The following is a 72,089-nucleotide window of genomic DNA, read 5'->3' on the forward strand; positions in this document are numbered from 1 at the left end:
CAAAAAATATGTCATTAGAATTCAGTGAAGCTCATATGAATATCACTCACGCCGACCAAGAAGCATTGTCTTTTGTGAGACATAGCCCAATAGCTTCACATCAAAATAAGGTACGGGAAAGATGTAAAACATGATCATAACTAGGAAGCAAATGCCAATATACATGTCATTGTTGTGTCCTGGAGAACTTTCAAGAAATGATCGGGCTATGGGTTATCGGTTAGTACTGTGAAATTTTGGTTTGTAGTGGACATGTTGCTATCACAGTGAAGGGTTTATAATACTGTAAGTTTATGTCCTATCATATGATTTGTGGGTGGAGTATTTTAACTGGAATCTTTGACTGAATGAATAGTACATCTGACAAACGTAAATTGTAATCCATCAAATTAATGATAAAGGAATTCACCTAACTACGAAATTCGACAAATATGTCAATGATGCCAGTTTATGACCCACGTACACTCGACAGCACAAAAAGTGGGCCATCCCTGAATTCCAAAATGTAGGCTGCACCTGACTGTATGCAACCAACATAGCATAGCTGTGTCACAGATCCTCTAAACATCAGCAGTTCAGTCGTCTGGCTAGATAGAACGGGCACCACAATAAACTGCTAGAGAGCATTCCTGCTAACAGCAGTAAGTCCAGATGTAAACAAGTACCATCATACAACAAATATTAGAAAACATTTTATTTGAGATGCGACAGTCCTTAAGGCTTGTAAATAAAACTTCATTACAATAGTGAGGCCCTCCCACCGGATGTTAGAGTTCTCCCTCGGGCTCGGGCATGAGTGTGTGTGTTGTTCTTATCGTAAGTTAGTTTAAGTTAGCTTAAGTAGCTAGTAAGTCCAGGGACCGATGACCTCAGCAGTTTGGTTCCTTAGGAATTCACACACATTTGAACATTTCATTACAGTAAGTGACACTGTAGTAGTCTTATTTTACGCATTAAATGACATGATGAGTTGTTATTCGTGGTCCGAATTTGAACCCACTTTTAAAGAAACAAAGCTTGCGTGTCTGATTGAAACTCAACTAGGCATAAAGACGCGTAAAATACCACCAGTATTAGTTTACAAGGTCGAATGTCGAGGCTGGAGAGAACTGACAATACTTTGTGTACTGCATCAGGAACTCCAACGAAGCTTATATTCCACTTGAAAAGTAACCATGATACGTGTGATAGCGAGCAACGCACGAGTGTGAAACGCCATGAAGTAAAGCTGTAGTGATGGCAAGGAGTAAGGCCCAGTACCTATATGCACTGTATACTAAGTGCAAGTAGATGTTAGATATTAGAAACTTTCACCAATAGTGTGACATAGGAACCTGAAATGGTGAAGCAAAAGAATTTTTCCCTAGTAGGGATTCGAACCCGGCACCTTTGGTTATTATCTTATAGTTACGAATAGATATGAAATACACTCCTGGAAATTTAAATAAGAGCACCGTGAATTCATTGTCCCAGGAAGGGGAAACTTTATTGACACATTCCTGGGGTCAGATACAGCACATGATCACACTGACAGAACCATAGGCACATAGACACAGGCAACAGAGCATGCACAATGTCGGCACTAGTACAGTGTATATCCACCTTTCGCAGCAATGCAGGCTGCTATTCTCCCTTGGAGACGATCGTAGAGATGCTGGATGTAGTCCTGTGGAACGGCTTGCCATGCCATTTCCACCTGGCGCCTCAGTTGGACCAGCGTTCGTGCTGGACGTGCAGACCGCGTGAGACGACGCTTCATCCAGTCCCAAACATGCTCAATGGGGGACAGATCCCGAGATCTTGCTGGCCAGGGTAGTTGACTTACACCTTCTAGAGCACGTTGGGTGGCACGGGATACATGCGGACGTGCATTGTCCTGTTGGAACAGCAAGTTCCCCTTGCCGGTCTAGGAATGGTAGAACGATGGGTTCGATGACGGTTTGGCTGTACCGTGCAGTATTCAGTGTCCCCTCGAGGATCACGCATACGACCATCATTGGCACCAAGGCAGAAGCGACTCTCATCGCTGAAGACGACACGTCTCCATTCGTCCCTCCATTCACGCCTGTCGCGACACCACTGGAGGCGGGCTGCACGATGTTTGGGCGTGAGCGGAAGACGGCCTAACGGTGTGCGGGACTGTAGCCCAGCTTCATGGAGACGGTTGCGAATGGTCCTCGCCGATACCCCAGGAGCAACAGTGTCCCTAATTTGCTGGGAAGTGGCGGTGCGGTCCCCTATGGCACTGCGTAGGATCCTACGGTCTTGGCGTGCATCCGTGCGTCGCTGCGGTCCGGTCCCAGGTCGACGGGCACGTGCACCTTCCGCCGACCACTGGCGACAACATGGATGTACTGTGGATACCTCACGCCCCACGTGTTGAGCAATTCGGCGGTACGTCCATCCGGCCTCCCGCATGCCCACTATACGCCCTCGCTCAAAGTCCGTCAACTGCACATACGGTTTACGTCCACGCTGTCGCGGCATGCTACCAGTGTTAAAGACTGCGATGGAGCTCCGTATGCCACGGCAAACTGGCTGACACTGAATGCGGCGGTGCACAAATGCTGCGCAGCTAGCGCCATTCGATGGCCAACACCGCGGTTCCTGGTGTGTCCGCTGTGCCGTGCGTGTGATCATTTCTTGTACTGCCCTCTCGCAGTGTCCGGAGCAAGTATGGTGGGTCTGACACACCGGTGTCAATGTGTTCTTTTTTCCATTTCCAGGAGTGTATTTATTGTTTCTTCACCAGTAGCGAGATGTGCATTTTCCGATAGAAGTAACGCCACGAATAGTTATGTGCTTCCTGGGAGCGTAACCCGTGCGTAGCGTTATTCTTAACCCCTCACAAAGAGGTGTCAACTAGCAGACCTTCTTTCAGTAGTAGTTGGGATCACGCCATTTATAGAGATCTGGAGGACTTTGGCGACGTGAAGAAACAACGAAATGATGGTACAGTATCATCTTGAAGGGTTCAAATCCTGGAGAAACCTGGAATCTAAGCTCTAATCTCAGTCCAGTGCCAATACACATATATTTGATAAGTGGATGACATGCCAAAGTGGAATTTGTTCAGGAACTTTAGATACACTACTGGCCATTAAAATTGCTACACCACGAAGATGACGTGTTAGAGAGGCGAAATTTAAACGAAAGGAAGAAGATGCTGTGATATGCAAATGATTAGCTTTTCAGAGCATTCACACAAGGTTGGAGCCAGTGGCGACACCTACAACATGCTGATATGAGGAAAGTTTCCTACCGATTTCTCATACACAAACAGCAGTTGACCGGCGTTGCCTTATGAAACGTTGTTGTGACGCCTCGCGTAAGGAGGAGAAATGTGTACCTTTGATAAGGTCGAATTGTGGCCTATCGCGATTGCTGTTTATCGTATCGCGACATTGCATCTCTCGTTGGTCGAGATCCAATGACAGCAGAATATGTAATCGATGGGTTCAGGAGGGTAATAAGGAACACTGTGCTGGATCCCAACGGCCTCGGATCATTACCAGTCGAGATGACAGGCACATGGCTGTAACGGATCGTGCAGACACGTCTCGATCCCTGAGTCAACAGATAGGGACGTTTGCAAGACAACAACCATCTGCACGAACAGTTCGACGATGTTTGCAGCAGCATGGAGTATCAGCTTATAGACAATGGCTGCGGTTACCCTTCATCCTGCATCACAGAGAGGAACCTGCGATGGTGTACTGAACAACGAACCTGTGTGCACGAATGGCAAAACGTCATTTTTTCGGAAGAATCCAGGTTATGTTGACAGCATCATGATGGTCGCATCCGTGTTTGGCGACATCGCGGTGAACGCACATTGGAAGCGTGTATCCTTCATCGCCGTACTGGCGTGTCATCCGGCGTGATGGTATGGGGTGCCATTGGTTACACGTGTCGGTCACCTCTTGTTCGCATTGACATCACTTTGAACAGTGTACATTACATTTCAGATGTGTTACGACCCGTGGCTCTACCCTTCATTCGATCCCTGTGAAACCCTACATTTCAGCAGGATAATGCACGACCGCATGTTGCAGGTCCTCTATGGGCCTTTCTAGATACAGAAAATGTCCGACTGCTGCCCTGGGCAGTAAATCCTCCAGATCTCTCATCAATTGAAAATGTCTGGTCAATCGTGGCCGAGCAACTGGCTCGTCACAATACGCCAGTCACTACTCTTGATGAACTGTGGTATCCTGTTGAAGCTGCATGGGGAACTGTACCTGTACACGCCATCCAAGCTGTGTTTGACTCAATGCCCAGTCGTATGAAGGCCGTTATTATGGCCAGGGGTGGTGGTTCTCGGTACTGATTTCACAGGATCTATGCACCCCAATAGCGTCAAAATATAACCACAAGTCAGTTCTAGTATAATATGTATAATATATCTGTCCAATGAATACCCGTTTGTCATCTCCATTTCTTCTTCGTGTAGCAATTTTAATGTCCAGTAGTGTAGTAGAGCACAAATACATCAAGTGAATCTTTCAAGATCACAGCGTCACCAGACGTTTTCCACCATGTTCTCGAGTCCCTGCCATTTTGGTTGCAGATAGATTATGTTTGTCAATACAAAATTCTTTCTTAAATGGCTGACAATTTAGGAGCGCATCTTGTCTATTAACAATGCAATGGCCTAATTACATTTATTACGACATTATGATGAGTATTCTAGTATTTAAGTATTATAGCTTTTGTGGCTAGGGAGACGACTCGAAAGTTGCAGAGTCCACCTCAAAACATACAAGAGAAAATAAACGTAGTACACTGTGTAACAAATCCATTACACTGACATAGTCATGTAACAGGACGTGAGACCAAACACTTTGCTCCAACGTTATGAAATACCTCAAAATATATCACCTACTGACATCAAACCAGCATCGTGTGGGAAAGAATCACTCTTGTGAGACACAGCTGGCACTTTACTAGCATGACGTACTGTGTACAGTGGCTCTCAAATTGATTCCGTACTTGTAGAGCTCCAAATAGGCTTTTGATATCATTACTCATTAGCGGCCTTCAAAGACATTGCTTTCCTATAGACTACCGCTTCCGATGTGCGACTGGATTCGTTATTTCCTGTCCGAAAGGTCATACATCGCAGTAAATGAACCGGCGTCACCTAGTAAAACAGAAGTATGAGTGTGATTCCGCAAGTAAATTGACGTAGACGTTCTGCTATTGCCAATATATACAAACTATTTAGCAAACACTCAGAATATCTCTTTTAGATTTGTGGCAGGTAATGCTGTCGTGTAGTTAACTAATCAGAAGAAAAAAACGAATTGCAAAATGACGTTGAAAATATATCGTCATTGTGCAAAACGCTACAACTGGACGTAAAAATAAAATCTGTGAGGTTCTTTACATAAATAGCACAACAATTCCTTTAAAGTCCGCTTATGCGATACATCAGTCATATTTAAAAGTTGTTGATTCGACCATCTAGGAGCTACGATCACCAGCTTAAACTGGAACCGTCATATGGAAAATATTGTGAGGAACGAAACCCAAAGACAACCTTTCATTGAGAGAATACATAGAAGATGCTACAAATCATTTGAAGTGAGCACGTGCAAATCTGATTTTCCTTCTATGCGTGAGTATTCCTGCTCGGTCTGGGATCCCTACAGGGTAGGACTGACAGAAGACATCGAAAACGGTCAAAGAAGGGCACCTCTTTTTCTATTGTCACGAAATAAGGGTAATTGTTTCACGGGAATAGTAAGCGAGTTAGGATGGAAATCATTGAAACGTAGACGTCTTACAATGCGGCGAGGTGTTTTCACAAAATTCGAATCGCCAACCGCCTCCGCTGAATGCCACTGTATTCCGTTTACCCCTACATACACAAGTGACATGAGCACTGTGATAAGAAACATCAATGCTTGCACGGTAAGGTTTAGTTGTTCATTATTTCCACTCGCTTAATTTGGGAGAGGAATGGTAGAGAGATAATGTGACAGTGGTTGCGTTATCTCCAGCCGAACATGTGCACATCCCGCTACTGGTGAAGAAACAATAAATGTTTCATGTCTGTTCGTAGCGAAAGGTTTAGGGTTCTAATCCCTACCAAACAAAAATCATTTGTATCATATTTTCAGTTTCCAAGACCACACTGTTCATTGGATAGGCAAAAATAATGTGAACAACAGTAGTAAAGGGATGGTTGTATTTGACGGTCAACAACACAGGTAAGACACCTGTCGCCCTGAACTGTACATGTTCAGTACGGACTAGGCATCAGTGCAGGTTGTTTACGAGTAGAGCACACTTCGTATTTGCAGTCAGAGGCTGAGGTCTATGTGCAATGAAAGATCTAAAAGAGTTCCAAGGGGTGCAGATTGTCGGGGCCTGATAAGCTGGAGCATCAGTAACCAAGACAGCCAACTTACTGAACCTTTCAAGAGAAAGTTTCAACAGTCGTGACAGCCTACACAATACATCATCGTGTAAACTTAATACTGGAAGCAAATTGAAAGTAAATAACAGAGATCTCAGTACGTGAACACGTATTGTGCCAAAACAACACCAAACTACGGCGGCTAAAACGTTGTAGAGCTCAATAGCCATCTTCGCGAAGCCGTATTTATCGTCACTGTCCGCCGGGGACACCTTAAAGCGAATATTCACGGATGAGCTGCTATACCCAAACCATTAGAGCCGACAACCAACGCAAAGAAGCGTAAAACGTGGTGTCAAGAGCATAAATCCTGGACGGCTAATCAGTGGAAAGACGTCATATGGTGGGACGAGTCAACGTTTTCGTTATTTCGAACATCGGGACGGGTTTACGTCTGGAGAAAGCCAAAAGAAGACTACAATCACGATTGCTTGATTCGAACAGTTACGCATGGAGGTGGAAGTGTGATCGTGTGGGCAGCCATATCGTGGTATTCTGCTGGTCCCGGCATTACTATCAAAGGCCGTGTTACAGCCACACTTGTGGGTGGTATTGGAGCGCAGACTCCGGAGCAGATTTCCACCTCCCTCGTCATTACAAGAGTTAGAAGAGGTTCTGATAGAAGGGTGGGGGGTCCAACTCCTTATTAATAAACTGTTCCCAAGTAAGTACAGGTGTTTACATTATTTTGCCTACCACCTGTTGGTGAACATTTTTAGTATCTGACATCTAACTCTACTGTTAACAATTTATATAGATTCTGACTTCTATTCTCCATCCATCAACAAAACTTTACTTTGTGCCATTTCACACTTGTGCATTGCACTTTATTACATACCTTTTATGGTTTCTTCTCACGGGCAATGTGAGCTTCATGTGAATTCACGTGCTGTGTAAAAGTATCGTCATTTATTTCCAGGTTCTGACTTTCGCCGTTGTAAACTGATATTGGTCAAAACTTGAATATGTTCTCTTTATGTCCAGTTAAGTCTCGATCAGACACGCAAGCTTCGTGTGCTTAACAGTGGGTTCAAATTCAGATCACAAACCAAAACTCATCATGTCATTTAAATGGTGTGACACGACTTCTTCAGTGTCACTTATTGAAATGAAGTTTATTTTACAAGCGTTAGGGATTGTCTCATATCTAATAACGTGTTTTCCAATATTTGTTGTATTGTAGTATCAGCCAACATCTGGAATGACTGCTATATTGAGCAGTGTTCTCTATTTGTCTCTTGTGGTAACTATTGTGTACAATCAAACGACTGTTCCCCACAGGCTTTCGACATTTAGAGGACCTGTGACACAGCTATGTTATGTCGGTTGCATTCAGTAATAGCCCGCTTCTTTTACCCTCAATAGTACGCAATCAAATTCACAATAAAGAAATGTGACACACAAAACAACGGTTTGACTAACGTCTAGGCAATTTGGATCGGGTATCTCTAATGTGATTAAAGTGGACATGTATGTGGACAAAACATTTACATTTATCAGAAGTAATATGTTGTCTGACTCTTCCCGGGAAGTACTCCATCGAAATTTCGATTGTAACTCTCTCCGTGAAGCAAAACGTGTTTGCCGGCCGGAGTGGCGCTACAGTCTGGAACCGCGCGACCGCTACGGTCGCAGATTAGAATCCTGCCTCGGGCGTGGATGTGTGTGGTGTCCTTAGGTTAGTTAGGTTTAAGTAGTTTTAAGTTCTAGGGGACTGATGACCTTAGAAGTTAAGTCCCATAGTGCTCAGAGCCATTTGAACCACAACGTGTTTCTTGCAGCGTCTGTCACTGGGATTTGTTAAGCATCTCTGCAATGCCCTCGCGCCGACTAAACGATTCCGTGACGAAACGCACCGCTCGACTTCTGATCTTACCTATTTCTTCTATCAGTCCTCTCCCAGATTGAAGAAGAATACTACAGAACTGGTCGAACAAGTGCCTTATAAGCCATTTCCTTGGTCGATGAGTTACATTTCCTTAAGATTCTTCCTATGAATGTCAGTCTGGCATCAGCTTTCCCTTCAATTTCTTTTGTGTGGTCTTGCACTTAAGGTCACTCTGGATAGTTACTCGTTGATACTTTTCGGCATACACTGTTTCCAGCAACTTCTCATCAACAGTGTGACGATACAGTAGTGGATCTCTTTTCCTATGTATGCGCAACATGTTACATTTATTTATGTTCAGAGATAAAGCACTGATGCTCAAATCGTTATAGGCACTGAAAGCTGGCTAAAGGCGCTATGAGCTCAGCCGAAATTTTTGGGAAGAAGCTAAGGGTGTTCCGAAAAGATAGGCTAAACACGGATGGCGGTGGCGTCTTTATTGCTGTTAGAAGTAGTTTAACTTGTCGTGAAATTGAAGTAGATACTTCCTATGAGTTAGTGTGAGCAGAGGTCATTGTTGGCAACCGGAATAAAATGATAATTGGATCCTTTTACCGACCTGCCAGTTCAGATGATACAGTTGCTAAAAGGTTCAAAGAAAACTTGAGTTTGATTTCATACACGTACCCGACTCATATGGCAACAGTTGGTGGTGACTATAATTTACCCTCGATATGTTGGCAAGAATACATGTGTAATTCCGGAGGTATGCATAAAATATCTCCCGAAATTGTGCTACACACATTCCCTGAAAATTATTTAGGGCAGTTAGTTCATGGGCCCACACGAATAGTAAACGGTTGTGAAAACACACTTGACCTCTTAGCAACAAATAATCCTGTGTAAATAACCAGCATCAAAACCAAAGCGACACTGAATATTGTAATCCCCAAATCCTCTAAAAATAAGCGAGAAATATTTCTATTCAACAAAGCAGATAAAATTAGTAATGTATGTGTAGACAAGATGTAGCTTAAATTCAAAGAAATTGTATAGGCAGAAATTGAGAGGTTTATACCAAATAAACTAACAAACGACGGAATTGATCCTCCTTGATAAACAAAACGGGTTACAACACTGTTGCAGAAACAACAAAACAAATCATACCAAATGTAAACAGACGCAAAATCCCCAAGATTGGCGGACCTTTACAGAAGCTCGAAACTTAGCGTGGAGTTCATTGCGAGACGCCTATAACAGTTTCCTCAACGAAACTTTATCGCGAAACCTGGCAGAAAATCCAAAGCTATTCTGGTCGTATGTGAAGTATGTTACCGGCAAGAAAAAATCAATGCCTCCTCTGAGCGATAACAATGGAGATACTATCGAAGACAGTGCTGCCAAAGCAGATTTACTAAGCACAGCCTTCCGAAATGCCTTCACAAAAGAAGACGAAGTAAATATTCCAGAATTCGAATCGAGAACAGCTGCCAACATGAGTAACGTAGAAGTAAATATCCTCAGAGTAGTGAAGGAACTCAAATCACTTGATAGAAGCAAGTCTTCTGGTGCAGACTATATACCAATTACGTTCCTTTCCGAGTGTGCTGATGCATTAACTCCATACTTAACAATCATATACAACCGTTCGCTCGACGAAAGATCCATACCCAAAGACTGGAAAGGTGCACAGGTCACATCAATATTCAAGAAGGGCCGTAGGAGTAATCCACTAAATTACAGGCCCATATCGTTAACGTCGATATGCAGTAGGATTTAAGAACATATATTGTGTTCGAATATTATGAATTACCTCGAAGGAAACGATCTATTGACACATAGTCAACATGGGTTTAGAAAACATCGTTCCTGTGAAACGCAACTAGCTCTTTATTCACATGAAGTGCTGAGTGCTATTGACGAGGGATTTCAGATCGATTCCGTATTCCTGGATTTCCAGAAGGATTTCGACAGTGCACCACACAAGCGGCTCGTAGTAAAATTGCATGCTTATGGTATGTCGTCTCAGTTATTTGGCTGGATTTGCTATTTCCTGTCAGAGAGGTCACAGTTCGTAGTAACTGACGGAAAGTCATCGAGTAAAAGAGAAGTGATTTCAGGCGTTCCCTAAAGTAGTGTTATAGGCCATTTTATGTTCTTTATCTATATAAACGATTTGGGAGCCAATCTGAGCAGCCGTCTTCGGTTGTTTGCAGAAGACGCTGACGTTTATCGACTAATAAAGTCATCAGAAGATCAAAACAAAACGATTTAGAAAAAAATATCTGAATGGTGCTAAAAGTGGCAGTTGACCCTAAATAACTAGAAGTGTGACGTCATCCACATGAGTGCGAAAAGGAACTCGTTAAACTTCGGTTACATGATAAATCATTCTAATCTAAAAGCCGTAAATTCAACTAAATACCTAGGTATTACAATTACGAACAACTTAAACTGAAAGAACACATAGTAAATGCTGTGGGGAAAGCTAACCAAAGACTGCGTTTTATTGGCAGGACACTTAGAAAATGTAACAGATCTACTAAGGAGACTGCCTACACTACGCTTGTCGGTCCTCTTTTAGAATACTGCTGCGTGGTGTGGGATCCTTAGGAGGTAGGACTGACGGAGTACATCGAAAAACTTCAAAGAAAGGCAGATGTTTTATATTTTCGCGAAATATGGCAGAGAGTGTCACAGAAGTGAAGCAGGATTTGAGCTGGAAATCATTAAAAGAAAGACGTTTTTCATTGCGACGGAATCTGCTCACTGAATTGCGATCACCAACTCTCTCCTCCAAATGCGAAAATACTTTGCTGACACCGACCTACATAGGGTGGAACGATCACTACGATAAAATAAGGGAAATCAGAGCTCATACGGAAAGATATAGGTGTTCATTCTTTCTGCGTGCTATACGAGATTAGAATAAAGAGAATTGTGAAGGTGGTTCGATGAACCCTCTGCAAGGCACTTAACGTGATTTGCAGGGTATCCATATAGATGTAGATAACTGTCATAGCCAGCACTATTCATTAATCCTCTGCAGGCCATTCTGCAAATCGATACTGTCTTCCGGCGTTTGCTACTTTCTCAAAGCAACCACATCATCTGCGAATGGTGTTACAGAACATCCGACGCTTTTTAACAGAACATTTACATGGATTTTAAACAGTAACTGCCCTATCACGGTTCCTTGTGGTACTCCATAAAATACATTTGATCAGTATATTTTGTTCCATTGAGAGCCACCTGTGGAGTTCTATGTGCTAGGAAGTCTTGTATCTTTTCAAAAATCTGGTGCGATAAACTGTAGGCTTGTGTATCTATAACTAAACAGCAGTGCAGGACGGTGTCAAATGCCTTCCTGAAGTCAAGGGACACGGTATCAACTTAAGCACTGTCGTTATTTGTATCTATCGTACTATTCTCCTCAAAATGAGTATGACCTGCGGTTTTCTTCAGTCGCCAGATATCCTTCGTTGCTCCATCGATGTACGATAAACTCCTGCTACGAGGAGACAAGTTCTTTAAGACTATCTTTGTAGAATCTTATAACTATCTCACCTGGTCCCGATTTCTTTCCACTATAAAACGATTGTAGTTGATTTTCTATTCTATGATCGGGTATGTCAGTATCTTACATTTCGACGTTTGTATAATTATTGAAAAGGGGGACCGTGTTACGATCTTCTGTGGCGAAATAATTTCGAAAGACCGAGTTTCTTGGTTCGTACTTCGGCCAGTACTTAAGGACCTCTGGAAGCACTGCGCCAATACTTACTCCCACTTCTAAATTATTTACGTGAGACAGTGGTAGCCGTTTTTACATTTCCATAACTACTTTGTTTTGGCGGCACCTGGGCGAGGTGTCGGTATCTCATGATCTTCAAAGGAACCCTAAACTTTCTGTTCTTGTTCCCCTTTCTAAGATGTTATCATAACAGCCAGTGTTTTAAGGTGCACGAGTTTCTCTCCACTGTGGTAGCTCTTCCGGGACTCTGCCGTTTGGAGGCATGCGTGACGAAATAATTGCGAAAAACAGTCGCTCTTGGCACGCATATCCTGGAGGTATGTGTATAATCTGCATTGTTTCATTTCGGACAATCAGCGCCAGGGCAGATTCCTTTTCAAAATACGGCCCGGCCGAACAATATATCTGCCTGGTGTTTCCTTCCGCACGGAGGCGAACAGGGATTCAAGGAGTCAGTGTAGGGCCTGACTCCCTGATGTTTATGGTTCTTCGGTGCTTCCCTCGTTGTCCGCTGATTCAAGCTTGCTTTCTCGGCGGCTTTTTATTTAGCTATTCATGCAATTCAACACAGGACATCGTAATGTATTACATTATTGGCAATCAGTAACTGATTTAAATTCCATTATCTTGTGGAAATTAATCTATTCCGTTTCGATTTGACTCTTTCTTCTCGGTTTAACTTGTTAAAAATGGTCACATAGCAGTACCTTTATTATGAACAGCCTCGTGTACAGCATATTTATTGCCTATACAAACCGAAACATACTTCATGGACATTTAATTGAAACAATCTGACGTGACCACAGTAAATGATGAAAGTTATTTACCATGCATGATAGTAACTGACCGGACAGTTCTACCCAGTGTCGATGTGATTTTGGCGCCCTGACCTGCCTGAGTCGACATCTCGGCACTGTCTGCTGGGAACTAGAGTATCTGCACGCATACTATTTTCTCACCAAACATACCGTAAAATCACAATCATCTCAGGCTGCAAAAAACATGCTATCGATGCCGCTGACTTATCGTTAGGCAAATGTCCGCTCTCTGGCAGACTGCAGCACGTGTAGTTGTTCGACATATTGTGGTACATGCGTCATTGGATACAAGGAGAGATTTTGATTCCATGCCTTGGCGGTAATGAGAAAACGAGCTGCTGGATTTTGAGGTTCTAACAGTATCCCAGACAACTCTATGACGCACGCTAGAATTTCAACACCTGGGTCTGTGTAGCGAGGAAAGAGTGGTCACGCTCGCACTCGTCAAGTTCTTGCAGAAACCACTGTTGAGAAGTTGTGGTCTCACAAAGGAGCGACGTTCAGGGAATTCACCAAAGTTACATCCACTCTCAGCATACGACCACGTTTATGGTCTTTGATTGCCGCTTTTGCAAGCGTCACAACATACCTAATTACTTATATGCATGTAACATTGACCAACAGTATAATGCAATGTATCTTGCATGAGGACCCAAGCGAATGTAAAGATGAAAACGTTCCAAATTCTGCTAGTTTTGATCTGAACAATGGTCTGTATGGAGTGATGATGAAATGCTAGGATGTTAGCTGCCTTCGGAGTCGAGTCGCTAACGCACGCCTGGGTGGTAGCGACTCGCTAGGAGCTAGGCGGTTGGAATCCAAGAGCTGGTAGAAATTTTCACCGCCAGTATTTGATATGTAAGAGGAGGAATGGTGGCGATGCACAGTTCCTGATCACCAGTTTTTCTTCAATGCCTTGGATTAAACTTCAAATTTTTCCACTGACTCTCATGAAAAAAGGTCAAGTCGGACTGGGTCGTTATGCTTAGCGTTCTGTTCGGCTCTATTCGAGAGGAATAGACTATTTGCCGGCTCAGTGGTTCACACTCTCCTTTCCTTCATCTAGAAAATATTAACGTGATACGACACTAGACACACATACATTCCGTACTGTCAACTAGGCTCATTACTTAGAAGTAAGACACAGCTGTTAAACGCCGATTGGAATGTATTTTCGATTGGGCAGATAAATAAACCTTCAAGATCTCCAATCTAGCAATGCTATACGGCTCTCCCTTTATTTCAAGACAGAGTGCTTCAGTTATTTTCGCTTTATTTTTGGGAGAGGTTCAAAATTTTCATACAGAAACAACAGGCACATATTACGCATTCAGCTGCGGCACACGAATACTTCACAGGATTTTGCATAAGTGTTTCAGCTTAAGACATGCTATACACGTAACGTACTTCCCTACAAGAAAGGATTACCCACCAAGCAAACTCGGTTGAGGCTAATACGGCGCCTAATAGGGGGCAAGATCTGATTAACGAGGCTCACATCTTAAACATACCGAGTAAAATAATAGCTTGATATAATTCCAGTATATCATAGGGAGCTTAAAAAATTAAAATTATATTTGGCTATTTTATAAAACTAAAGGTGGTGCGTAGATTTTGTTTACATCCGTGTTAATTTTCTTCTATGATCTCAATTAAAGTGTTCAGTGGTCCATGTGCATGTGCTAGAGCACGTGGTTTCTATTTATTATATGATTCCTCCGAACTGTAACTGTTGGAAGTTCATGTTGCGTGTGACTTGTATCATTGTGTCATTGTGTCATTGAATTTTTTGGACCTATGATGCCCGATTCTAAAAAAGGGTCTGTGTGTGTGTGTGTGTGTGTGTGTGTGTGTGTGTGTGTGTGTGTGTGTATGTGTGTGTGTGTGTGTGTGTGTGTGTGTGTGTGTGGAGGGGGGAAGAAGGAGGGGGAGACGTTACTTGTTCCACGTAAAGTAGAAGCACAATTACTCGACTGACATTCACTTCACGGCGAGTAGCTTTACAGAAGCGTGACGGCGTTTCGCCAGCCACAGCGCTCTTGACCGCTGTGGAGTAACAACCTTCACGGTACTAGATGCTGCAACGATGCCGTGTAAGCAGATGGTGCAACTATGCACTTGCTGTGGGTCAGCGTAGGCGGAGCGAGTGTGTCTTCATGACAAACTCTACAGTTTCTCTGTCATTATACTTACGATACTGGGAAAAAAATCACACCCTGTTCATCTAAATTAAGTGGTTTTATTTATTAAATACCAAAGTCTCATGCATATTTCACAATGCTTCAGTCTGAAGATTACTACTCTCTTTCCGAAATAGGTTACGACACTGAGTAACGCTAATGTGATTGTGTCACTAAAAATGAATAGTAAGAGAACCTAAAATGTAAGTTGGGGAAGTGTTTGGGTCATTATTTCCTTACTCTTTCCCTTATTCAGACAATGAGCGTATCACTTACGAAAGTGACTGAAACGCTTACTGTTACTAGCCACTGTATACAGGGTGCTACAAATAGGTACGGCCAAACTTTCAGGAAACATTCCTCCCTCACAAATAAAGAAAAGATGTTATGTGGACATGTGTCCGAAAACGCTTAATTTCCATGTTAGAGCTGATTTTAGTTTAATCAGTATGTACTGTACTTCCTCGATTCACCGCCAGTTGGCCCAATTGAAGGAAGGCAATGTTGACTTCGGTGCTTGTGTTGATATGCGACTCATTCCTCTACAGTACTAGCATCAAGCATATCAAGACGTAGCATCAACAGGTTAGTGCTCATCACGAACTTGGTTTTGCAGTCAGTGCAATGTTTACAAATGCGGAGTAGGCAGATTCATGTTTGATGTGTAAATTAGCACGGGGAAATAGCCGTGGTGCGGTATGTTTGTATCGAGAAAGATTTCCAGATCGAAGGTGTCCCGACAGGAAAACGTTCGAAGCAATTGATCGGCGTCTTAGGAAGCACGGAATATTCCAGACTATGACTCGCAACTAGGGAAGACCTAGAACGACGAGGACACCTGCAATTGACGAGAACGAGGCAATTCTTTGTGCAGTTGACGATAACCCTAATGTCAGCGTCAGAGAAGTTGCTGCTGTACAAGGTAACATTGAACACGTCACTGTGTGGAGAGTGCTACAGGAGAACCAGTTGTTTCCGTACCATGTACAGCGTGTGCAGGCACTATCAGCAGATGATTGACCTCCACGGGTACACTTCTGCGAATGGTTCATCCAACAATGTGTCAATCCGCATGCAATTCTTCAATCACGTCATCAACACATATTTTCAGGGAACGTTTGGGCAGGCATTGTTGGTGATGTCTTGATGGGTCCCCACGTTCTTCCACCTACGCTCAATGGAGCACGTTATCATGATTTCATACGGGATACTCTACCTGTGCTGCTAGAACATGTGCCTTTACAAGTACGACACAACATGTGGTTCATGCACGATAGAGCTCCTGCACATTTTAGTCGAAGTGTTCGTATGCTTCTCAACAACAGATTCGGTGACCGATGGATTGGTAGAGGCGGACCAATTCCATCGCCTCCACGCTCTCCTGACCTCAACCCTCTTGACTTTCATATATGGGGGCATTTGAAAGCGCTAGTCTACGCAACCCCGGTACCAAATGTAGAGACTCTTCGTGCTCGTATTGTAGACTGCTGTGATAGAATACGCCATTCTCCAGGGCTGCATCAGCGCATCAGGGATTCCATGTGACGGAGGGTGGATTCATGTATCCCCGCTAACGGAGGACATTTTGAACATTTCCTGTAACAAAGTGTTTGACGTCACGTCGGTAGGTTCTGTTGCTGTGTGTTTCCATTCCATGATTAGTGTGATTTGAAGAGAAGTAATAAAATGAGCTCTAACACGGAAAGTAAGCGTTTCCGGACATATGTCCTCATAACATATTTTCTTTCTCTATGCGTGAGGAATGTTTCCTGAATGTTTGGCCGTACCTTTTTGTAACGCCTTGAATACATAGATTGCACTTCTGAATTAATGAGGCATGTATGTTATATGTTTATAATTTCGGGCAGAATGTGGCACTGTGTTTTACAGGTAATCAAACACTATCGTAGTAAGCAACTCATTGCTTTTGGATGTCTTTCTTTCAAAAGATTAACAAAAACTGAAGTATGACCCTACAACAGAAATTCTCTCTTCGCCTGTGCTAGACTGTCTTTATTTCCTCCCTGCTACGGCCGTCATGCACGGTTTTCTTTCGGAGCCAGTAGAATTACGTCCCTTCTTCTACCCCGTGATCTGCAATTTTGACGTTAAGGTCATCACTAATCTCATTTCTACTACCCTCAATACTTTCGTCTTATACATTCTTTCCGCAACCCATAGAGAGCACTCCTATAATACTGTACATTGAGTTCAACAGGGCCTGAACACAGCCGTATCCGCAATGAATTACATCTCTGACGCCCTTTAATCCTGATTTTTAATCCCACTCCCGAGCCTTTGCTTTATTTCCGTCACTGTTTCTTCGATGTAGAACACTCCGGCAATTTTTTTTAATATAGTTGAAAGGTGGTACCCGTGGTCTAGGGGTAGCGTCTTTGATTCATAATCAAAACGTCGTCGGTCCGTGGTACGATCCCCACCCTAGCCTATATTTTCATAAATAATCAGCATTGGCGGCCGAAGACTTCCGGCATAAGAAATCAGCCTCATTCTGCCAACGGCTTTGTCAAAGAGGGCGGAGGGGCGGATAGAGATTCAGGGCACTCTCTTGTCCTAGGGGTGGGAAATTGCCCCTAAAGGCGGAAGACTCAGCAATGATCAACGACATGAGGATGCAGAAGACAATGGAAACCACTTCATTAAAGACACGTGACGTGTATCCACAGGATATGTGGCCTGTAGTTGAAGAAGTATCATGATGATCTCTCCATTGGCAAAATATTCCGGAATAGTCCCCCATTCGGAACCCCGGGAGGGGACTGCCAAGGGGGAGGTTACCATGAGAAAAAGATTGAATAATCAACGAAAGGATAATGTTCTACGAGTCGGGGCGTGGAATGTCAGAAGCTTGAACGTGGTAGGGAAACTAGAAAATCTGAAAAGGAAAATGCGAAGGCTCAATCTAGATATAGTAGAGAGTCAGTGAAGTGAAGTGGAAGGAAGACAACGATCTCTGGTCAGATGAGTATCGGGTAATATCAACAGTAGCAGAAAATGGTACAACAGGAGTAGGATTCGTTATGAATAAGCAGGTAGGACAGATTTTGTGTTATCGTGAGCAGATCAATGACCGGGTTGTTCTAATCAGAATCGACAGCAGACCAACACCGACAACGATAGTTCAGGTATACATGCCGACGTCGCAAGCTGAAGATGAACAGATAGAGAAAGTGTATGAGGATATTGAAAAAATAATGCAGTATGTAAAGAGAGACGAAAATCTAATAGTCATGGGCGACTGGAATGCAGTTGTAGGGGAAGGAGTAGAAGGAAAGGTTACAGGAGAATATGGGCTTGGGACAAGGAATGAAAGAGGAGAAAGACTAATTGAGTTCTGTAACAAGTTTCAGCTAGTAATAACGAATACCCTGTTCAAGAATCACAAGAGGAGGAGGTATACTTGGAAAAAGCCGGGAGATACGGGAAGATTTCAATTATATTACATCATGGTCAGACAGAGATTCCGAAATCAGATACTGGATTGTAAGGCGTACCCAGGAGCAGACATAGACCCAGATCACAATATAGTTGTGATGAAGAGTAGGCTGAAGTTCAAGACATTAGTCACGAAGAATCAATACGCTAAGAAGTGGGATACGGAAGTTCAAAGGAATGACGAGTTACGCTTGATGTTCTCTTACGCTATAGATACAGCAATACGAAATAGCGCAGAAGGCAACACAGTTGAAGACGAATGGAAGTCTCTGAAAAGGGGCATCACAGAAGTTGGGAAGGAAAACATAGGTGCAAAGAAGGTAGCTGCGAAGAATCCATGGGTAACAGAAGAAATACTTCAGTTGATTGATGAAAGGAGGAAGTACAAACATGTTCCGGGAAAATCAGGAATACCGAAATACAAGTTGCTGAGGAATGAAATAAATAGGAAGTGCAGGGAAGCTAAGGCGAAATGGCTGCAGGAAAAATGTGACGACATCGAAAAAGATATAATTGTTGGAAGGACAGACTCAGCATACAGGAAAGTCAAAACAACCTTTGGTGACACTAAAAGCAACGGTGGTAACATTAAGAGTGCAACGAGAAGTCCACTGTTAAATGCAGAGGAGAGAGCAGATAGGTGGAAAGAATATATTGAAAACCTCTATGAGGGTGAAGATTTGTCTGATGTGATAGAAGAAGATACAGGAGTCGATTTAGAAGAGATAGGGGATCCAGTATTAGAATCGGAATTTAAAAGAGCTTTGGAGGACTTACGGTCAAATAAGGCAGAAGGGATAGATAACATTCCATCAGAATTTCTAAAATCATTAGGGGAAGTGGCAACAAAACGACTATTCACGTTGGTGTGTAGAATATATGAGTCTGGCGACATACCATGTGACTTTCGGAAAAGCATCATCCACACAAGTCCGAGAACGGCAAGAGCTGACAAGTGCGATAATTATCGCACAATCAGCTTGACAGCTCATGCATCAAAGCTGCTTACAAGAATAATATACAGAAGAATGGAAAAGAAAATTGAGAATGCGCTAGGTGACGATCAGTTTGGCTTTAGGAAAAGTAAAGGCAATTCTGACGTTACGGCTAATAATGGAAGCAAGGCTAAAGAAAAATCAAGACACGTTCATAGGATTTGTCGACCTGGAACAAGCGTTCGACAGTATAAAATGGTGCAAGCTGTTCAAGATTCTGAAAAAAGTAGGGGTAAGCTATAGGGAGAGACGGGTCATATACAATATGTACAACAACCAAGAGGGAATAATAAGAGTGGACGATCAAGAACGAAGTGCTCGTATTAAGAAGGGAGTAAGACAAGGCTGTAGCCTTTCGCCCCTACTCTTCAATCTGTACATCGAGGAAGCAATGATGGAAATAAAAGAAACGTTCAGGAGTGGAATTAAAATACAAGGTGAAAGGATATCAATGATACGATTCGCTGATGACATTGCTATCCTGAGTGAAATTGAAGAAAAAGTAAATGATCTGCTGAACGGAATGTACAGTCTAATGAGTACACAGTGTGGTTTAAGAGTAAGTCCGAGAAAGACGAAGGTAATGAGAAGTAGTAGAAATGACAACAGCGAGAAACTTAACATCAGGATTGATGGTCACGAAGTCAGTGAAAAAAAATATATAGTAGAGGTATTTTTTCGCAAACAGCTCTTTTTTTCCTAAGCAAAAATCGCTCCTCCTTGAAGAATTAATGTATCATGGAGAAAATGGAACAGAAATGGAAGTACCATAGGTTGAGAACGTCGCTTCAGTTGTAAAGTTCTTTTGTTATCACACGACAGGTTTCGGGTTCTCATAAGCCCATCTTCAAGTGTCGTGATTTGTTTCTGTGGCCCCCCGAGCGCCGAGGTGGATGTGTACAAGGAGCGGTATGCTACCTACGAGCGCAGCTCGATTTTGGGAAACTCCCTGTTCTGCGCTCTTATGTAACACACTTTGTATAAGACTGCAATTGATCTTTTCATCTCATCATTGAACGCTCAACATTTTGTATATTAATTTGTTTTTCGTTTAACTGACGTGTTTCCCACGTGTTCATGCCATTCCTTCCAGTATTTGTCTATTTTCTGAAGTATACATTTGAAACCCAGTTCATTTCCAATTTCACGATTATTTTTTTCCAACCTATGACTTTGTAATCATCTACAGGATATTTCGAAGAGAGTGCGATTTATAAGATCTACTGCCTGTCGGAAGTTTTGAATTGGATGTGTTATATGAAATCTCACGTCCCAGGTATTTAAAGCTATTTATTAGTTCTAGTGGTTTATCATTAACTATTATTTGACCTCTTAAATGATTTTTTAGCATTGAATGCTATTGCCTTCGTTTTATCTTTAGATATTTTCAAAGTAAAATCATTTCTACCTTGGTCAAACAGCAAATTACTTTCTGTAATTTATATTCAATGCCCATTAAGTTTATTTGATCATCTGCAAACAGAAGCACGTTTATAACTTTATTTATAAGCTTATTCCGGTGCATTGCTTTATTGTGTCACATCTTCACTACATGATCTGTGTACATAGTAAATAAAAACTACTCTTATTTAACTCGTAGGGGCATGGTTCCTCCAAATTAACTTAGTTTCTGTATTTAGATTTTTTTTGTACCTACATACGTCAAATTACAGTTCTTTGATGCTGAGGTATACCTGTCCTTTCTAAAATTTCCCATGAATCTACTTTATTAACTTTGTCAAAGGCTTTTTCATAGGCTATAAAGGTTATCTATGTTGGATGATTGTACTGTCTGCGTTTTTCAGTAGTTTGGCAGACAGGAAAAACGTTGTCTACGCGCTACCTTCCCAGCCGAAAACCATTCTGTCCGGTAAGTGACGTTTCTGAGAATACCTTTATATATTATTAGCCTCGCGTTTATCTTTTATCCAGGGATGTCACACATCTTAGCGTCCCATTATTTTTAAATAGTGGGATAAGCTACAGATTGTCACTCTTCCGACATGTTACTATCGTTCCTACATGTATTTACAAAATTTAGTGGGTTGAATAGTGATGATTCTGAAGTATGTTCATATTCTTCTATAGTGACATTGTTTTCTCCAAGGAATATTTGTCTGTGGGTGTCTTTAACGCAGCCTTTAGTTCTTCCACTGATATAAGATCAACATGTTCGTCACTAAATGCAGTTCTCACATTTCCTTTGTACCTGTTCATCAGTTTTTAAAATCATCCAGTTACGAATTTTCTGGAATGGAGTTAATTTGGACGACACCTCTTTGATCTTTATTGCGTTGTTTCACCTAGTTTCGTATCCATGTTTATCGTGTTCCATTTTATTCAGAAATCTTCCCAGCTTTGTTTTATTTCCCTTGAATCTCGTCTGACAACTACTACATTATCGTTAAATAGCCTATAACACACAAATCTACATCTACATGCATAATCCGCAAGCCACCGAACTGTGTATGGCGGGTGAGAGAAAAACGACTGTCTATGTACCTATATTAGGGGCCCTAATTTCTCGCGCCTTATCTTCGCTTTCCTTACGTGAAATGTACGTTGGCGGCAGTAGACGTGTTCTGCAGTCTGCCTCAAATGCCGGTTCTCTAAATTTTAGCAGTAGTGTCTTGAGGATAGAGCGCCGTCTTTCCTCCAGGAATTCCTGGAGGGAAGATGGCATCGTTTCCTGATCGAACCTACCAGCATCAGATCTAGCAGCACGCTTCTGAATTGCTTCGATATCTGCAGCCCGCATCTCATGGTCGTGCGGTAGCGTTCTCGCTTCCCGCGCCCAGTTTCCCGGGTTCGATTCCCGGCGGGGTCAGGTTTTTTGTCTGCCTCGTGATGTCTGGGTGTTGTGTGTTGTCCTTAGGTTAGTTAGGTTTAAGTAGTTCTAAGCTCTAGGGGACTGATGACCATAGATGTTAAGCCCCATAGTGCTCAGAGCCATTTGAACCATTTGAACGATATCTTCCTTTAATTCGATCTTACGAGAATAGCAAACACCCGAGCAGTATTCAGGAATGGGTCGTATTAGAGTTCTATACGCCGTCCCCTTTACGAATGAACTATCCTTCACAAAATTCATCCACCTTCCCTACCACCAACCTAGCGTGCTTATTCCATTTCATATCTCTCTGTAACGTTACGCCTAGATATTAAAACGATGAGACTGTGTCAAGCAGCAATCTGTTAATGCTGTATTCGAACGTGTCAGGATTGTTTTACCTACTCATGCGCACTGACTTAGATTTTTCTATAGTTAGAACAATCTGCCTATTTGTTTTAATTTATTGATTTTTAGAACGTGCTCATGCACACACCTCAACAATGGGATGTTAGTCATGGCGGTATGAACGTAAAAAAACAACAACACCCACCAGAAAACCTCCGCCTCACCGAGAATAGAACCCAGAAACCTTCCGTTTGCAATCTGCCACGATAACTTTTCTTTTTATCACATTTAGTTCTATTGTTCGTTGACTTAGTTCGTGGCGAACGTCGGATGACACTCGTTCAGGTTGTTCGTTGATCCGTTCACTTAGTTTTTTAGACTGAACACGCTGAGCTGCCTTGCCGGCCCATAACAGCGCGGCTACCGAGGTGGACGAAGATGTCATTCACTACGCGAAACAGAAATTCTGTCTAAGTCATGTATTATACTAGAGTACCTCACTGGCGACACCTTGCCATACACCGTAGAATCACCAACAAGCAGCCGTAAATTGCTCCTCACCCTGGCGGTCAGATGATTGATGTATTCGGAAAATAAGATCAGTCCCGTCGCACTTCCCTGGGGCACTGCTGACGATTCCCTTGTCTACGATGAACATTCGCCGTAAAGGAAACCTTACTGAGTTATTTTACTTAAAAAATCTGCGAGCCACACACACATCTCGGAACCTAAACCCTAAGCTCGGACTTTGTCAACAAACGGCAGTAACACACAATGTCTAATGCTTCCCGAAGGCCTACGAATATGGAATTTGCCTGTTGTCCTTCATCCATGGTTCTTAGGACACGGAAATGAGCGTTTGGCGTCATTGACTGGGAGGCCCCTTACGGGGCAGGTCCGGCCGCCTTGGTGCAGGTCTTAATACATTCGTTGCCACATTGGGCGACCTGCGAGCTGGATGGGGATGAAATGATGATGAAGACAGCACAACACCCAGTCCCTGACCGGAGAATATCCCCGACCCAGCCGGGAATTGAAAACCGGGCCCGTAGGACGGCAATCCGTCACGCAGACCATTCAGCTATCGGGGCAGATGGTCGTAGGATACGACTTTAGCAAAGGGCAAGCACAGTTTCGCTAGAGTGTGGCTTTCTAAAGCCTTTCTGATTGGTGGACAGAATCCTTTCTACCTCAAAGAAATGGATTATACTCGAACTCAAAATGTGTTCAAGAATTCTGCAGGAAACCAATGTTAAAGATATTGGTCTGTAATTATGCAGGTCCCTTCTTTTACTTTTCCTATATAATATATAATATACAGGAGTCTCCTGCGGTTTTTTTTAACGCTTGGACTTTGCGCAGGGCTAGAGAATCGCGCTAAATGCAAGCTAAGTAAGGGCCAATGCCGCAGAATACTCTGTGGAAAACAAGATTGGGATTCCATTTTGAGGTGGGAATTTGTTTGTTTTTAACTCCTTTAATTGCTTCTCTACGTCATGGATGCCTATTTCTATGTCCTACATGCGAGATAGTACGATATTCAAACGACGATATTTCTTAAACGTGGAATGTGTTCCAATGTGTATGAATTTCTAAAGGAACAAACGGCTTAGGTCATCGCTCCCTAGATTATACTAACTTATGCTAAGAGCAACAAACACACACACACCCATGCCCGAGGAAGGACTCGAACCCACGCAGCTCGTGACACGACGCATCAAACCACGCGGCCACTCCAGGCGGCGTGGAATGTGTGACGAATGTAGTTCACGACATGTTTCGGGAGTCAAACTTCGATCACCTGACTGTTTGCGTTAATCTCTTCTACACACGCACTTGAAAAACTATGAAGTAGTTATAAAATTAAACATAACGAAAAAGTGGATGTAAAGCCAACGTTTTATTTTAGAATCGGCCACATCTGATTCTCTCTTCCGCTTCTCCATACAGCTTCCCATTCACCGGAGTGCTCCTTTCCTGTAGTGAAAACCCCAGCTTCACGCGACGTTAGCTGCATCTGCGTGCACTGGCTACTTCCGCAAACAAGCATACACTAGGAACTTGCTGGCATATTGAGACACGAGGCCGGACGGGACTAGAACCTTGAATCTCTGCCATTCGCAGGCTAATGCGCTACCGACTGAGCTATTTTGGATGTGGGCCTTAACCCGCTATTATAGCCCGTCCTCTGCTTCGTCGGCGCGAGCCTCTTCTGTAATGCGAGAGTTTAGAATGTTAAATCCGTCATCCGCACGGAAGGCTTCCCATCAGCATGATCGGGAGCCCTTGACGACGTGACCTCCAGGTGTTGAAATTAGGAATAACAAATACATAACTTAAGAATCTGAAGTCTTAAATATCTGTAGCACCCTTATTGCTGTTTGAATCAGTGGGTTGCCTCACAGATCAAAACATAATTTATAGCGTTAAAGTCGCTAAGTCTCATCTGTAGTTTATAAATCGGGGATTGGGGAACTGGATGTGGGGAAAGGAATGGAGTTGGGAGTAGTTTGATCGTGGGTTATCATGTGGACAGTACAGTGGCGGAGTGAATACATTCCTCATATTTGTTCTGCTTGCTAGATAACTCCTTGTGATAAGTAAGATTATAAATCTTCTTCGGATACTTCTCTTTCCGTATTCCTTGTGCTTTGGCAGGAAGTCTCACAAGGGAACCGCACCTACTCGTCGTGACCGATTTCGCCCAAATTCAGGGACTCAAATGAAAAGGACAGAAATCGGAGCTGCAGATGGCCAAACGTTTATAAAAAAGTTTCCGTCGTGATCCGGGAGCAGCGCGAGTCATTTATGTTAGCTCAGTTTTCAGGCAACGGCTGGCGCCAATCCTGCTGTCATACGATTGAGTCACAATGTGAGAAAACCTTTTTAGCCCAGTTTTTGGTTTTGTTTTTACTTTCCGTTTTTTCATTAGTTACACTACAAGTCAGTCGAAATAATGTTCTATATATTGTATTTGAAGAGCAGAAGAACAAATTTTTTCTGTTAACTGATTCATGGAAAGAACAAACAAATTCATAATTATGCGCCAAGGTGTTTCCAAGATGAAATTTTGTCATGGGGCAGTATTAAAGTAATTCCTCCAAATGTACTTAGGTGGTGTATCCCGGTGATGCTTACTTATATCGTCAGCTAAGGAATTTCGCCAAGAAGCTTCAAAACTGTTCTTATCTCCTCGAGAGTAAAAAAGAAATCACATTACGAGAAGACAGCATCAAAATACGTTACACTGAACATCATGAGTTATCCTCGCCAATATTAAGCAAAATTATGCATTACGCGTGGTTCGCTATCAAACTGCGGTAAGAGAGAACATTTTATGAATGTAAAACGATTTTTATGTTGCTTTGAAACTGTCAAGTAATCGTAAAATTGGAGCGTTTGTAAAGTGCGGAAGATGCTGTGAAAATTAATGCTTCTACATCTGCACCACGGTTATTTGGAAATTAAGGACCGATCGATCGCAAAATAGAAACCACAGTGAAAATCAAAAAGGTTTTATTTCCAACAGTTGACTACACCTTCCAGTTACTTCTCTACATGCTCGCCGCCCTGATTTACATCTGTAAACAGGAGCATGTTTGTAGCATAACACTGTACCAACTTCCCAATACCTTAGCCATAAAAGGGAGCCGCCTTTGCATTCCGACAATTCTCTACGCTAGTCTGCAGCTCGTTGTCTGTGTCACAATATTGTCCCCACAGCCAGCTGTTCACGTGAACAGAGACGAAACTCAGAGGGAGCCAAGTTCACTCTGTAAGTGGGCGATCAAAACCTTCCCATCGGAAAGGCTGCAGGAGCGTCCTAATCGCCCCTGCAGTAATATAAAATTTTCCTTTGTCTTTTGTTTTCGCGTGTTGTTGTAACTATTAATAAATTCAATATGCTCAATATTACTTCAGTATAGTATCAGTGCAAGTAATGTAAAAATTAAGATTACAATATAGGGAACCACCTTGGGACTCAATCCCACGATCTTTAAAGTGCCGTTCATCCTCTTTACGCTACGCCAAGCGGCGTCTGGAAACTGTGCTAAAATAAATGGCTCATACTTCGCATCATCCATGAGAAAACCTTATTTTTTAGGATTCCGTGACTCAAACTGCAAAAACGAGACCCTTCTAGAAACGTATCTCAGCGTGTCTCTCTGCGTGTCCGACTGTTAAGAATGCTTTTCCTCAGGAACGAACAGACGTATCAAGTTAAAATTTAAACCACATTTTAAGGGCTATGGTCTGTTGGAGAATGAAATATTTAAAGCTTCCAAATCAATTCAATCAAAACATACGGCTATTTATGTCACATATTCTGAGACTCGCAAGCTCACTCATCCAAACCTATAGTCTACTTCCTCTTGGCCCAGAATCTGGAAATTTGGCGAGAGTCGAAGTTTCACAACACAACTAAAGAAGAAAATCCTAAAGTGTTAAATTTTAATCATATAACACGAAAAAAAGTTTTGTCCATTTTTATCTGGTGCTCTTTCTCAGAAATAGCTAGACGTATGAGCTTGAAATTTATACCAACTTGAAATTTATATCTATGATCGCGTGACTGTGTCAAAAATTAAAGCTACTAAGTCAGTGCATTCAAAAGACATGGAAATTTATGTCATATACTTTAATAATCGAAAACTCACCCACCAAAATGTGTAGGGTAATTACCTCTACCTCAGACTCACGAAATTTGGCAAGAAAGGAAAAGATAGTAAAACTGAAAGTTTGTAATTGTATCGCACGATAATTTTCTTTGTCATTTGTTATTAGAGAATCGGTCTGTCTGTCTCTTAAGACCAACATTTTCTCAGGAAATTGTACACGCATTACATTGAAATTTGTCACATGTTAAGATCTATGGTTACTTGGCGGTGTACAAAACGTAAGCTTCTACGTTGATCCAAATAAAACATATTCCATTCGTGTGACATATTTCGATACGAGGAAACTCGTTCATGAAACCGAGCGAGGTGGTGCAGTGGCTAGCACACTGGACTCGCATTCGGGAGGACGACGGTTCAATCCCGTGTCCGGCCATCCTGATTTAGGTTTTTCCGTGATTTCCCTAAATCGCTCCGGGAAAATGCCGGGATGGTTCCTTCGAAAGGGCACGGGCGACTTCCTTTCCTAATCCGATGAGACCGATGACCTCGCCGTTTGGTCTCCTCCCCCAAAGCAACCCCAACCCAATCATTCATGAAAACCTACAGCCCTTTTCCCGTTGACCCAGAATCATGAAGTTAGACTAGAGGCAACGCTTAGAGCCGAAAATGTCCGAAAAGCGTTTATTTGTAATCATAGAACACGAAAAATTTTTGTCATTTGCTATTCGGTTTCAAACGTGAAATTTAAACATTCTCGAAAATTCTGGAGTACCGGGGACTCATATCTTGCCACTATTAATGTCGGTAACAAGCAAAAATTGTGGAGATTCTCGATTCCTGAGATGAATGAACTGTCTATGCAGGGTAATTAGGTTTTTACGGAACCATCAGAGCGCGGAACCCCCTCTCGCACCTGGTCAAACAATTCTAAATGCCTGGCCATCTAGAGCTCGCTTCTGACCCAGAGTTTTATATACTACAAATTAGGACGCTGTCGATGACGACGCGATCTCTTTGTCAGTCCATCCGTTGTTTGCTCGGGCACTGTGAGTCTCGCAGGCGAGGCATTCACGTCGCGCAGTAGTCCGTGAGAGGGGCGAGGCGTGCGAAGGCGGCCTGGAAGCGGCTTCTCAGCGGCCAATGCCATTGCCGGCGGGACCTGCTGCCCGCTATCTCTGTCTGGGCTGGGCTGGGCAGGTCGGCCTTGCGGACCGAGCCTTGACCGCCAGGTAAGACCGGTCCGGTCCAGCGGCTCCGTCCACGGGGAAAGCCGTCACCGCCGTAGCCGCGGTCACGGGGGAAACTGCCGCGGAGAAAGTGAAACACTGGTATAATAAGAAGGCCCGCCCCCCAATACAGCCATTCTGCCGGTGAGAGGCCGCTGCCGCAGCTGGACTGAAGAACTAGAGAAGGCTCCCTCTTCGTCTCACCATGCGGACCGTCGTGACGGTGAGTCGACTACCTTCACCGCCTCTTTCTGCACATCACGTCCTTCCTCCATCGAGATCGTACGCTTGCCTTTCGCGCATACCGTTATCGGACTTGTATCAACGACGTCGAGTGCTAGGGTTAAGTATCAGTAGGTGAATGAAAGCTGCAGTGAGCGGCAGTGAGCAACGCCGACAGTTACACTGCGTGAGGAGGAGGCGTTTCTTGTAAGACAGCACTGACAAGCCCCGCTGAATCACACGTGTAAAGGATTCTGCCTTCGACCAAACTCAGTTTTCCTTTTTCTTCGACCACACACCGAGCTAGGTGGCGCAGTGGTTAGCACACTGAACTCGCATTCGGGAGGACGACGGTTCAACCCCGCGTCCGGCCATCCTGATTTAGGTTTGCCGTGATATCCCTAAATCGCTCCAGGCAAATGCCGGGATGGTTCCTTTGAAAGGGCACGGCTGTTTGGTCTCTTCCCCCAAACAACCCAACCAATCTTCGACCACACATAATTCGGTGAAGTTTCACCGTTATCAGCTGGTTAATTTTTTTTTTTAATATCACATACTGATGATCGTGTAGCTATCTGTCTTCTACAGTACAGCAGCGTGTCATCTGCAATTTTAGTGGGTTTCTGATTTTCATCACTCTATGAAACTGTTCTCGCAGACATACACTGTACCACTGTTCACAGAGCACACAACCCTCATGAACAGCTGTACAGTGTGTTTGTGAATTCAGATTACAGGCAGCTACAGGAACATAAGTATGCATACAAAAAAAGTAAACCCACTGATGACGCCGAAACTTCACAGAAACAGGAGTGAGTAGAAAGAGGAAGGAAACCTTCTTACCTGAAGGCAGAATCCTTTTGCAAACCACATTAACTTGAAAGTGGTGGTGATGATCTGGCATGTAGAGCACTAGACTTTGAGGTTCCACGTTCAATCCCTGGTAGGAGCGCAAACTTCCCCTCTCTCCAGGATGACACAATCTCTGCCTAGGCTGCTATCCAACTGAGGACCGTGGATCTTTTTAGGAGGTTAGAGTCGGGCACGGTGATGAGCTCATCGCCCTCCCGCTCGTAGTACCTCATAGAACGAAAGGCTATATTCTACCTGCAGTCATGCCAGAACGCTGTTCACGGGTTGCGAGCTACAGATTACTCATTTTATTTATTTGAAAGAAACCATTGAAACACTGTGCATTTCAACCGCCACTGAGTTGTAAAACACGACCTTATGGTTCAATAAATTAAAATTCATTTCTTCCGGCAGCTAGTAGTCAAATCAAATTTCAGCCTATTTTTGCGTGCAAATGTCTTAGTTTATCTACCGGTTCTAATGTAATGTCACAACGTTAGATACCAATTAAATCCTAGACATTTACAAAAGGCTTTAGTTTGATACGAAGTCTTACGGGCGACAATTTTTTAAAATTATTCTGTATTCGCACTTGCTCGATAGATGAGAGGTTTCTTTCGCATCGAGTCGATATGGTACCAGAATATATTGTATGCAAGTGATACTCAACAGCTCAAAATACAGATTATAGACCGCTAACACATGTCGATATATTTCTGTATTTCCTACCGACTTCAATCATTTGACTTTCTTGAGTTATCTCAAAATTACTGCCATGTGCGGTGATCTAAGATAATTTTATGATACCTGAAGATAAAATGATTGAAACGGCTAGTACATAAGGAATTGGGGTACCAGCATCTATTGGTGATTGTGAAATATGGTTTTTTTTTTATTTTCTTTTGTTGTATTTTTTTACTAATGGTACTGAAATCCTGTAGTTGAAAGCTCAGAGAAGAGCAATCTGATTCTCATTACTTATACTTACTACTGCTAAGATGACGCCAATGAAATGCAGTTTAAAAAGGCTTATAACTGCTAAGATGACGCCAATGAAATGCAGTTTAAAAAGGAATAAAAACGTTACACAAACCTACATACAGCTGGTCAAGTTCTTCTTACTGGTCAACTCACGAGTCTATTGTCTGAACTGCTTTCCTTCTGTGTTCTGCGATTACAGAAATCAGGCGTGCATACTATAAATATGGAATTTTGTGTTGGAAGTAAAGGAAAAGTATTTTGCAATAGCTTTTATTATTCTTTGTGTTACAGCTTGGTCTTTTTCGGAACATAAATTTCATTTTCAAAATTTTGTTTAAACTTATTACAACCGATGCTATCGGTCTGATTAGGAACTACCTGTTCCAAAAGCGATTATGATGTTCATAAATCTTCAAAATTTTGCTTCAGAATATCCACTCACATTTGCATATGAATGTGCCACTGATAAAGTATCAACAGGGCGGCTTAGCGCAACGGAGAATCGACGAACCTTGCATGCGGTATTGGGGATTACCTTGGCATAATATTTTCAGCGACAGTTTTCCGTTAGCAGTAACGTATTACGACCAGTCCGGTCGTCAGTCATGACACCGACGATATTCTGGAGTCGTGTGTGTGTTATCCAGCCGATACCCGAATCAGCTGTTCGTTAGGCCACTCTTAGCCGAAGTTGTAATGAAACGTCATAGAATGCAGCGGTTAGTGCACGTCGCCTGACGGTTTCTATGCACACGATGTTACAGTCGTTCCAATGTACTGAATAGCTCCCACATCAAACTGTGTCACAGTCCGCCTGATATAGTCCTGCAGACATGAAACGTGTGATTTGTCCACCTATTCGTAGAGAGTGGCGAGCCACTGCAGACCATGGGCTCCTAGTATCAAACCATTGACCGAATAACCTTCAACTACATTTCAAAGTTGCACCCTATCATTCGTTATTATCCTTCGCTATTTCCGTTATCGCTTATCTGTCAAAAATGACGACAACATGCGTCACATTCAAAAAGATATAGAATACACAATTTTAACAATAATTTCGCGAAATGCGTTCTGCTAGGTAGAAAGAAGTGACTGATACAGTATGTTGACTCCTTTTCAAATACATGCAGCAGCGGACACTACACAATATCAGGAGTATTCATCGAATGAACATACGTTACTGTTACACTGCCTTTTACAATGTCACACCATTTTCGGTGTCTTATTTTGTCAAGACCCTCAGTATATGTAATATATGTCTCAGTGTCACAGTCCTGCCTTTTAGGATTATTAAGAACAGCATCGACCACAAGCTCTCTTTTCGGAAGTCAACTTGTTCCTCTCAGCTGTTAGGTGAAATATTATGCAAGGTAATTTGAACTTAAATAATGAAATAAATTAACAATGAAGTTGACGACAAAATTGTATCTATTTAGTACATCTCACACACGCTCTGAGCTACTCACCCCCCCCCCCCCCTCCCTCTCTCCCGCATGCCCCCGCTTCCTTGCAGCTCAATTTGTAGACAGCACGTGGACAGAGAGACTGGTGTTCCCCTCTTTTATAATTTCTAATGTGCCTGTTTTTACCCTTGTGATCATCATGTGAAACGTATATCGGAGAAATTGATACGGGTATAACACTTGTATGGAACCGTAGCCGTTGAAATTTTCAGAGTGAAGCCTTCTGCGATTCACTGCGGTTTTCTTTTCATGCCTACCACTGGATTTTGTTGTGCACTTCTATAATGACATTTCGCAGAATAATCACAACCGTGACGAACTGCGCAGCTCTTCTTTGACGCCAAGCGAAGCGATGCCGTTCTGAGACTCTGGACTCGCATTCAGGAGGACTGTGGCTCAAACTTAGCTTTTCAAGGCTTTCATTAATGTCGAGATCTTTTGTTTGAAAACAAAAGGGCCAGTTACTTTCCCTACTACGAGCTTGTACACTGTCGTTAATGACATCATCCTTCAGCGACCGTTACGATAAAACTTTCTTTTCTTTTCAAAATCTGAAACATCTTTTCCATCGGTACAGGTTGGTAGAGGTCGAAAACTGACAAGGAATGGAACAATGTTTTCATCCTTCTCCATAGATGAATTATCCCACTGCTCTAGAATTCTTCCGACACATCCCAATGTAGGTATGAGTACGCTAATAACATTTTATATGACAATTCATTATCAGATGAGTAGATTCAGAGATTACAGTGACAGGCAGCTGATCGTGAAGCCAAATAATAAGCATTACATTGATTAATGTCTAATGACAATTGAGAATGCTACCACCAAATTCTGAAGGCCTCATGTCTTGTTGTATTTTGTAACAAATTTCTAACGTTGTCACACAGTACACACCTCCAAGTGGGACCATCGACAGCAAAATGAATTTCTTCCATTATTGATATAATATTTTACGAGCTGGAAGCTAATGCCTCAGAATTTCTTATGATAAAACTCATAAGGCTGTTGAAGTAAAATAGCATTATTCAGGATTTCTTCATATTTGTAGCCTTCTGTACTAAAGAACTCTAAATTGTAAAATGTAACGTGGCGGTGTGAAACGTAACTATATAGGTTCGTGAGTAATAGGGTACTGTAAAGGAGTTTCGAATTCGAGAAGTTAGTCCACCCTCAACGCATCCACTCCTTCTGCAAGACGATTGCAGACCACACATCAGCACTGTGACAACTGCAGAAATCCAACTCCTTCGGTTCACTGTCACCGATCATCCTGCATACAGTCCTGAGTTCTCCCCATCCGATTCGCACCAGTTATCAAAACTTCAAGAACACCCTTGACGAGTCCGGTTTAATAGTGATGAAACGGTGCATGCAGAGTTGAGGTTGTGACATCGTCAACAAATTCCAAGAATCTACAGTGTCAGTATTAAGAAACTCGCCTCTGTTTGGGACCATGTCGCAAAATGGCTGTGTAGGCGCGGAGAATAAAGATATAGGATGTTAATAACGTTTGTTTTATTTAAAAGGCTTAAGAGTTTTCAAGTAAAAAATTCAGAGGCATTACTGTTCAGTTTGTTCTCGTGTATCCAAATTGTGACAAGTAGTTTCACTATCGAATACATAATTACCTCATAATAAGACGTATACGATTAGTAATTAATTTTTGTGTTTATTAATTTTTATTGAAATGCGTTCGACCTGATCAATAACAAATAATTATTATAGTTAGTGGTCTATAAAGAAAAAATACTGATCTGTACATTAAAATAAAGAACTGTTTGATAACACTGTATGCGTTCTCAGGGAGCTACAAGTGTAAAGTGATGTTTCTCTTGAACGCTAGTACACCACTATGTTAGAGACAAACAATAACTTTCTACCTGACGGCGGCACGCGTCGTGGAATGGCATCTACTACACAGAGCATCTAAATTGCTGACGGCAATCTCAAACGGAGTCCAAAATCGAAAGAGATTTTTGGGGTGGGTGTTGTTCAGGGGCTCGGGCTTCTCGTTCATTGGCATCCCAGATGTTCTCAGTAAGATTGAGATCACGTTACCGAGTTAAGCACATAAGCATCCCTATTTCTCTTGAGTCTTCCGCAACAACAATATAATATTATCGGGGCGATGTCCGCCCCAGGTAGCTGAGTGGTCAGCGCGACGGAATGTCATACCTAACGAACCGGATTCCATTCCCGGCAGGGTCGGAGCTTTTCTGCGCTTAGGGACTGGGTGTTGTGTTGTCCTCATCATCATCATTTCATCCCCATCGACACGCAAGTCGCTGAAGTGGCGTCAACTCGAAAGACTTGCCTCAGGCGAACGGTCTACCCGCCGGGAGGCCTTAGCCCCAAGGCATTTACATTTCCATGGGGGATATGGAGTAGCATGTTGTCTTGCCGAAGATGCAGATCACATACCACATACTATAGCTGAAAAACAAGAGCTGTTATGAATGAAAAGTAGATTGTTGTTATTCAAAACTTACAAGTGGCTTCATTTTACCTCATTTAAACAACTCCCTGATGAGAGTAGCTCCACTACCAGCCTGAAATGTTTGCAGCTGGCTGACGAAATCATCGTCTCACATTGGTTTCCACCTTTATGTTACCAGTGGCGCGTACTAACACGTAGCGAGACTCACTAGTCAAGGTAAATCTTTTGATTTTTTGAAACACAGTTTTACGAAGCAACATCGGTGGTAAAACCCTACTAAAATTGTTGATATAATTAATAAAACAGTGTAGATCGAGTACAGTAATTTTATTTTAAGATCGGCGACCATTTCGTATCAGTGGTTGATCATTTTCAGCGCATCTCCTCCTCACGCCATCCTAGAGCCGTTCATGATCCCTGCCACCATCTCCGGCAGTCAGTATGGAGTAACCGTCTGAAAATGATAAAACACTAATCGAAACCGGTCACCATTTTTAAAATAAATTTTTTTATGCGATACACACTGTTATTATTAGATAAAAACTTGTTACACCTTTTGGTGCTTAGAAAGTCCTATGGTAGCGTTCCGGCGCACTGGCTTATCTCTGTCCTTGTCTGCATTCCGCGAGCAGGGCTACGTATGTCGGATAGTACTTTGAGTACCATTTCACGAGGTATTGCCTGTGGTTAGCTACTGGTGGCTGCATCACCGATTGCAGTGCTGTGCTGTCTTCTCTCTAACAATTCCTCATTGCCAAGAACATTTGATTCTGAGCGTGACGGGTATATCCGAATAGAAACACACACTCATTGTGTGATATGAACTACTTCAAAGATAGAATGTCCCATACGAAGGGGAGCCACGAAAGAATTGCGATCATGACCACAAAAGCCCATCCTCCACTAGTCGAGTCCGTGATGACATCCTAGTCACGTACAGCGCTGATTCACTCCTTTCGCTGAGGCGACAGTAGCTTTCTCTTTCCTACGCAGCAGCTATCTCTATTTCAGTTTCTCATGGAAGGTTGCTTACTAACTTTTAACGAACCTATTGCATTCCCTAGAGTTAAGAATGATATATCACCCTTGAAAATGAGGTACTGAATTCTGTTTTCTAACAATCCTCTCTCAAGTTGCGTACTTGGAGTAACATTCGATAGGGCTGCTATGTCGGACGGCTATAGCGAAATGCAGGAAGACCTGTGGAAGATCGGTTATTGAAACAGAGGCTGGAATTTAACCCAAAAATTCTACTTATTGTCAATAAATGCAACGTATTGTGAAGAAATAAAAGAAGAAATCCTATAAAGGTTGATCACTCTTCTGTCGACATATCACCGGAAACGATAACGACAGTAAAGTACTAAGGAACTACCGACCAATGTAAAGCTAAAATGTCAGACTGAGATTCAAATGGAAGAAACGTAAAAACATGTAACTCATTCAGAAATGAACCCTTAGCATAATTATTACGCTTTCGTCATTAGTCTGGCACCCTCGCTAGAATGCCTGAATGGAAACAGATAAGATTCGAAAACAAGCAACACGCTTCGTCACGGGTGCGCTTAGTAAGCAGAAGAGCGTTAAGAGGGTGCTCAGCAGAAACTAGTGGCAGTTGTTACAATTGAGGCGTTGTGTAGCAAAGCCAGTTCTATCATGAATATTCGCAGAGTCTGCTTTTTATGTAGAGTCAGATAACATATTACTTCCTTACTTCCTGCCAAAGTCAGACAAATTAGAGATGATAGGAGGCTTAGCGATAGTGATTTTTCTCATGCACCATTTTCGAACGGAAGATGAAAAAGGCGAGATGGTAGTACCAGCAGACGCACGTTTAGCCACACACTGTAATGCGGCATGTGGAGTACAGATGTAGATCTAGAGAAGCAAGTACTAAATTCAGCAGAGTGCGGAACTGAGCGAATAGCTCTCTGGAAGACGGGAGTCTCACACATACTGATGGGATCTGGTACCTATTAGTTTGTAGATGTTTTGGCCACAAAGAGACTTTGCAAGAGTAGTTTTGGCTCCTACAGGCAAGTCCTCGCTCTTCACGTATTTCGTCATTCAAGAGCGCAGATTATGTGCCATGGTTCTATAGTCATCCACTTGCAAGTATCTTGCTTACAGTTAGTGGATTAGACAATAGTTTTGACCGGCATTTTCTAACCAAAATGATAAGTCGTCATCTACCACATGACTTTAAGTGACCATCGGCAGCTCTCGTCAGGGTCTTTTGATTATGACTCATTAGTGTCGAAACGGGATAAGTGTCAAATCCAGCAAATGTTGTCACGACGTTTATGAAGAAAGAGTATCTCTAGTCGATCGTTTCCTGCTTTAAAAATTGTAGCGATTGAGATCGGTCTGTAGTCCTGACTTGCGACGCGTCATAAAGACTGGAACAAACCGAGACATTTTCTAGTCCCCTGGAATCTTACATTGTTCCTGGGACACAAGGTAAAGTGATGTGTGTAAAAGGTAATAGCGCAGGAGGGATACATAATGGTGCCTTATGGTTTAACACAAATAAGCGTAGTGCTACGAGCCTGAACCGATGGGCGTTGAACCCTGCAACCTGGCGCTCCGGTTTGGTCGCGCCGCTATAATAAGCACTGCTCGAAGAAGCAGCCCAGTAGCGAGCGGCCTTGCCTACCAGGGCATATCCAGCTGCTGGCTCTTGATGAATCACGATGGCGTGGCGGAGTGGAGCAGACCAGTAGCCAGCCAAGCAGGAAACGGCGGACGCATCAGGATGAGGAACCAAGATCTGCTTGCTGGAACGCTGCATCCGGCAGCGTCGAACCCCCGCCGCTTGGCGTTAGGAGGGTCTCATGTTCGTACCTTGGACCATGAAGCGGGGGCAGGATGCCCTATTGGCGGTTCTGAGGAGACAGTGGCGGATTGAATGCGGCCTGATGGCTAGTCCGGCAAAAAGCGGTAGTTGGCTTGCATCCTGGCTGCGCCGATGATAGCAGCGTCGGAAGAGCGTCCGCGATTCCACGGATGAGACCAACACACGGCGGACGTCGATGCATACCTCAGTCTTACCGATTACCTGCTCGGCTGACCAGAGTGTCCCAGAAGGAGTAGCCAATATTCAGGGTTATACGGCAACTATGATTTGAAGCAGAAAACAGTTATACGAACGTACGCCCTAGTCCTTATGGTTTCCATGAACACATTTAATGTCGAAATTATTCCATTTCATTGTGGCAGGGTGCTACAGCAACAAGTTTCGAATTATTTCATAATAAAAACAGTCATTTGATTGTCAATAAAAAAACAAGAAACCAATCAACTAAACACAAATGGTTGTGTCTTGCACGACTAAGAGGGTAAATTGAACTATGACTAATAGAAATATACGCAAAATCAGCTGGATATGTAACCCACTGTTATAAAGCCATGTAGAATGGAAAAGCGACCCAGCCGTAACTGGACATATAATCCATGCATCATAAAAACATATAAAATGCAAAGTGGACCAAGATAAAAGAAAAGGATACCACTTTCAAGAAGGGACAGAAAGGTAGCGGCTAAATTTCAGCAACTATCGTATGTTATTTCGGCTAACCAGCTGACTGCGCCACAGCATTGCAAAATAGGACCACGTTTACAAAATAAACGTGGTACGAGCAGCACGCAGCACAATATCCGTTTGGCGTACACAAAGCTACCGCCTTCCTGTATGTTCTTAATAAAGTACTGGCAGTTTTATTTTCTTTAGGTTCACCTTGGAATTTTTTTTTTATGATGGATGCATTACATCTCTGGTTACTCTTACGTCTATTTTCAATTTTATACGGTTTTATCACAGGTCGGTTACATATCCAACTACTTTTACGTAATATATGAAGTCTTCAGGGGTTGTCAGCCGAGTAGCATCGTCGTCTCGTAGCAACGTTTCGATGGAATGCGTCTCCATCATCTTCAGGAGAGGTGTCGGGATATCGTCGGTCGCGGACTGATATCTCTGCTGGACCGCTCTTCGCTTCCCGCCGCCGGCCAATCACGCTCCCGCGGAATCGCCGATGCGCCTGGAAGCAGAGAGCGGCCAGCAGAGATGTCAGCCCGCGACCGACGATATCCCGACACTTCGCCTGAAGATGATGGAGACGCATTCCATCGAAACGTTGCTCCGAGACGACGATGCTACTCGGCTGACAACCTGTGAAGACTTCATACATGAAATTCGCCGAGAAAGCCTGCACTCGCATATAATTTTACGTAAGTTTCTATTACTTTTAGTTAATTTTACTTGCCTATTCGTGTGAGATAGGACAATGCCCCATCCTCTGTTTGTTTCTAACTGCTTGGTTTCTCGTTCCTTATTGACAATCTGATGATGCTCCAAAAAGGATGAAACGCTTCATGAATATTAAATAACTTCGCAACCAAGATTGCTTTTATTCTGAAGCATTTTAATGTACATTGTTATTTATTTTCTGTATTATACACTACTTTGTCATTGTTTACATCGCACCACAGAAGATTAGACAGAGGGTCACGAGACCAACAGTTTGACATGGGCCACTTATGGTCTATCAAGTCCGGAAACTATCTTAAATCATACAATTCTCCATTGTCTGTGTTTTACAATGTACTGTGCAATACCCTTCACACATGCACATACCCAAACATGACTGAAAGACATTGCACAGTACACCGTAAAATAAATCAATTCCTGTCTGGAAGACATTGGGTAGTACTCTGTAAAACACGTGCACGCATGTCCAAAGGACATCGCACAGTAAACCATAAAACAGGGGCATTGCAAGAAAGTAGTACATGCCTAGACAAGCACGCAACAATAATGAATTAGTCTCTCAGTGTGAAAATATCAAGAACAGAGCAAATACAGGACGTGGACACACGGTGACATATGGAGGTATGTGTCGGCACAGGAAGCGCGCCCGGATAGCCTAATAGTTTAAGGCGACCGCTCTCGCAAAGCGCGATATCCGGGTTCGAGTCCCAGTGCGGCACAGCTTTTCATATGTCACCAATAAATAATGCAGCTGAAGTCTAATCGTATTATTCTATCTTGAATTTGCCTACAAAAACTGCCTACGTTACAGCGTACGCACGTGGCGCTAGATTTTCAGTATTGTTTCACTCTCGTCAAGCAGACTGTTAGTCCTAGAGAAAAAATGGAAAGGACTTTCGTATAAGAAATTCAATGTAGTTTAAATTTATAGCGCGACAAGTTTTTGCTAAGGGCCGCTATTTTCGAGTTATTCAAGGAAAACGTACAACAGAGACATTAATAACGTGCTCGATATCGGAATCCATTCTTAATAGTCCGTATGTCCAGACGAGCGTTCCTTCATGTCTATGAATAATGACTATTCCTTCTAGGACACTGCACATGACCAAAGGGTGCTCGTTAATGCAGAAGACAAATACTGCCACACAGTTCAGTTCCTCTCTGAAGGAGAGTACTTGCCCGAAAAACTGGTTCGCTATGAAGGAAGCGAAATGCGGCGTTGACTAGCTGTAACCCACGCCCTGTAAAAAGCACCAGCCTCCTGACTAGGCCTCACCGTTACAGATAGTTTCATTTTCCAACTCCCTGGCTTCACTGGTGACGAGCTGCTTACTGGGTTGTCGTGTTGCAGTTGCTCCTGCTGGTTGTGGCGGCGCTGGCCGAGCCAATCCAGGTGCACGAGGAGCCGGACGAGAAGCCTGTGGAGAAGCGCGGCCTTAGCGCCGACGGCGGCTACGCGGCTGCCGCCGGGGACTACGGGGGCGGCGCCGGGGACGCGGGGGCGGCAGCGGCAGCAGCAGTGGCGGACGTGGGGGCGGCGGCGGCAGGCGCCGGTGACAGCTACGCCCACGCCGCGGCGCTCACCGCCGACTACGGCGGGGTCGCCGACGTGGGCGGCTCCCTGGCAGGTGAGCAGCTGCCGCCGAAATGCGAGGAGAGTACCGTACTTATGAGTACTCTTCACAGGTGCCCCAAATAACGTATCCCAGCCTCCTCTTTACGTCACCCCACTGTATAAACAAAAAGTAAAACATTTACATATGGAGGTTCATAAAAAAAAGTCCATGAAATGAAAAAAAAAATACAGTCAAATAACTATAGATCAAATCTGTGCATGTATATATAGAAGTCCCCTGCTTGCTTCTAACTGTTCGGGTGAATCTCAGAAACTACTGTCGGGATATCGATTACATTTTAATTAAGGCTACACTGGTGCACGAGGATCTTTCGTTTACATAATTTATAAATATTTCGTTGAAACTGGCTGAACTATGAACTGTCTGCCGCAGCATTTCTAGACAGCAACGAAGCTTGAGTGGAATCTAAGTCGGGCGTGGTGGTCTGGCGATAAAAAGTTTGCTTGGAAACTGAGAGGACTCGGGATCGAATTTCGGTTAGCTTACGGATTTTCCACCCTGTCTTTAATTCCAGCATTCACATCTCAATTACGTGGACTGTCGCCACAAGGAAAAGAGGTACGGATTCCATGTTAAGCCGCAGGTTACCTTTTTCCTGTTGGATAACTGGCTACGGAGACGACTAACTGAAAGATTTGAAACGGACCGGCAGGAAAGTGTACGTATATACATACACCCTCCTTCTGTACACGTTATAAATTAAAGTCAATGCCATCCTTTTCTACCTGTATGTCACAGCTAAGCTTGGGAATTGTTGTAGGGATTCTGATACTGTTTACGCAACTATGTACACTGATTCACGAGGAAGGTTCGTGTATATCTTCTATGTACGTATGATAGATTAAATTTCCTCTTAGTGGTTTTGGTCTGTGGATTCGGGTTAATCTCAGCAACTGTTCTAGGGATTTAGATACAGTTTTCATTAACAGAGAGACTTATTTACAAGGAAGGTTTCTTTATATCTCTACATGTTATAATTAAGTCGTTCCGTTGTAGATACCCATTGCTATCTGTGTGAAGCCGTGATGGATTTCTAGCTAATCATAAAATACGGGTACAGACACCTCTAAAAGGGGTAAATTACTGTGGCTGGGAGCCTCCTAAAAAATTATCGACGCACCCAGGCATTTTGTTGACACTAAAATCTCACACTCTTTTAGGTAAGGGAAGTGAGTCACAAAATCTAAAAACAAGTACCACACTCGTCTCTGTGTCATTTAAAGTAGAGAACGTGTCCTGCGGAAAACCAACATTTGCGCTTTAAGCATCAAATAAAAGAAACTCAACTAATTTATGCAGCATCGACACACTTGTTTGTCATCTTTGACACAGTAGTGATACCTCCCTCCACAACAGAAACACTGCTTTGTAGCGGATATCGTCCAAGTTCACTTCTGTAGTCGGCTACCCTCCTGACAAATGTTTTCAGAATCTACTTGAAATCACTTTATTATATGTTCGATATTTTCTTTTCTTTTTTATCAGAAAAGCTTTACTTGCTGTTACCAGCCTCCATTTTGTATCCTCCCCTGATATCGGCAGTCATTTCCTTCTCAAATAGTAAACGTTCGGACATTTAACTAAACTCACCATCGGCCGTGAAACCCTAAAACTATTTGCCAACTTCAAGCGCAATTCAGAAATGTTCCTTTATAATAAGATGCCATTCCGGAATTATCCTGGAGCTGGATATGTAGACACAGAAGATTTGAACTGCATGATGGATTTCAGAGGTTTATCTGAAACCTTGTAATCTGATGGTAGTTTCTCTTTGCGTGCTGACATTTACTCCCTACCTTTTCCTTCTGCATTACTTACTCCTATGTTTGCACAGTAGTGCAGTAGGAGCGTACTCGGAAGAGGGTTGTGAGACTATGTGTCGATTATCGACATCCAAACGATTTATCTGCAGCTCATTCTTAAGTGTTTGGCAGAGTGTCCATATTATTTTTCAACCGTTCCACACTCAAATAGCAAATGCAAAATGGACACAATTTTATCCATGCTATCTCTGATACCTATACTTTTATTACGATGGCCATTTCTCCCTTTAGTTGCTATGGTTCGATGCAGCTGTCCAGTTCTTCATCTCCAAGTAACTACTGCAACCTACATCCTTCTGAATCTGTTTAGTGTATTTATCTCTTGGTCTCCCTCTATGGTTTCTACTCTCCACGCTGCCCTCCAATACAAAATTTTTGATCCCTTGATGCCTCAGAACATGTCCTCACAACAGATCCCTTCTTCTAGTCAAGTTGTGCCACAAATTCCTCTTCTCCACAAATCTGTTCAGTACCTCCTCATTAGTTACGTTATCTATCCATAAAGCCTTCAGCATTCTTCTGTAGCATCACATTTCGAAAGCTACTCTCCTCTTCTTGTCTAAACTAGTAATCGCCCACGTTTAACTTCCATAGATGGCTACACTCCATACAAATAGTTTCAGAAATGGCTTTTTGACACTTAAATGTATGCTCGATATTAATAAATTTCTCTTCTTCAGAAACACTTCTCTAGCCATTGCCATTATAAGGCTTATATCCTCTCTACTTCGACCATCATCAGTTATTTTGCTCCCCAAGTAGTAAAACTCATCTACTACCTTGCCTCACTTCCTAATCTCATTCCCTCAGCACCACCCGATTTAATTCGACTACATTCCGTTATTCTCGTTTTGATTTTGTTGATGTTCATCTTACATAATCCTTTCAAGACACTGTCCATTCCGTTCAACTGTTCTTCCAGGTCCTTTACTGTCCCTGGAAAATTACAATATCATCGTCAAACTGCAAACATTTTTATTTCTTCTCCATGGTTTTTAGTTCACACTCGAATTTTTTTTGTTTCCTTTACTGCTTGCTTACTATACAGTTGAATAACATCGGGGACAGGCTACAACCCTGTCTTAGTCCCTTGGCAACCACTGCTTCCCTTTCAAGCCCCTCGAACCTTATATCTGGCATCTGGTTTCTGTACAAATTGTAAATAGCCTTTCGCTCACTGTATTTGGCCCCTTCCACCTTGAGAATTTGAAGCAGAGTATTCCAGTCACCATTGTCAAAAGCCTTCTCCAAGACTACAAATGCTAGAAATGTAGGTTTGCCTTTCCTTAATCCATCTTCTAATATAAGTCGTAGGGTCTGTATTGCCTCACGTGTTCCAACATTTCCACTTCTCCCTATATGTTTTATTGATGTGCAGTGACATTTCTGCCTACGTGTGTGTTTGTCCTAAGGATAATTTAGGTTAGGTAGTGTGTAAGCTTAGTGACTGATTACATTAGCAATTAAGTCCCATAAGACTTCACACACATTTAAACATTTTTAAGCCGGCCCTTGTGGCCGCGCGGTTCTAGGCACTTCAGTCTGGAAACGCGCGACCGCTACGGTCGCAGGTTCGAATCCTGCCTCGGGCACGGATGTGTGTTATGTCCTTAGGTTAATTCGGATTAAGTAGTTCTAAGTTCTAGGGTGCTGATGACCTCAGAGCGATTTTGAACTTCGTTGTCTGTCTCTCTGTCTGTTGATGTATTAAGAGCCCCTTTCTAAGGAACGGGAGGAAGTAGCAAGTGGAAATTTATGTCAAATGCTAAGGTCTGTTGTCTTTGTGGGGTAGAAAATTTAAAGTTCCAGGCTAATGCAATCAAAGGTAGGGCCATATATGTCAAATATTTTGATCCTCACAGCCTCACTCATCATAACCTGTGGATGAAACATATATACATATTAAGTTGGTACGGTACCCTCAAATCGCACACTTGTCCGATTTTATACTATAAATGAAAAGATCGATACCCAGTGGTATCGAGATTGATACCCAGCGGTATCGAAGGTTTCATAAAGTGCATTCTACATCTACATCTACATCCGTACTCCGCAAGCCACCTGACGGTGTGTGGCGGAGGGTACCCTGAGTACCTCTATCGGTTCTCCCTTCTATTCCAGTCTCGTATTGTACGTGGAAAGAAGGATTGTCGGTATGCTTCGGTGTGGGCTCTAATCTCTCTGATTTTATCCTCATGGTCTCTTCGCGAGATATACGTAGGAGGGAGCAATATACTGCTTGACTCCTCGGTGGAGGTAAGTTCTCGAAACTTCAACAAAAGCCCGTACCGAGCTACTGAGCGTCTCTCCTGCAGAGTCTTCCACTGGAGTTTATCTATCATCTCTGTAACGCTTTCTCGATTACTAAATGATCCTGTAACGAAGCGCACTGCTCTCCGTTGGATCTTCTCTATCTGTTCTATCAAAACTATGTAGTACGGATCCCACAATACAGGGCAATATTCGAGCAGTGGGCGAACAAGCGTACTGTAAGCTACTTTCATTTTTTCGGACTGCATTTCCTTATTGTTTTTGTGGCTGGACTACATGGTAGGCGTGCGCCGTGTTGACAGAGCAGAACGCGGTGGGTGACGTGGGCTTCGCGGGCACGGCGGGCGGCGAGGGCCTGGGCAAGACGGTGGAGAAGCTGCGGCCGTACGCGGTGCCGGTGGTGAAGGTGGTGCGCGTGCCGGTGGCGGCGCCGGTGCCGGTGGGCGTGCCGCGCGCCGTGCTGGTGCCCGTGCCGCAGCCCGTGCCCGTCCACGTCCGCGTGCCGCTGCCCGTCCACGTGCCCGTGCTGCGCCAGGTGCACGTGCCCGTCGAGAAGCACTACCCCGTCGAGGTCGAGAGGAAGGTGCGTGCGCCCGCTTCCGCCTTCCGGCCGCGCCCTCCCAGCACCACCACATTCGTTCTCCCTCCACAGCATTCCTGCATAATCAAATCCAAATACACCACATCTACATACATACTCCTCAAGCCACCATACGGTGCGTGGCGGAGGGTACCTCGTATAACAGATTCTCTCCCTGTTACACTCCCAAACAGAACGAGGGAAAAATGACTGCCTATATGCCCCTGTACGAGCCCTACTTTCTCTTATCTTATCTTTGTAGTCTTTCCGCGAAATGTAACTTCGCGGCAGTAAAATTGTACTGCAGTCAGCCTCAAATGCTGGTTCTCTAAATTTCCTCAGTAGCGATTCACCAAAAGAACGCCTCCTATCCTCTAGAGACTCCCACCCCAGTTCGCATTTCCGTAACGAAACTTCCTGGCAGATTAAAGCTGTGTGCCAAACCGAGACTCGACCTCCGGACCTTTGCCTTTCGCGGGCAAGTGCTCTACCAACTGAGCTACCCAAGCACGACTCAGCACTTGCCCGCGGAAGGCAAAGGTCCCGAGTTCGAGTCTCGGTCCGGCACAAAGTCTTAATCTGCCAGGAACTTTCTTATCAGCGCACACTCCGCTGCAGAGTGAAAATCTCATTCTGGAAACATCCCCCAGGCTGTGGCTAACTCATATCTCCGCAATATCCTATCTTTCAGGAGTGTTAGTTCTGAAAGGTTCGCAGGAGAGCTTCTGCTAAGTTTGGAAGCTAGGAGACGAGGTACTGGCAGAAGTAAATTTATGAAGACGGGGCGTGGGTCGTGCTTGGGTAACTCAGTTGGTAGAGCACTTGCCAGCGAAACGCAAAGGTCCCGAGTTCGAGTCTCGGTCCGGGACAAAGTCTTAATCTGCCAGGAACTTTCTTATCAGCGCACACTCCGCTGCAGAGTGAAAATCTCATTCTGGAAACATCCCCCGGGCTGTGGCTAACTCATGTCTCCGCAATATCCTTTCTTTCAGGAGTGCTGGTTCTGCAAGGTTCGTAGGAGAGCTTCTGTTAAGTTTGGAAGGTAGGAGACGAGGTATTGGCAGAAGTAAAGCTTTGAGAACGGGGGTGTGAGTCGTGCTTGGGTAGCTCAGTTGGTAGAGCACTTGCCAGCGAAACGCAAAGGTCCCGAGTTCGAGTCTCGGTCCGGCACACAGTTTTAATCGGCGAGGAAGTTTCATATCAGCGCACACTCCGCTGCAGAGTGAAAATCTCATTCTGGAAACATCCCCCAGGCTGTGGCTAACTCATGTCTCCGCAATATCCTTTCTTTCAGGAGTGCTAGTTCTGCAAGGTTCGTAGGAGAGCTTCTGTTAAGTTTGGAAGGTAGGAGACGAGGTATTGGCAGAAGTAAAGCTTTGAGAACGGGGGTGTGAGTCATGCTTGGGTAGCTCAGTTGGTAGAGCACTTGCCAGCGAAACGCAAAGGTCCCGAGTTCGAGTCTCGGTCCGGCACACAGTTTTAATCGGCGAGGAAGTTTCATATCAGCGCACACTCCGCTGCAGAGTGAAAATCTCATTCTGCATTTCCGTAACACTCGCCTGATGATCAAACCTACCGATAACAAATCTAGCAGCCCGCCTGTGAATTGTTTCTATGTCCTCCCTCAATCCGACCTGATAGGGACCCCTAACGCTCGAGCACTACTGAACAATATGTCGTATTAGCGTTTTATAAGCGATCTCCTTTGCTGATGAACCAATCTTCCCAAAATTCTACCAATGAACCGAAGACGACTATCCGCCTTCCCCACAACTGCCATTACGTGCTTCTCCCACTTCATATCGATCTGCAATGATACGCCCAAATATTTAATCGACGTGACTGCGTCGAGCGCTACACTACTAATGGAGTATTCAAACATTACATGATTCTTTTTCCTATTCATCTGCATTAATTTACATTTATCGATATTTCGAGTTACCTGTCATTCTTTACACCAATCACAAATCCTGTACAAATCATCTTGCATCCTCCTACAGTCACTCGACGACGACACCTTCTCGTAGACCACAGCATCGTCAGCAAACAGCCGCACATTGCTATCCGTCGAGGTGCAGGGTCAAAATGCCATTGGCCCCTCTGACAGCGAACAACTCGTGGCATGATAATAATAAAGCTCTAGCATAATGTCTTCCCCTCATTACAAAAATGTATTTCTAAGTGCACACACTTTTTAAATACACCCAAATGCTGTCTTCTAGAACATAGCTCAATTCATACGTTTATGTCAATAGACCTTTCCTTGAGCTCTGATAGCATCTCATTTCTTTACTCTTTCTGTCTCTCTATCTCTCTCTCTGCTCTCTCTCTCTCTTTCTCTCTCTCTCTCTCTCTCTCTCTCTCTCTCTCTCTCTCTCTCTCTCTCTCTCTCCCTCTCACACACACACACACACACACACACACACACACACACACCATACACACACATTCTCTTTACGGATAACGTAATTTAGGAACGCTGCTCTCACAATGGCACCCATCCAGGAGAAAACGCGACAAATTTTTCGGTTTCGTGGAACAGACCTGCACTGAGAGACTACACTGTTGATAATCCTGCAGACCACATTTCAATGCAGTCCGACAAAATGGAACCGTAACTATTCTAGAGGAAACCGCTGTGTTTACGTTTGTAAAATATGTCGCTATTGCAAGCAGCGTAGGCAGATTGTAAGCGCAGACCTGCTTAGTTTACTAGGAAACACTGGAATGAATCAACTGCCATGACTACCTTAGTAAAATTTGTTTTTTCTCTGAAGCGACTTTTTACTTCAACTTGAATGTAAATAGGCATAATGTCCAAATCACATATATTGAGATATACCAGATAAGGGACAGCCATATAGTGAATGTGTGGTGTGACTTTGTTCAATAGTATTGTACGATATTTTTTTCACCCAGCCTACTACAATGGCAACAGTTTACTTGAACATGTTGAAACTTTACGTTGCTCTTCAGTTACATGGATTACAACTTTTCTGCAAGATGGTGTACCGCCACGTTGGCGGTTATTTGTTCGCCAGTTCTTGGATGAAACCTTTCCTGACAAATGAATTTGTAAAGTACACCAATGTACAGGGCCAACATAACGTCTATCCGTGATTACAAAGATCTATTTCTAAGGAACCATGTTTGATACAGTTATGTAGTTCCAACTCAAATTCAAAGAACTTGATGGATCCATTTCCACACATGCTCCGTTTCCTGTGCGTAGAAGGTCTATAGGGCACTCTATTCCTCTCCTCGTCTTTTCGAACATCTCTTCCATCAGTGCCTCCACACTACCTTCTATTCGTTCTGTAGGAGTCTGCAGACACGGTTTGAACTGAACGCTTTGTTCTTAATTAACCCCCATAAAAATGTTAGTTAACGCGATGGCCACGATGTTGTACCGACTTTACCGATCCATCTCTCAGGAAAGGTTTCATGTTGTTGAAACTCTGTCCATGGTTGTAATTCCTGTAACTGAGGTACAACATAGAATTTCAACATGTTACAGTAAGCTGTTGCCATAGTGCTTGACAAAGTGAAAAATAACCGTACAATATGTGTGTTGTGCCCTCAGCCACGCCAAACATTCACTGTAGGGCTGTCCCTTACGTGGTGCTCCAGAATATACGGATTTTCAAACTTCTCATCTACACGGAATGCCTATTTACTTTCCCGTTGATTTGAAAAGTTGCTTCAAAGTAAAAACAAGATTTATTAAGACAGTCACGGAATTGCTTCATTCCATCGTTTCTTAGCAAACTCAGTTCGACTCGGCGCATCATCCGGCTACGCAGCTTGCAGAAGTGACATATTTTACAAATGGAGATGCAGCAGTTTCTGTAAAATCTTCACCACTGGGCCTGTTTCTCTGCAAAAATAACATTTCCGTTTTCACCGACTGCACTGAAATGTTCTGTTCACGTATCAATAGTGTCGTCACCCGCTTCAGGTCTGTTCCACGAAACTGAGAATCATATAGTGTTTTCTCTTGTATGGCCGCCAGTATGCGAGAGGCATTTCTAAATTACGAGTCCTGTAAAAAAGAGAGAGAGAGAGAGACAGTGAAGAAATGAGATGCTATCACAGCTAATGTAGACGTCTATAGAAATAAACTTATCAGTTAATCTACCTTTTGCGACAACGCGTATAACTGAATTTAAAAGTATCCCTCAGAAATAAATTTTTGTAATCAGGGAAAGACATTCTGCTCGTGCTGTACTATGATCTTGCCAAGAGCTGTCCACTGTCCGAGGGGTGAGTGGCATGCTAAGACGAAAGTGGAATCTGAGGATGCTCTTTCAAATTACTGTTCACCTCATAATTTAAACAATTAATCACTTTAGGAAATAAATTTGTTAATCATATGATTTTTCAAGCAAATACCCAAGAAATATCCCCACACGTTTTCGTTGGAGGTAGTAAGTTTAGAAAGATTTAAGGGGGCTACTCAGGTACTTATCAACGTGCTGTGAATGATCAGTTGGTCTTTGATCCGTAAAACAGAAATAAAATGATGTAATCTGTTACAATTATCTGCTAACTGTATCAGGAGAAAAGTAAGCACACCATACAATGTTCCAGAACATTTTAAATAACAGACTTTTTGACAGTGTGACAAATTCAGCACCGCATCGAACGAAAGACAAATCAATACTGATTCACGCGGCCGCAGCACCGTATATTTTTAACTTGTTGACATAACCTTGTACATATTTTCATTCTTTGTTAGGTCTTCAATTTGAATTAGAGTCATGGTATAATTACATTACAGAATTCTTGCGACAGATTCTTGGCATTAATTAAAGTAATTACAATGATAGCATGTTGTTAACATTTCTCCTCCTGCGCAGCTACAGTGCTTCCTGTCTCCTACCATTTCTGCTCCTTTCCTTAACCCTTCACAGCACATGCGTTCTTATACCACATCGTCTGCAATCCATTTGCTTTCAGTTCCCTTATTTAGAAAATCTGCTTATTGGTCTTATGTACGAAATATTACCAGTAGCGCCCATCGCCAACATCTTAAAAAATTTTAACGACGATACGTTACTTAACCAAGCTTAAGAAAGTTTAGATTCCTACAATTTTTTTTAATTAACTGATGTAATCAAAGGCTGAAACCGACACCATCACCGGTGACAACCCAAACCTCGCGCTGCGGAACGTAAGTAACGTATGGACAATGCTATTTTTAAAACAGTCACATACTATTTGAAACGTAAATGCCTATTTCGGCCGTCCTGACGTCTCAATCTCTGTGAAAGCGTCTATGACTGACATAGTTTGTTTTAAATTGGTTTATTGTACGGTGTAATCGTATAAATATGCAAATGGAGGTCGCTAGTCATCTTCAAAGAAAATAATTCTCCCACTGTGCGCGGATTACTTCTTTCTCGTACGATCTGAAGCTGGTTATTGGGAGAATTTTGTATCCCAACTCAATTTGAAAGTAGAAAGTCGCCATCTGTTCCTCCATAACTTTTCTCATTTTTCACGTGCATAATTCAGAAGCATCAATTAAGAATTCGCTGGGATAAACCGCTACCGTTTCTAATGGTCAATGACCTGCTAGTCGTAGACGTTTTGCCGAGAATGTATTATTTTACCATCAGTGCGTTCATTATACAGCGTTCGATCAAAATTTTTTCTTCGTATAGACGAATATTGTGACGGCGCACGGCAGCACTTGTTTAGTAGGATAGCCGTTTTAGGACGTTTTAATACCGCTATCTTGTTTGTTATTTTCGTTGTAATCGATTTCATTATCGAGGTCATTAGCACAAATTCCGGTGACAGAAATCTTCACGTAAGTGAGTCTTCTCCGAAACTGAATATTTCGTCCACTAATAGCAATCAAATCGACTACGTTCGTGTCCAATACAACTCAACTACAGTGCAGTAGAAACTAGATTATTAATTTGTATACCTTACAGATCTAATGAGAGGACAGTAAACGTACTTTTTGTGACAAAATTATCGCAGCGGTGAAGAATATGTAAGCTATTAGAAACGATTTGAACCAATACGTACATCTTGCTAGCCACTGACTGCGCTTCTCACATCAAATTTCGCCCATTCTGTTCGTTTTACATTCAATGTTGGTATCAAATTTGCTATTATCCTTTCTTTCCTAGTTCCCAATACCAGTTAAAATGCACTTTCATGTATCATGTTTTTTTCCATCTCATTATATTTTCATATACCGGCTGATCAAAAAGTCAGTATAAATTGGAAAACTGAATAAATCACGGAATAATATAGATAGAGAGGTACAAATTGACACACATGCTTGGAATGATGTGGAGTTTTATCAGAACAAAAAAAAGGAACAAATACAAAAATTCTAAATATGTCCGACAGATGGCGCTTGATCTGATCAGAATAGCAATAGTTAGCATAACAAAGTAAGACAAAGCAAAGATGATGTTCTTTACAGGAAATGTTGAAAATGTCCACCATCATTCCTCAACAATAGCTGTAGTCAAGGAATAATGTTGTGAACAGCACTGTAAAGCATGTCCGATGTTATGGTGAGGCATTGGGGTCGGATGTTGTCTTTCACCATCCCTAGAGATGTCTGTCGATCACGATACACTTGCTACTTCAGGTAACCCCAAAGCCAGTAAGCGCACGGATTGAGGTCTGGGGACGTGGAAGGGCAAGCATGACGAACGTGGCGGCTGAGCACACGATCATCACCAAACGACGCGCGCAAGAGGTCTTTCACGCGTCTAGCAATATGGGGTGGTTCTAATAAAACCCCATGTCATTTCCAAGCATGTGTGTCAATTTTTACCTCTCTATCTTCATTATTCGATGATCTATTAAGTTTTGATATTTATACTGACTTTTTGATCACCCAGTACATCTCTAGCTTACTGGATGACTGAGTGTAACTGCCCTTATTTTCTGTTTGTTCACAGCTGATTTATAAAACTTTAGAAATTAAACATTTCCGAGTCGTACAACACGTGTCTGTTCTATTAGAAACCATTTGACAAACGAGATTTGTTGTAGAGCTTCAGTAGCTTTGTAGCGGTGTTTATACAATTTTACGGATCTGTACGATATGTGATATGTATGGGAAGAGTTTTTACCTGAATTTTACTGATTGTGGTTGAACTACTTTCTCATTTGTTATTGTTTCAACCATTCTCAGTTATACCAGCCACGTAGAGGTCATAGGCACTAAACTACTGATGAATTTTTTATTGTAGCTTTTTAGCTTCTACCGTTTCTTATAATCGTGGTTCCTTAATGTGGTTCCTCATAACTCCATATACGATGTTTGGGTTCCACCAATTTGTCTCCCTGGTCATCCCCAAAGGAGACTTGACGTTTGCAAGAAGAGTGCCGCGAAGCTGAGTGACTGCAGCGGACCTCTCTGTTGACAGGTGCCGTACCCGGTGGATACGCCGGTGCCGATCGCCGTGGTACGCCACGTGCCGGTGCCCGTGCCGCAGCCCTTCCCCGTGCACGTGCCCGTCTACAAGCACATCTACCACATCCCCAAGCACCACGAGCCGGTGCTCCACCAGGCGCCGCACCACCACCACTGAAGCCGCCGCCGCCGCCGCCGCTCCCAGCTGCCGGTGCCTTACCACACTGCCCATAGACTGCTTTAACTGTTGTTGTTGTTATCTGTTGCTCTGTTGATACATTTGTAAGTGATACAACCCTTTTGTAATAAAATGTTCACAACCGTCTTCCTGTACATTATTTAACATGCCAGATGGGTCTTCATGAGACACAGTTTCTTCTTATTGTTGCTACTTCGAAGCACTGGTCCACTAGAACTGTAGACTAAGTTCTAGAAACAATTACCAATCGATATACTTGGAAGGACAGCTCAGTTTGTGTGATCGCTCTAAGCTTGTTGACACCAGTGCCTACCAATTTACATTGTATATTACAGCACTAAGGATGGTTACTAAGTGACCGAAAATCAATTTTGCGGTTAATAAAACAAAGAAATACGACCAATGCTGTCTCTCCTTCCAAGTATATCCATTATCTGGTCGTGGTGCAGAGGACATTCCATGGAGTCGCGAATCAGTTACCAATGGTTTAAATCATGAGTTACAGACGAATTCGAAGGAAGCGCGTTGTAACAATGCGTTGGTGACAAAATGGGTTGCATCCTTTACCGCGACATTTAATATGGAATTTCACTAGGGTCGTAAGTATTAATCTGATACACATGCATTACATTTTCCGCCATTTTATTATTGTAAATTGTATTGTTACCTATGATTTTGAGGAATGGGAAATTTTTAGGAGAAGGTATCCAAACTTATTCTACTGTTGTGCAGACTTACTTCCCGAAGTTGAGTATAGAAACGACTGTGCAGGGGAATTATGTGCCGGCCGGAGTGGCCGGTGGTCGGTTCTAGGCGCTACAGTCTGGAGCCGCGTGTCCGCTACGGTCGCAGGTTGGAATCCTGCCTCGGGCATGGATGTGTGTGATGTAATTAGGTTCGTTAGGTTTGAGTAGTTCTAAGTTCTAGGGGACTGATGACCTCACAGGTTAACTCCCATAGTGCTCAGTGCCATTTCAACCATTTTTTTTGGCAATTATGGACCCAAAGTGCAGGATGTATGCAAAGGATAACGTTAATTTATTCCACGATAAGTTTCTTACGATGTAACAAAATTATTATAGCAGGTGGTTATATACATTATAAGGTAATGATAATAATCGATAGGCTGTAGCTGTGGCCGAACTATTCAAGGCGCTTCAGTCCGGAAGCGCGCTACTGCTACGGTCACAGGGTCGAATCCTGCCTTGGACATGGATGTGTGTGATGTCCTTAGCTTAGTCAGGTTTAAGTAGTTCTAACTCTAGCGGGCTGATGACCTCAGATGTTAAGTCCCATAGCGCTTAGAGCCATTTGAACCATTTTTGATAGTCTGTAGCTATCGGAGGAGACCTCTGGTCTCTGCTGAGGGTGCAGGATTGAAAATTAGGCCTGCAAAAGATCTCTCAAGTGTATCATATTTCGTTATGGTGTTCATAAGTGTCCACATGTAAACGAAGCCAGTAAAATTGATGTGGATTTCTGAGTCAAATAAAAATATTATTTAACGTGCTGCACAATAAATTACGTGCTCCTCCTAACATATTTTTTCATATCGCTATGACTGTTTGGCGGAATTGTGAACATTACATTTGCTAGCTATGTTATCGAGTCCCAGCTCTATAGGCTTACGTGTAAATGTGATGGGGCCTATGTTGTACCAACGGCTAGAACGTCTGTTTACATGAATGATGTATACGTCACCCTACTTGTCTACTACGATAGACTATCAAAATAATGCACCATGCTTTAAAGCTTTAGCAGATACTGTATTCAATTAAATTGGTACACGAAGAATAAAACCACTTCCTCTCGTCCGATCCTTGTTTAAAGCTATGGAGGCATCGTAATCTTCCGAGATTATTGGTTCAGTTTGTGGGAAACAGAATACACACCCCAACAGTATTTACTTCTAAGTAAATATATACGTCAGTAAAAGTTCCGCAAACGAACGCAGGAGGAAGTTTAAAAATGGAATAGACTTGCAGAGCTATCCTAACGATTCCTAACAAAACTGACAAAACACGAAAGTAAGTTAAATGTTGAACTCTTCAATGAAAATGAGGGTTACATATATCCAGAGGAAACAAATGTAGCATAGAAACAAAGAAATAGAACTTATATATTCACATCTTGCTGAAATTATACTTAAATGAAATAGTAGGAATACAGGGGCAGTGCGACACTTAATTAGCTTGATGTTAAACCGTATCCGTAAAAACCTACCATTCTAGAACGTTTGTTCTTTCTGCATCTTGGTAAAGTTCATAGAACATATTTTTTTCCAAGTCTTAATGTGCGTGCAAGTTACGTAACATCAGTTCCGTCATCGTTCGTAAGTATTCAGTAGGAAATTATTGATAGTGTTGAAGATGAAACTAATGTAACACAGCAATGTGATTTGATTATTGAGTTCAATAGAACACGAGTTGATTGCGAAACTGTTGGAAGAGGGAGCTCCAGTCAGTTATGGTAACCTTATTACTGAATTATTGTTATTATTATTATTAATATTATCTTGAGACACAATAGGACAAACAGAGTAACTACTGAGAAACTGCCATCTGCTTTGAGGTGTTTATTACTCTAATCAGAGACTAATGGACATCAATTCTTCCTGCCGTTCGCTAGGCGAGCATTTCACTGTTAGATACTCGGATCAGTGCTCTCTAATCTCATACTACTGTATGACGGACAGTTACTGTATTTAGTACTCTGGCAAACATTTGAAAAGAATGAGCTATTCCTAAAATAATAAGGGTAAATGTCAGAAATGGTGCTACATCGTACCACAAAACAAGTACTAATGCCTACATATTGTTGAGTAGTAATTTACTACTGAAACACAAACTTTGCAAATAAAACATCTGATAGTTTTCTGGGTCTACTTTGAACACGCAAACGAATCAGTGGAAAATGTCTGTAGTCTGCTAAATGACACTGACCAGAGATTTATACCAATATCACTTTATTCCTGTGTCCATATACCTTTTGAAGGTATTTCTTCAAAGAATTACTTCTCTTAAATGATGATTAGGAAAATTTCGTCTACGACCAACGTCTCCAAGTTAGAATATACTTTTCCACGAAAAATTCTCTTACATCCTGTACATCCTGTTATGTTTCAGGCTATAAATAAAACGTTTCTGAGCTACAGTGTAGCCTTTTGTATACGACAATGACGCATACGGAGGATACGTTATTACCAAAATTTTCCTCTGAAAGCGATGCTGTGACAGGAAACCCGAGACGCTCCAGTGGGCTGGAGTTTGTGGATGAGAGGAAGAAAATGTGCCACGAGTGGCATTGACCTCGGCGGTAAAAGTGCTGTTACTGGACCCAATCAAGTGAAAGTTGTCGGATGAAAGTTGCTCTGCTACGAGAAACGTCTCGGAGAAGAACCGGTGAGGGCAGAGAAGAACACTTGTGGCTTTTATGTGAGTCAAGCTGCTACTACAGAACTGCGTGAAAGTGCTTCGTCTGAGCTCTTTCGTACTTCATTCACGATGACTACCACGCATCCAGCAGTGTTTTGGCCAGAGCAACTAGGCAACAAATAAGGGATCGTACATTATCTAACGTGGTATAACACATGCAAGGATGTATTTTCGGTACGGTACATAATGTAGTGGGCCGCCTCCGTAGCCGAATGGTTAGCGTTGTTGCTACCGATGTGGAAGACCTCCGTTTCGATATCGAGTACCTCCGGTGGTTTTTCTGCAACAGGGAGGTCTACAACGGGGTCCAGTCAGCATCATGATAAAGAGCTGCTTGTGTAAAGAAGAGGTGGCATTATCAGGATTCATCCACAGCCAAGAATGGCTGGAGTGATGATTACGGGTCCCACGATCATAGATCACTCCCCGTACTGCCTTGTAAGCAGGAGTCAGTCAGTCAGCACAAGCCTAAGGACGTCGGTATACACCGAGCGTGGTAGCGCAGTGGCTAGTACACTGGACTCGCATTCGGGAGGACGTCGCTTCAAACCCGCTTCCGCCCGTCCTGGGTTGAGGTTTTCCGTAATATCCCTAAATCGCTTAAGAAAAATTCCTGAATGATTCCTTCTTAAGAGCTGGGCCGCTATCCTTATCCGTCGTTCCCTAACCCGAGTTTGTGCTTCATCTGTCATGATCTCGTTGTCGACGCTAGTCTCCTCCTCCTCCGTCGGCAAACTTGACGAGTTAGCTAAGGTTGATGTGGCGCTCTACTAGTTTTGTGACGTCACTTCCTGCTGCTTTACGTTGAGGAGCCGTTTCGTCACATGAAACATAAAATAACTTCTGTGATACCTCGGCGACGTGTCACGTAAAGAAGAACCAGTAGGAAGCAAGAATGCTCCATACGTCACAAGCAGAAAGCTCGAGGCCCGCAGGCAGCAAGCCGCCATGTTTTACTTGTTCAGCAGAAGCACGTATCTGGTGAATTTTACGCTACACTTGACGCTGTTTCGAAGCACCAGCGCATTGAACATCTCGAGAATGAATTGTTATTGGGGTAGTGTCATAATGGTGTTTAAAAGATTTCCTATTTAGTTATTACCTCGCTATAATTCACATGTTACCAGAGTAAGCCGTTTTAAGGCAACAGCACGTTAAAAGTGCCTGACAAATGTGTCGTTCTTGTTACGATATAATTAAAGGGAAATTAGTATCGTATCGATGCTTAAAGCCTATAGAAGATTATAAATAAGACTCAAACCCTCTTATAACGAAGCTTCAGCCCAGTTTAGTGTGTAGAAGCACCATTTTATAGTGCAGAAGTTAGGTGGTCATAAAGTTCGTGTCCGATTGTAGCTAATCAGTTTTTTTTTTTCATCTTCACTGTATGTAAAAGGTTGTGGGACTTTCTTATGAAGTTAATAGAAATAATTTCTATAATATTAATATCACATAAATGTAAGAGTGTTCTCTGTCAGGAGTAAGTCTGATGGATTTGGTGATCTTTTGTAAGCCGATGTCCTCACTGACTCGGACATGTATCTTTCTTGTTTCTCTTATTACATGCTCACGGACATGCTTTTACTTATGTATAAGACATTCAGAAGAGCATGACCAGCTTATAAACAAAGGAGAGGAGGGGCGTTTTAATAGACCTAAGGTAGGAATTTTAAGCGCACACATTTCCGTGAACAACTGTATTGTTTGCGTGCAAAGTAAAGCCGACACCTCCGCTGGAGAGAGCTAAGAGTCCAAAATCACGTTAAGCAGCTCGTCCCATGTGGCGACAGCGCTCACTCTGTGTCGTGACGTTGGACACCCTGGGTGCGAGCACGTCAACGTTAGATGCCTTGTCACGTATGCCGACGCCTTAAGGCCTAATCCGTGATTCATGGTGGCGACATATTGGAGTGTAATGATGCGGACGCTACAAAATTCTTGTTCAGTGGAATGCCTGATTGCAGCTGGATGACGAGCTGACGAGCTCACAACCATTCAGCCATCTTCAGGTGAGTGTTTTCCGCTGGAGATCGATGCTTCACATCGCTAATGTTACATCAAAAATTTATTATCCCAAAAACTGACGCTGCTGATAATGCCCAAAGACATCCGTTACTCGAGTGACCTCTGTCGAGTCTGGCGGGCTTCGAATAGTGCTTCGTCTATGGCGCGCAGACGCATCCGTAATGGTGTTGCTGTAAGCGTGCTCTCTCTCGGAATGCGGGCTCGCGGAGTTAAAATTCAGATGTCAGACTGATAAACATTAGCTGTCGAGGCATAAAATGTTTTCTTTCTGATGATATTAAAGAAATCACCGGATTCTACTCTTTAAGCAGTTGAAAGCTGCCGTCAGGATTAACAAACGTACCGAGCGTATTTCTAGAATCCCAGGAGGATCTTGTCGAGGTCAAGGTTTGAGTCATGGAATGATCCATGGAATGTCCTATGGAGACACGATGTTTGGCAATGGCTGACTTACTGGGCTGCGAAAGACGAGTTTGGTCGCTTATGTTCAACGCACTTTTCATGTCCTGTGCGCGTTGTCTGATCAATCTAGGCCTTCTTCCATTGGCATTTTGTGCCTATGCTGACAATACTACACCACAGTTACTGCACAGACCACATATCAGAGAAATACATGGTGCAACACAAAATACATAATTAGAAGGTGTAGGACGGAGAAAGGAAAGGAAATGCAAGGGACACTTGATGTCACCTGCATTGGGACTTCATACTGAAACAGACGAGTGAAAATGTGTGCTGGACTGGGATCTCTTGCTTAGTACGCAGTTGGCTTAACTACTGCGCCACACGGTCACAGTGTTTACAGCTATTGTTCAGACTATCTAGGCACGCCTCTCAGGCGACCAAATTTCCATCCTTTGCCCCGGCCATGCCCTCCGTGCTCCCTACCATTGAGATTCTCGCAGGAGTCTACGCGTAATTATACATCCGCACTGAATGTGCTGTATTCATTGCCTATCGCGGTGAATCAATTACATGAATGCTCGGTGGCTGTTCTGTTGCGCGCTGACACAATTTTTGCCGCAACTGCGGGGACTATTCCATCACACCTCTATATCGACTCATAGCCACCTAGCCTAAGTTCGACTCATATTGCCACCTAGGCACTTAGCCACAGTTCGCGTCCATGTCCTCCATGATCACTAGATTGAACTAACCGCAGGAGGCTGGGTTTAGTTGTGCATCCACAGTGAAGGTTTTGGATTCATTGCCTATCGAGACGAATCATAAGAATGTGTGGAGTCTGTTCTATTGGCCATGTCCTAAAGAAGAAACACGAAACATTCATATAAAACATTACTGTCTCCTATGAGGGTATGTGGCTGCAGTAATGATCCCTATTACTTTTCAAGACATGGCATGTGTCCACAAGCAGTTTTTTTTTATTTGTTATGTCCGTAGGGATGTGCGACCACCATTAGAAGAGTACTCTCCATTTTAGTAAGAACCGCAGCTGAAACACCTGCAAATACGTGTTAAATACAATGGAAATTTTGGAAGCACCTAGTTGCGTGTTGTACTTACAACACTACCGTCTGCTATTGTTATACTATGACCTCAAAGCTAGAGGCAATTTGTATGACGTAATTATTAATCAAGCAAGTTATAGAATAAAGAAGCAGTGCAGTGTTACCCTTTGAAAGGAATTTTTTGATTTTGGCCTTGCTATGCCTAACGGAGGTGGCTTATCAGAAGTGAAAGTCAGAATTACCTAAATATTTAGACAGTAACAAACAATAATTTACCTATCCGCACTGTCCAAATGATAATGAAAACGGTCGCCACCCTAATTAGGAATAAGAATGAGTAACATTCTTGTTCAAGAAATTGAAAATAAGTAACTTCAATGGGCAAACACAGCCTATACTTTGCCACACGAGAGTGCAATGAACTCTGGGACATGCATATGTTCACGTTAAGGTTGGAGCTGACAGAGCAGAACAAACTATTTGTATAAATATAGCAGATAACTAAACACACTATTACTTTAAGGAGTTAGTCAAACTGAACTGTCTCAGTAACGTTACTATTAAATTCACTATAGAATCGTAAATTGGACATAGGTTCAATATTACTTTTCAACCATATTAATATCTGACATGAAATATGGATATGGTTCACAGCAAATTAGTTACTGTGCATAGATTAAGTCTCTCACTTCTAAACATCTTTCTACTTAGAGTGAAAATTAAATGGAGTTCACTAACAAATTACTTCTCACTGTCTTTTGATTAAAGAAGTTACTGTTTTGCATAGATAGTGGTCTTCCTATTAATCGTTATCTAGCATCAGTACAACAGACAAACTGTGGATCCCGTTACACTATTAATATGCACTTTTAATACAGAAGAGGAACCTAATATTGTACAGAATTTGACTTGAACAGCAAGAGTAATTGAAACTATCTATAACTCACTTCGTGCAGTTGAACTACTTTCAATGGAGGATGCCCCTTAATCTTAACCACTGTAGCAGAGCAAACTAAACTCACTTTCAACCATTCTAATAAACATTTTTGGAACAGCGATCAATTTTTTTAAAATTCAGTCTTGATCGCACCACGTATCCTACAAGAACATAGGTGTCCGGTTTCGGTCATATCAAATGACCATCATCAGACACATGGCATCCTTCGAATATGGTAGGTGGAGCACTCTTCTCAGCTGCTGTGATGTCAACTGGTCCACCATCTGCTCATATCTCGTTAGTATAATTAGTCCTGCCATTATTTCACAATAGCAACACCGAGATGCACAAAAACATAGACGCTATAGGTCAAACGCAGGTTGAACTTATCTGAATATGATTAAAATATATGATCTTCTACACCACAAAATCATTTGTGAAATTTTACGGACGCCATTTCATTCTTTATGCACTACTTGTGCATAAGCACGATAGGCCGAGGATCAAAATGCATTCTGTCTAAGATTTTTTTCCACTCACTTCCATCGGGCACCTACAGGCACTTCATAATGAGACTTGTAGCATACGGAACCGATTCCTCTGTAGTACAATATTTTCTTTTTCCTTTATTTCATCGCCTCAATGGCACATTTATTTTTTTAGTAGTCAAATGAGACTGTATGGTTGCAGAGACCTTTTCAAGTTTAGAACATCTGTGACTTGTATTTGCAGACTGAAGCGACGAATGCAAGTTCGTACCAAGGCTGGCGTCAAATCACGTCCTTGGTACGAATTTTCATTCGTCGCTTCATCATTTAAGATTAGTATTTTCGATGTAAAATTTATTACATTCAGATCTAAATAAGAGACAAAATAAAAATACTAAGTATCTACTTTCCATCACTTTACAGTAGGTAGAGAAGTGTGACAACGTAACACATAACTATTTGAATCAGTTAATGCAGAACAGGGAATCAGCGATCATAAAGCGGTTACTGCGTCGATGATTTCAGCCGTAAATAGAAATATTAAAAAAGGTAGGAAGATTTTTCTGTTTAGCAAAAGTGACAAAAAGCAGATTACAGTGTACCTGACGGCTCAACACAAAAGTTTTGTCTCAAGTGCAGATAGTGTTGAGGATCAGTGGACAAAGTTCAAAACCATGGTACAATATGCGTTAGATGAGTATGTGCCAAGCAAGATCGTAAGAGATGGAAAAGAGCCACCGTGGTACAACAACCGAGTTAGAAAACTGCTGCGGAAGCAAAGGGAACTTCACAGCAAACATAAACATAGCCAAAGCCTTGCAGACAAACAAAAATTACGCGAAGCGAAATGTAGTGTGAGGAGGGCTATGCGAGAGGCTTTCAATGAATTCGAAAGTAAAGTTCTATGTACTGACTTGGCAGAAAATCCTAAGAAATTTTGGTCCTATGTCAAAGCGGTAGGTGGATCAAAACAAAATGTCCAGACACTCTGTGACCAAAATGGTACTGAAACAGAGGATGACAGACTAAAGGCCGAATTACTAAATGTCTTCTTCCAAAGCTGTTTCACAGAGGAAGACTGCACTGTGCTTCCTTCTCTAGATTGTCGCACAGTTGACAAAATGGTAGATATCGAAGTAGACGACAGAGGGATAGAGAAACAATTAAAATCGCTCAAAAGAGGAAAGGCCGCTGGTCCTGATGGGATACCAGTTCGATTTTACACAGAGTACGCGAAGGAACTTGCCCCCCTTCTTGCAGCGGTGTACCGTAGGTCTCTAGAAGAGCGAAGCGTTTCAAAGGATTGGAAAAGGGCACAGGTCATCCCCGTTCTCAAGAAGGGACGTCGAACAGATGTGCAGAACTATAGACCTATATCTCTAACGTCGATCAGTTGTAGAATTTTGGAACACGTATTATGTTCGAGTATAATGTCTTTTCTGGAGACTAGAAATCTACTCTGTAGGAATCAGCATGGGTTTCGAAAAAAACGATCGTGTGAAACCCAGCTCGCGCTATTCGTCCACGAGACTCAGAGGGCCTTAGACACGGGTTCACAGGTAGATGCCGTGTTTCTTGACTTCCGCAAGGCGTTTGACACAGTTCCCCACAGTCGTTTAATGAACAAAGTAAGAGCATACGGACTATCAGATCAATTGTGTGATTGGATTGAGGAGTTCCTAGATAACAGAACGCAGCACGTCATTCTCAATGGAGAGAAGTCTTCCGAAGTAAGAGTGATTTCAGGTGTGCCGCAGGGGAGTGTCATAGGACCGTTGCTATTCACAATATACATAAATGACCTGGTGGATGACATCGGAAGTTCACTGAGGCTTTTTGCAGATGATGCTGTGGTGTATCGAGAGGTTGCAACAATGGAAAATTGTACTGAAATGCAGGAGGATCTGCAGCGATTTGACGCATGGGGCATGGAATGGCAATTGAATCTCAATGTAGCGAAGTATAATGTGATGCGAATACATAGAAAGATAGGTCCCTTATCATTTAGCTACAAAATAGCAGGTCAGCAACTGGAAGCAGTTAATTCCATAAATTATCTGGGAGTACGCATTAGGAGTGATTTAAAATGGAATGATCATATAAAGTTGATCGTCGGTAAAGCAGATGCCAGACTGAGATTCATTGGAAGAATCCTAAGGAAAAGCAATCCGACAACAAAGGAAGTAGGCTACAGTACGCTTGTTCGCCCAATGCTTGAATACTGCTCAGCAGTGTGGGATCCGCACCAGGTAGGGTTGATAGAAGAGATAGAGAAGATCCAACGGAGAGCAGCGCGCTTCGTTACAGGATCATTTAGTAATTGCGAAAGCGTTACGGAGATGATAGATAAACTCCAGTGGAAGACTCTGCAGGAGAGACGCTCAGTAGCTCGGTACGGGCTTTTGTTAAAGTTTCGAGAACATACCTTCACCGAAGAGTCAAGCAGTATATTGCTCCCTCCTACGTATATCTCGCGAAGAGACCATGAGGATAAAATCAGAGAGATTAGAGCCCACACCGAAGCATACCGACAATCCTTCTTTCCACGTACAATACGAGACTGGAATAGAAGGGAGAACCGATAGAGGTACTCAGGGTACCCTCCGCCACACACAGTCAGGTGGCTTGCGGAGTACGGATGTAGATGTAGATGTAGATAAAATTTCCGTACTACTTTGTATGCACAATACCCTCGTGTAAAAAATATCTGGCGGAAAGTTGTGGGAGGGTAGTAGATTGAGTGTAGAATGATAGTAATGGGTGGTTTTGTGCGGAGAAGTCGCTTTGCTTGAGCAATTACATAGGCGAAAGCATTTCCTTAGGATTCTTCCAATGAATCTCAGTCTGGCATCTGCTTTACCGACGATCAACTTTATATGATCATTCCATTTTAAATCACTCCTAATGCGTAATACATTTCTGCCTACTTTAAGGTAATGGGAAGTAGGTACTTCGTATTTTTACTTTGTTTTACTCTTAGGTCAGAAGATGATTGAAACCAGTCATTACAAAAATGTGAACTGAGGCGGATAAATTACGGGTAAATTAAAATATACATATTTAAATTATTTGCTTTCTGAAACTATTTGCCTACTGAAGACTACGCTCATAAAATAACGTATTTTGATGATCATGTATGTCTTCGCTTTTCTCTCCTAGTTATTGACAACTTCATATGCAAATAGTTGCTCTGACCGTTCATGTTACATTACTTCTGCAAACAATGAAAGTCTCAACCTTACTCTCGGTACAGTCCTCCGCGTCGTTATGTTTTCTTTTTCTCCTGTTTGTGCCTTTTCTGTTATTTTATTCGTCACTAGGAGGATTATCTTCTGAGTTATCCGTAGCTTTCGTATATTTTTTTGGGCCGGCACTTACATTGGCGAAACACAAATTAAAGTTTGTACCCTTATAATATAGAATCCCCATTGATGTTCTCACTAGTGATCTACCTCTGAATTATAAAAAGCGGAATTCATCCGTCTTTGTTCTTGAAAGTTATATTTTATGTAAAACTTGTTACATGAATGTCCTTCATTTTAGCGACAGACATATTTCTACACTTGTTAATCAGTAACATTAGGATATGTATATGTTCTCGTACGAAAAATGCTGTGTAATCTTTCCGATTACTCAATATGTAAAATACATTTTAGTGTCCATTTGGTTTACGTAACAGCGTATCCTAATTATGTTTCTTGCGTGTACGAATGAGATTCTTTAAAGAAGGTTTTCAGTATTTATTTATTCTGCACCGTGGTGGTAGATCAACATTAACACCTTTAAGGTTTGTCACGGTATTAAAATTTCTATTCAGCAAACATAAACCACAAAAAGAAAATGAGATAAAGCACATATTTCGAAAATGTAAGACTCTTTACCTCAAGAAATAACGTATCGATCAGGAAAGAAACCACACGTTTTGATTTAATAAAGAAATGAATGATAGATAAATTGATATTACTATTTTTATGTGAGGAGTTATGTCACTTGTATGGTATGATTTCTCACAAGCTACGTCACAGTCGTTAATAAAATATTTTTGTTGATCGAAGGAAACTCTCCTGTCAAGATTAGACATCGAGTCTACCCCGAAAGAAAAAAAAATTATCCACTTGGTAGAATATTACTTGTTTCAAAGTAACTCATTAGCTGCTGCAAATCATAATTCTGATTTTGGCAACTGCTTTAATTAAATGTTTCATTCTAAACTTTGTTAAATGTAACATCACTAAACACCTCTTTTCAAAATCTATTAAATGTTCTTAACAATAGAAAGCTAGTACCATTTGCTAACTATTTCTGGAACCTAAAATTATTTTTCGGTAATCTTGAACAGTAATTTACTCTTACTTACTTATTTCCTTGCAATATCTTATGGAGAGATTATTGTTTTCTTCATATATATTACAGGGTAAATGACATGAGGAAAATCCTTTGTATCATTAAGTTTGTTTCACAAGATAAATTGAAAGTAGTAGAATAAGATAATTTGCCTCCTCTGCCTATTCAAACAACTTTTAACTTTCACAGTTCTCTGTAATATCGTGGAAGTTATTCGCTGATGTCTTAACAGACTTCCTATCATACTGCCCCTCCTCCTCGCCAATGTTTCCTATTTATTTTTCCCTCGCCGATCCTGCAGAGAACCACCTCATTTATAAGCAGTCTACTAATTTTTGCCATCCTTCTACAGTATCACGTCCCGGACGCTACAATTCTCTTGTTTTCCAGATTTTTTCCCTAATTCCATGATTCAATTCCATACAGTACTAAACTCCAATGGTACACTTTCAGAAACTTCTTCCTCAGATGAGGACTTCTGACCAGGAATATCCTCTCTCTCTCTCCCTCTCTCTCTCTCTCTGTGCTAAGCTGATTTGTATGTCCTCATTCCTTCATCCATCATGTGTTATTTTACTCCCAAAGTAGCGGAATTCCTTCACTTCGTCTACTTCGTTGTACTCACATTTAATGTTAAGTATATCGCTGATATGGCTGAGAACAAGTGCAAGATTTCGAAATTCTGAAAAAAGGGGAAAGTTATAGAGAAAATCGGACAATATACAATATGTATAGAAACCAAGAGTGAACAATAAGACTGGAAGACCAAAAACGAAGTGCAGATTAAGAAGTGTGTAAGGCAGGGATGATAAAATTCGCTGATGATATTGGTTTCCTCAGTGAAAGTGAAAGAGGTTTACAGAATGTGTTGAATGTCTTATGATTACAGAATACGGGTTGACAATAAATCGAAGAAAGTAATGAGGAGTAGCAGACATGAAAACAGGGAAACAACATTACAACTGGGAATCAAGAAGTAGGCGAATTTAAGGAATTCTGTTAAGTAGGCAGCAAAATTACATATGGCGGACGGCATAAGGAGGACAGAAAAACAATACTATCACATAAAAATGGACGTGTTCCATTGTATCGCGTTAATTTTAATACAACTGATTTTAGTAATTTTATTAGGAAACCATTTATAAAAGTTATATACGGTCCTCAAAATTATACAAACAAATTACTTTATTATTTGCTGACCTTGGATGAAGAATTGAAAATGGAATGCATCGTCGTTGGCATCAGCATCCTCCTCTGGAGGGTCAGGAACAGAAGAAATGGAAGTTGGTGGCCGTAATTTACAACTGCATTTACTTCATGCTACTGAGCATATTTTCAGTAGGAAATTTTTTTTGCATGTGCTGCTTCTTCACACTCTGGCTGGCAAGCAAACTCATTCACTGTGGAAGAAACGAGCCTATTCCTATTTTCCATTTTTATGAGATTTATGTTACTAAAATCTCTTTCGCTGTCAGCATTTGTATGTGGAGGGGATAAACATAAAATGTGATCTCGGGTAAGTTTTCATGTAGAGTATATTCCCTCAAAATAAGTTCACTTCTGAACACTTCTTAACATTTTCGTCAATTTTTAAGATAGGAAGTTTCTTCCAGTGTTCATCGATTTCTTGTAGATGCGTATCACCATCTAGAGAAAGTATACTAGGTAATTTTGACGTAAGACGTATAAGAAAAAACTTAACTGCTAAGGTCATCAGTCCCTAAGCTTACACACTACTTAACCTAAATTATCCTAAGGACAAACACACGCACCCATGCCCGAGGGAGGCCTCGAACCTCCGCCGTGACCAGCCGCACAATCCATGACTGCAGCGCCTCAGACCGCTCGGCTAATCCCTAGCGGCTAAGAAGTATAAGAGAGGCAATTCTTTCCTCTTTCTTTGTTTGAAAGAGCCCTGTCAGGCATCTAAACTGAAAGCATTGCCTATAAATCATCATCAAAGTTATATCTCTTTTTCAGTTCTCTAAATCCCGCCTACATGAAATCCCTGCATCTGCAGTAAAAGTATTTTACGGCATGCCGTTCATGATTTATTTCTGGTTTCTGAACTACATTCCGAAGTTCAGCTCCTAAATACATTTGGCTGTCAGGAAGAAACTTTGACCTGTTGTTGGCGTCAATGTCGATCAATTTACTGATACGACATACTGCTGGTCCACATAGCAAAGCAGCATGTTCTTGTACCCTTCTATCATCTTTTCACGTAAGTCGATAATAACATCTTTACCACTCTGGAAATACTTGTTTAAATCTGTGAGTTTTGGTAAAATACAAGCCTAAAATAGATAAACTAATTTTAAAAAATTATCATTGAAGGATGGCTGAATTTTTTCTGCCACAACCAGCCTCTCTTCAAGGTATTTCAAATGAAAATAGAGACGCAAAGTTTCTCACTACAACGACCCACAAAGATAGCCATCTGGTCTGTGAAGGATGCAACAATTTTTGGTATATAAAAACATTTGAAATTCATGCAGCTGTGCATGTCGCTTAGCAGTAGCTAAAATGGCTATGATTGTTCCCCGATAGGTCTTGGCAACGTTGTAGCTGATTTAAAAGATGTACTCAAATTTTTCTGGCATTTAGATGGCACCATCTTCCCCTTTTTGACACGATTTTCATTTTGTGAATGTTTTAACATATCTCAGTTCATACACAGAAGTTACCTTAAGTGTTCTACATGTAGTCCCTTCAGAGTTCGATTCACCAGAGCAAAATCAATCTTTAAATTCAGGACCAATGTCCCAGACTTTTCTACGACTTTGTTATCGCCTCTTAGATTTAAGTACTTCGGCTGTAGAATTTTTTGGAGTACTAGAAACAGTATCTGTTCAGTATTCAGTGTCACTATTTATCACTACTTAACATAAATCCCTCATAGTCCTCACGTGGGCCAACAAGTTAACTGTAATCACTTTGACGAACGTACAAGCATCGCACAGAATGCAAAGCGAGTTTCTTGGGAATACTATGACCACTATCACTGTCTTTTAATTCCAGTGACACAATTTTCCAGCTCACTGTCATCACTCGCTCCAACAAGTTAACCGCAATCGTTTTCTCATTCGTAGGTTGAGAAATCCAATGCAGTAGGTACGGTGAATTTCACCAGTGTAATTCATTTCGGCGAAAGGCCCAACATGACTTATGCAGCTGTGGCAGCCTTTAAATGGTATTCTACAGATTGTTTTTTTAAGACCGACTGGGAGAAAGGAAGTTCTGTGCAGTGCTGTGAAAGTCAGCGGTTTCCTTTTCTTTCCTACAGTCAGTTTTATGTACGGTAACAGAGAATGTAAATAATTAGACTGACTGTTTCTCCCTCACACATTCATTCTCCTTATTTATAACAATGTGCTGCTTTTCTTCTTCATCCTCGCCGTCGGTTTTATAGAAAACAGGGAAGATGTATTATGGTGTATCGGGTTGTGATACGAATACCACCACGAAATCTGAGTAGTACGAAACTTTGTAATCCTCCCAATTCGCATATTAAATCGATGCGAAATGCTGTTGCTGAAACTACTGTCCCCGCAGATCCAAGATGGAAGACTTTATCTCGTAGCCCTTACACCAAGTATCCCGACCGGTTTACCCATCAATCTTAAGCGATTTCACTCTCAAGTCGAAGTTTCGTTTGCTACAACAATAATCAAGACTCCAGGCCAGAGGGGAGGAGATGGAGAAAGGGGAGGGGCGAGGAAATGGACTTAGAGTGGGGCAAGAAGATGGAGGGAGGAGATAGTACACCCAGCGAGAGGAGGTAGGAGAAGAGTATATGAGTATGTGAAATGTTGAAATGTGTGGGAGGGGGGGGGGGGGGGTGTAGGAGATGGATAGCAAGAGAGACCAAGGAGTTTAGGCAATACATCCAACTGCCACGTACCTTTAGCTATCCCGAAGTAATATTATAGTTGATTTCACCCTAAGTTCTGTTAAACTCCAGCACTGGATCCGTATATATTTTCCATCGATTGCGAATTTTTCTTATGGCACATCATTAGACAATTCTTCCCCCTACACCTACCGGCGTTTCTAGTGGCTGGGAGTGAATCGCAATACGGTAGCTGTCAGCAGTCAAGCTCTCTAGGTCAGAGACTGGGAACACGAGGATTGGAGAGGAGTGCTGCGAGAGGGGAGGGGCATTACCTGCCTGTTGCAGAGGCACAGTGTCTGGTCTGTAACAGCGGCTCAGCACCGGGGCTCTAAAGCGACCCTAAGTCGCGAGCCGCGGAGGCTGTTGGACCAGGGGCAGGCAGGCCGGGCTAATTTCGCAGTCGGCGGAGCCGCAGGACGGGTTTAACGCCGTGGAACTCGCCGGCCGGCGCGATTTGCATAATGATCGTCCGTCGTCAGGCGCACACCAGCCGGCGCGATAAGGCAAACCGCGCTCTGGCCACCAGGTGCCGCTGCCACTGTGCCAGCTGACTGGCGGGGTAGCGGGTCAGCTACCGGCGACCCGTCTCCCAGCATCCGTTATCTTCTTGCCGTGTAGCAATGCGAGAAATCGTATTACGTCTGTGTCCATTTAGCTGCAAAGACCATTTGCTTGAGTCTGCGTCAAGTCGGAAAGTCATCATTACATCCACAGACCGGAATCCACCTAACTGTTTGGCCTATGGTGCCTTAAGTACGACTATCATGTTCACCCTTTCCTTCGAATTCACGAATGAGGGTTGTAAGAACGAATGTTAATCTTCCCAACGAGCTCTGATTTCTCTAAAATTTTTCGTTGACATTTTCGCCAGGCGTATGTGGACGTAAGAAATACGTTGCCCAATTCTTCGAACATGGGCTCTCGGAAGTTCGTGATGCACAACACCTCTCTTGTAGCTACTGCCACTGGGGCTCCGTAACACTTTCGCACTTGCTAAACGATCCAGTCACGAAAGGAGACGCTCTTCTTTGGGTCTGCACTAAATCTTTTGTTAATCCTATTTGTTAATGGTGCCAGACTGATAATCAGTACCAAAGAAATCGTGGAACAAATGTTTTATAACCCACGACTTTCGCTGACGAATTATTTTATCTCATTTTTTCAATGAATCAAAGGCTGGCGCCTGCTTTCCGTACAATTTGTTTTACGTGGTGTTTCTCTTTAGATCGCACCTGATTGTTATTTCTAGATAACTTACTGTTGCTACTCTCCCCAGCAATATTTAATCAACTTCGCAATGAAAAGTAATGGATCTTTCGCCTGTTTACGCGCACTATATTATATTTATTTACGTGTAGATCTTCTGCCAGTCGCTGCAGCACTCCTCAAACCTCTGCAGGGTTACCACAATTTCGCTATAGTCGTTTGGTGTTGCAACTTTCTTCCTGACAATATCATCGTCTAATAATACACTAATGAGGCATCCGATGTCATCCATTGGACCAGTAAGACACATTATAATTAGTAATAGCGCAGTAACACTAGCATATATTACTCAATAAATTATATACACATGTGCCAGTTTCATCCCATTAAGAATAATGCACTGAAACATATCTCTTAGAAGGTTCTGAATACACTATAAAATGTGGTTCGATACTTCTTAAGTTCGAACTTTGTTTCGTATGTAATACATTCTACGCCAGAAGTGTTTGCACGGTTATTATTGGGAAATAGACGGAGCTACCACCTTTTTCAACCCACAAGGGAAAAGCAGCTTATCGTGAGACCAGGCTACGTGGATGCATCCATTAAGGAAGTGAACTGTTTTTGAAACTTGAGCTAGTAGTAGTAAAAGGCATCCAGTGTTTGTTAGCTATTCAAAACGGCGTTCTTCGGCGGGATGTATTTTTGCTGTATAACATGGACATAACAGCAGAATTAGTGGTTGAACTTGAAATATTAGCCAGATACCGTAGTCATATTAATGTTATTTTGTAGTTCATGAATCTTGTTCAGTTCAGATTTTAATATCACTGTATTTAGCAGTAATGCACTGTATTTTGCTGTAATGCTACTGTATTTTGCTGTGTTGACAGTGCATTTTGCTGAAGCATTGTATTTTGCTGTAATGACAATGCATTACACTGTAATGACAACGTATATGTTCTAACCTTCAACAATAAATATTTTGTATTACTTACAACATCTACCTCTTAGACATTAAATATGATTTAGATTTTGCCAGTAACTTTATGTACTTGTGGTAGTAGATAAACTCTTTGAACGTCAGTGTGACTATCATGATCCACTATTGATGCAAGAATTTCCAGACTGCTGATTTGTTGTTACGCTGTTTAGTCTCATTTACCTTTTAAAATCTACCATTAGATAGTCGTAGCATGCTGAATGTTGATACTCAACATTTCAAAGTGTCTATAGATTGGTGGCTATCGAATTTTGTGTGTCAGTACAGTAGATTACTGACTTTTGGTAATTATGTTACTACAGCATGTTTATGAGTGCTGACATCGAGCTCCGCAATACATGTTTACATGCTTTTATTATTATTATTTGTATTGTGCAGTCAATTCTTAATGTCATTGTATTTTGCTGTAATGCCACTGTTTTATTTTGCTATCCTGACATTGTTTTTGTGTTATCTTTTACTTAAGTTAGCGTTTGCATTACGTTTATTTTGACCAATTTCGTAATTTATTTTTTAAAAAATGAGTCCAAAACGAGAACAAAAAGAGGGCTTAGAAGGTAAAATTCCTAAGCTTTTGGAAAATATTAGTAACAGAGTATTTTACTGAAAACAGCAGGAGCTCAAAATATCACAATGATGTTGCCGGTAATTTAAATGAGTCCAGTTTTGCTTAAGCAAA

The 72,089-nt window shown here is 42.3% G+C and overlaps 1 protein-coding gene across 1 annotated transcript; it reads left to right on the top strand.

Moving 5' to 3' along the window:
* Positions 1–28,596: 28,596 nt before the first annotated feature.
* LOC126336986 (uncharacterized) lies at positions 28,597–52,735 on the top strand. The gene is made up of 4 exons (XM_050001223.1): positions 28,597–28,701; positions 40,061–40,337; positions 44,743–45,023; positions 52,424–52,735. Exons 1-4 carry the CDS (start codon positions 28,684–28,686, stop codon positions 52,586–52,588), a joined length of 741 nt encoding a protein of 246 aa, XP_049857180.1. The 5' UTR covers positions 28,597–28,683; the 3' UTR covers positions 52,589–52,735.
* The last annotated feature ends 19,354 nt before the right edge of the window (positions 52,736–72,089 follow it).

Source organism: Schistocerca gregaria, chromosome 2 (assembly GCF_023897955.1).
Source record: "Schistocerca gregaria isolate iqSchGreg1 chromosome 2, iqSchGreg1.2, whole genome shotgun sequence".
In the NCBI taxonomy this organism is placed as follows: Eukaryota; Metazoa; Arthropoda; class Insecta; order Orthoptera; family Acrididae; genus Schistocerca; species Schistocerca gregaria.

What these genes read in the sequence shown, in the direction of transcription:
- LOC126336986 (XM_050001223.1), top strand. An exon ending in CGTGGGCGGCTCCCTGGCAG is followed by an intron (nt 40,338 to 44,742) that starts GTGAGCAGCTGC and finishes CCGTGTTGACAG; the next exon opens with AGCAGAACGCGGTGGGTGAC. An exon ending in CCGTCGAGGTCGAGAGGAAG is followed by an intron (nt 45,024 to 52,423) that starts GTGCGTGCGCCC and finishes CTCTGTTGACAG; the next exon opens with GTGCCGTACCCGGTGGATAC.